The 70,493-nt window shown below is 54.3% G+C and overlaps 1 protein-coding gene across 1 annotated transcript; it reads left to right on the top strand.

Moving 5' to 3' along the window:
* Window positions 1-15,757: 15,757 nt before the first annotated feature.
* C2CD2 (C2 calcium dependent domain containing 2) lies at window positions 15,758-64,683 on the top strand (the record flags this gene model as incomplete). The annotated part of the gene is made up of 14 exons (XM_081087344.1): window positions 15,758-16,030; window positions 25,310-25,408; window positions 35,764-35,883; window positions 39,414-39,518; window positions 42,969-43,091; window positions 43,790-43,913; window positions 45,311-45,419; window positions 47,011-47,075; window positions 48,675-48,799; window positions 49,216-49,390; window positions 50,135-50,248; window positions 52,873-53,000; window positions 55,601-55,919; window positions 60,988-64,683. 14 exons carry the CDS (start codon window positions 15,758-15,760, stop codon window positions 61,206-61,208), a joined length of 2,100 nt encoding a protein of 699 aa, XP_080943470.1. The 3' UTR covers window positions 61,209-64,683.
* Between the last annotated feature and the right edge of the window lie 5,810 nt (window positions 64,684-70,493).

Genomic DNA, 70,493 nt, shown 5'->3' with positions numbered 1-70,493 from the left:
CCCCTAAGAAGCTAACAAAACTCAGGAGCAGGTTGTCTGAGGCTCCTGGCCTCACTATCTACTAGTAGGAACCCTGAGCCTTGGGTAGGGAACTGAGCGTGGCTGTCACTTTGAGCTGGGACTCTGCAGGGTGGGGCAGAGCGTGCAGAAGAGTGTCCCTATAACCAGGCTGCTTTAGAAAGTTGACAAGGTTGGCCCTTGGCTGGTGTCTGGGAACCTGGACTTGGGGAGGGTTCTCTGTACTCCCCGGTAAGAGTGGCTCACTGTGCCCAAGCTGTTTGTGCAGTCCACATTTTTTATGCTGAACATTGCCCTCTTGGGAGTATGGGATTTTGAAGCATGCTAGGTAGAAGGTGCCTACTGTGTGCCATTGCAAAGGTGCATGCTCCTTCCCAACAGGTGTGGCAGCTTTGTGCAGGCCGGTGGCTCTTGAACCTGGCTGGACATTAAAGTCACCACAGGAACCGTTAAGAAACCCAGGTGCCACATTCACGATAGTCCCATGGGCAACAGAAGGATAGTGGTGTGTCCACATCGGGGACTTCTACACAGCAAGGGATGGATCAACCACAGCACACACCACACTACAGGAACCACACATGGAGAGAACAGGCCGTCTGACCCGGCTTACAGCAAGAGCAAAGCAGGCAGAACCGGGGCTGTGAGAAGTCAGCTTCTGGTTACCTTTGGAGGGTGAGGCTAGTGACAGGAGGGAGTCTGAGGGCTCCCAGGTGCTGGTCACGCTTGGATTCCTCATCTGGGTTACAGGGGTGCGGCCCGCCCATTGGGGAAAACTCAGGGAGCTGAACACATGATTTGTGCACTTTCCTTTATGCATATTAAACTTCAGTAAACATCCAAAGTAAACAAGAAGTGAGCAATACCAGGCCCATTGCAGACCAATCTGAAACCCTTGCGTGAGCTCCAGGCATGAGAGAGTTTTCTGTATCTTCCGATGCCTCTACAGATCCTAGTGTGCAGCCAAGATCCGAATGCACGTCACAGGGGCATCTGGTGAAAATGCAGTTATGCCTTTCCAGGGCTGGGAAGGCCCAGGGCTCTGCATTCTTGTTTTGAGAACAGCTCCCAGCCAAGGCCCATTGCTGCCCCACACAGGAGCAGTGAGGCTGTTTAAAAATTAATTTTAGCCCCAGCTGGTTTGGCTCAGTGGATAGAGTGTTAGCCTGCGAACTGAAGGGTCCCAGGTTCGATTCCAGCCAAGGGCATATGCCCTGGTTGTGGGCTTGATCCCCATTAGGGGATGTGCAGGAGGCAGCTGATCAACAATTCTCATCATTGATGTTTCTATCTCTCTCCCTCTCCCTTCCTCTCTGGAATCAATAAATATATATTTAAAGATAAATAAATAAAAATTAATTTTAAAGAAAGATCAGGCCAGTGTTCTCAGTGGTTGAGTGTCAAACCATGAACGAGGAGGTCACAATTTCATTCCCGGTCAGGGCACAAGTCTGGGTTGCAGGCTCGATCCCCAGTGGGGGGAGGTGCGGGAAGCAGTGATTCTCATCATTGATGTTTCTACTGCTCTCTCCCTCTCCCTTCCTCTCTCTGAGATCATTATATATATACTAGGAGCCCAGTGCGCTATTGGAAATCGCGTGGCGCCGCCTACCCTAGAGTCGCGGGTCCGGCCCTGCCTCCCTCTCTGGCCCTTGAAGCAGCCGGGGCTGCTGCTGATCAGGCCCTCCCCCAGCACAGGCACGCCAGGCCCCTGCGGCCCCACCCCCAATGCTGCACCGCAACCTCCTCCTGTCTGGTCAGCCCGTTACAGTGTCATGGTTAATTAGAATATTTCTCTATTTTTTTAATATATGAATACTATACGATATATATTATATACATATACTAGTAAAATATGTATATTTTTAAATTCCATGATGGGAGGTGGCTCAGAGCAGCAGTTCTGTGGGAGGTGTACAGACTTGCCTGAGAGACGCAGTGGGGGATGGAGAAGTGGAAACCAGGATCCCAGAGACACCCCCTCATCTCCAGGAAGGTTCCACAGAGCTCCAGAGAACACAGGGCCAGATGGAGACAGACGGGGACCTTCCAGCATGTCCCTGAATGAGGCCCGGGAGCTGGGGGACCCGGGAGCTGGGGGACCCAGGGAGAGCGCCCATCCTGCTGCTCTGGGGCCCCACGTCACTAAGCAGGTAAGGATGGGGCGCTGTAGCCAAACAAGAGCCCTTCGGACTGCACTCAGGCCAGGTCTTCAGGCCCAGGGGAGTCACATAAACATGCCCGAGAGCCTGCAGGTGTGACAACGGAATCACTGTCCCAAGCCAGGTGAGCAGAGACAGGTATGTGGTGGGAAAGTATCTCCCCAACCCAGCTCCCTCCTGAGATGGAGCACCCATTAACGTGGCTCGTGGCCTCCCGTGGCCCCTTCTCTTTCCCAAGCTGCCCCTGGAGAAGGGGGTGTGGCTCTGTGATTGGCAGATTCCTGAGGAACAGGTGTGTAACTAGGAAGGCGCTGCCTGGATCTACCTGATCTGGGGGCTCAGCTCACAAACCAGCTCAGCTAAGAGGCTGAGTCAGCTCAGTTCACTGGTCCTGATGGTGACAGTCTGCACTCTTGTTCACTCATACTTCACTCCCAACTTAGCACCCCGGTGATGAAGAGGGGTGCTATTTGGGGGCCACACCCTGGGATCTTGATAAGGTGCCAATGAAAGGAGAAAGTGTAAATACCCTGCTTTTTCACACTGAAAATTTTAGTCTGATAATACGGACATTGATCCCTGACCACAGTTGAGATGGGATCATTCAGCATCCAGTTTGCAAAGATTTAGAAAACAGTGAAGACCCCGAGCCGGCAGTTCACTCAGGTCAGCTCCCAGTGGACACCTCTGGTTTTCAAGTTCCAGCCCCTTCGCCAGCACCTTAAGTGTGGCTTGTCCCGTCAAAACTCACCATCACCCCTCCAAGCTGCTCTCACCCTACATTTCCCTGAAGTATGTCACCCCACCCTTGGTGAGACCTGCCTGTGTTCCTCCTGTCTCACCCTGCCAGATTCCTTAAGGTGCCACCGAGCCCTCTGCCTCCTCAAGTCTCACAGCAGAGCCCTGAGCTCCAGTGCCCCACCCCACCACCTCCCCACCTCCACCCACCCTCTACCTCCACCCCCCACCTCCACCCTACCCCCTACCACCATCCCACCCACCTCACCCCCACACCTCCACCCCACACTCTACCTCCACCCCCCACCTCCACCCCCACCTCCACCCCATCCCCTACCTCCATCCCACCCACCTCTACCCCACCCCCTACTTCCATCCAGCCCACGTCACCCCCCCACCTCCACCCCACCCTCTACTTCCACCCTCATCCCCCACCCCCTACTTCTACGCCCCCACACCCCCACCCCCACTGCAAAGTGTCCTGGGACAGTCTTCTCAAATGTCAGCGTGCACTGAAATTCCCGGGCTCTAATTTAAATGCAGGTTTTGACTCCTCAGCTCCAGGGTGAGGCCTGGGAGTCTGCATTTCTAACAAGCTCCCAGATGGCCCTGAAGCCGCCTGTCCCTGCCCACCCTGACCAGCAGGCTCTGAGCAACACACAAACTGATGATGCCACCTCTGTGCCCCAACCCTCCGACAGGTCTCCTCTGGACAAAACCTAACTCTCTATAAGCCCACTTCTGACCAGGCCCTGCCTTCATTTCCAAACTCATCTCAGGCCAACCAAACCTGCTACCATCTATCCAGATCCAGCCAGAACCACCGGCACAGCGGAGGGTGCTTCCTGGCCTTTGAACCTGAGGTCTAGAGTGCCTGTCCCTCCCACCCCCATTTCCTCTTCAACCTTGTTTGTTTCTGCTTACACTCAAGGCCCAGGTCAACTGCCCCCTAATAGAGTTGGGGCTCTCCTTCCTCTGTTCCCCCCACGCTTTGTGAAATACCCCTGTTTGGTGTCTAATGGTTTGGGGGTAACCTTGTCTGTCCCACTAGGCCGCCATGAGCCCCTCAGGGAGGCCTTAGCCAGCTCCCCAAGGAACAACAGTTGCCCCCCCCCCCCCCGTGGTCTATTTTTGGAAGCGATTCCAGGGAACAGGTGGGGGCTGGGAAGAGCAAGACAGGGGAGATGCTGTGGGCACCAGGGCCCCTTCCTGCCCAATCCTCTACGGACAGGTGGAGAGGCCTCTGAGGGGAGACACCGAGAAGGCAGTGTTTGCCCTTCATCTCCTGTCACCACTGCTCAAGGCTTGTCCAAGAGCCTATTGATGCCTGTCATTTCAAGGTTTACCTGTGTTCCAGAATGTTGTGACAGTCCCATGTGGAGGCGACAAAGACACCCAGGGCAGCGACACCTGGTGCCACCGAGGCAAAGTGCTGCCAGGCTCCCCCCGGGCACAGCTGGGTGCCAGGGTGGAGTTGAGGCAAGTGGGTCGGAAGGATTGGAAGTGGAGACTGCAGCTCCTCAGGGTGGCTCAGGCCTGGGACGCAGCACCTGGCACAGCGCAGGCTGCGAGCCCAAGGGATGCTGAATGAGCGAACGAACAGACAAGTGAAGGAAAATAAATATCCTCATTTTCGTTGTGGATCTGGTTGTCAGAACGATAACCCAACACATATTCATGGTAAGAGGCCTCTGGTTTGGAGAACCAGCCTCAGGAAGGGAGGCTGAGGGTCCAGGCCACGGTTGGTGACTGTCCTGTACCACCTCTTCCCAGGCCGCAACCAGCGCTCACCCCCATTTCTTGAGTGAAGTCTTTGACGTCATACTGATACTGATCAAATTTACAGACCAAATCAAAGCTGGAGGAATACGGAATCGACCATGGGCAAGGCCACAGTTAAAAAGAAAAAACCTAGTGGGCGCCCGAGAAAGAACGGCTGTGCCAGTCTACATTATGCAAGTTAGGGTGAGTTAATACACCAGGGTAGCAAGTTAGGGTGGGTTAATACACCAGGTTAGGAAGTTAGGGTGTGTTAATATACCAGGTTAGCAAGTTAGGGTGGGTTAATATGCCGGGTTAGCAACTTAGGGTGGGTTAATACACCAGGTTAGGAAGTTAGGGTGTGTTAATATACCAGGTTAGCAAGTTAGGGTGGGTTAATACACCAGGTTAGCCAGTTAGGGTGGGTTAATATACCAGGTTAGCAAGTTAGGGTGGGTTCATACACCAGGGTAGCAAGTTAGGGTGGGTTCATACACCAGGGTAGCAAGTTAGGGTGGGTTAATACACCAGGGTAGCAAGTTAGGGTGGGTTAATATGCCGGGTTAGCAAGTTAGGGTGGGTTAATATGCCAGGTTAGCCAGTTAGGGCGGGTTAATATACCAGGTTAGCAAGTTAGGGTGGGTTAATATACCAGGTTAGCAAGTTAGGGTGGGTTAATATGCCGGGTTAGCAAGTTAGGGTGGGTTAATATACCAGGTTAGGAAGTTAGGGTGGGTTAATATACCAGGTTAGCCAGTTAGGGCGGGTTAATATACCAGGTTAACAAGTTAGGGTGGGTTAATACACCAGGTTAGCAAGTTAGGGTGGGTTAATATGCCAGGTTAGCCAGTTAGGGCGGGTTAATATACCAGGTTAGCCAGTTAGTGTGGGTTAATATGCCGGGTTAGGAAGTTAGGGTGGGTTAATATACCAGGTTAGCAAGTTAGGGTGGGTTAATATACCAGGTTAGCAAGTTAGGGTGGGTTAATATGCCAGGTTAGCCAGTTAGGGCAGGTTAATATACCAGGTTAACAAGTTAGGGTGGGTTAATACACCAGGTTAGCAAGTTAGGGTGGGTTAATATGCCAGGTTAGCCAGTTAGGGCGGGTTAATATACCAGGTTAGCAAGTTAGGGTGGGTTAATACACCAGGTTAGGAAGTTAGGGTGTGTTAATATACCAGGTTAGCCAGTTAGGGTGGGTTAATATGCAGGGTTAGCAAGTTAGGGTGGGTTAATATACCAGGTTAGCAAGTTAGGGTGGGTTCATACACCAGGGTAGCAAGTTAGGGTGGGTTAATATACCAGGTTAGCCAGTTAGGGTGGGTTAATATGCCAGGTTAGCCAGTTAGGGTGGGTTAATATGCCGGGTTAGCAAGTTAGGGTGGGTTAATATACCAGGTTAGCAAGTTAGGGTGGGTTAATATACCAGGTTAGCAAGTTAGGGTGGGTTAATATGCCAGGTTAGCCAGTTAGGGCGGGTTAATATACCAGGTTAACAAGTTAGGGTGGGTTAATACACCAGGTTAGCAAGTTAGGGTGGGTTAATATGCCAGGTTAGCCAGTTAGGGCGGGTTAATATGCCGGGTTAGCCAGTTAGGGTGGGTTAATATACCAGGTTAGGAAGTTAGGGTGGGTTAATATACCAGGTTAGCAAGTTAGGGTGGGTTAATATACCAGGTTAGCAAGTTAGGGTGGGTTAATATGCTGGGTTAGTAAGTTAGGATGGGTTAATAGGCCCAGATTAGTAAGTTAGGGTGGGTTAATATGCCGGGTTAGGAAGTTAAGATGGGTTAATAGACCCAGATTAGTAAGTTAGGATCGGTTAATATGCCGGGTTAGGAAGTTAAGATGGGTTAATAGACCCAGGTTAGCAAGTTAGGGTGGGTTAATATGCCAGGTTAGGAAGTTAGGGTGGGTTAATATACCAGGTTAGCAAGTTAGGGTGGGTTAATACGCCGGGTTAGCAAGTTAGGGTGGGTTAATATGCCGAGTTAGGAAGTTAAGATGGGTTAATAGACCCAGATTAGTAAGTTAGGGTGGGTTAATATGCAGGGGTAGGAAGTTAGGATGGGTTAATATTGTGGGTGAAAGGGGCCACATGCTAACCTGACAAGCTCAGGGGAGGCCTGCATGGCAGTCTTGCAAACTCAGTGACCTAATGTAACCACAAAGGATGGTCTGAAATTAAACTTTAACTAAAAGCAGTTATGATGGGTAGTTACATCCTAGGCCGGTATCTTCACTGACTAGGTCAACCTTTACCTTAACTGAGCCTATCTGTCTTTTTGCATCTATGATAACATACCCTTGAAATGTCTAAGTAACTTGTAACTTCCCTTTTTCTGGACCCCCCGGGCATAACCTAATGTGCTGGGTGCCAGGACAGATACCACAAATTCCTTCATTATCATGTTAATTGTTCCTGCACCCACCTAAGTATGTGTCCATCATTTTACTTTTTATCCAATCCCAGGGGTCCCCCCCACCCTGCCCCCATTTTGCTTTCTCCCGCCTCTCTGGTCTATCACCAATGGATTTCATGTAACCCACCCAAGTCCCTTTTTTTTTTATTTCAATGTATAAATACAGATGTAACCCGCCATTCTCTGGAACATTATCTCAATTCATTGAGGTTCTGCTTCCCGGCATATGTGGACAGTTTGGCTCAAATAAACTCACAAAAATTCTTTACAGGTTTCTATGGTTTTTTATGTTAACAATATACCCAGGTAGGTAAGTTAGGATGGGTTAATATACCCAGGTTAGTAAGTTAGGATGGGTTAATATGCACCAGGTAACTAGTTAGGGTGGGTTAATGAGATTCTGAAATCCCATCGACTCTTCTCTGCGTCAGACATCAAGAAACACCTTCGAAAGTACATGAGAAACAACGTCATGGCTGTGTCCAGGAAGGCCAGCCTGGGGTGGCAGCTGCAAGAGATGCAAAGATGATGACACTGCCTGGCAGGGGGGCTTTGCGGATGCCCCGTGTTCCCAGCCTAACACCCCCTTTTACTAGTACAGGCGTGTTTGCATGCATTCCTGCGATCATGCAGTTAGAACAAAAGCAGACCAGCTTCCCCGACATCACCCTTTAGTCCCGGCACGTTCTTTTTCTGGTTTCCCTTGGAAGGCTCCGTGCACTGTGGGATCTCATCCCGCCTGTTCCCCATCATCTGCAGCCCAGGGCTTTGAATGCTGCTCTCTGGTGACCAAGGCCACCAGCCTGCCCGGCTGATCTGCCCCAGAGCCAGGGGGCACATACCGGAAATCAGCTGGCCCTCCCTTTCCTGTGCCTGTAGGGGAGGCCCTGAGGGCCCCTAGGGCTCAGGGAAGCTTGGCCGCGGATTGGAAAGGCTGCTGGTGTGGCTCTCGCTTTCCTAGACGTGAGGGGACAGGGCGGTTCCCGGGGCAGCTGGTTTCCCTCTCGCTGGGCGGAGAAGCATGGAGTGAACACGATCTACACGAAGGAGCTGGGCATTTTGAACACAAACACAAGGCAGGACCATCACGTGCTCACACAGACAGCGAGGGCGGGGTGCAGAGGGACCTTTTGCTCCCCCTGAGACCCATCAGGGGCCTCCTTCCTGTCGCCTGGGGAAGAGCCTGGCGGGCAAGGGCGGGGCTGCTCCCCTCCTGAGAGCGCCTGGCTTCATTGCTGTGGCTCCTTAACTCATGGAGAACCAGAGTGGCCTGGATGGGGAAGGGAACTGGGGTGTCCCCAGAACAGGTGGTGTCCCCTGTTCTGCTGGCTCCCTCCTCCCTGGGCTCGGGCTCCGCTGGGCTCTCTGAGGGGGAGCTGGCAGAGCTTCCAAAGGTGACTCTGCCAGGAAATGATGCATCAAGACAATGCTGGTGACCTCACCTGTGCACAGGACAGTCACACCCCCCACCCTGAGTGGCCTGGTTGGAGGGCGGGGTGGCTCCGTCAGAATCGGTGAGAAATGAAACTGCAGTGAGTGCGTGTGTCAACTCCCTTGGATCCCACAGGGCCGTGCTGCAGGCAGGGAAGCCGGGGCTCAGGTGTCCCTGGGGGGTGTCCTTTTACAGGGATTCTCGCAAAGTGCTGGGCAAGCAGAAGGCATCCGTGTTTTTCTCTCTTAATCACTAGATCAGTTGTTTCCAGGCTTTGGTATTTTCCGAACCAGCAGAACTGTTCCCTCTGTCTCCCTGGACGGCCTGGTGAGCCAGGGCAGTAGATAATAATCCTTTGTAATGAGCACATTAATTATTTGCAGGAAGGTGGCTACTGCTGGGCTATTTTTAGAGCCCTTTCATTGTAGTTTCCTTTAGCTCTTCAACGGGCTAAATATCCCTGCAGATATTTAGTTGATTCTATCCTTGTGCCCAGCAAGGCTTAAAAAAAAAATGACACATAACGCCAAGGACAATCTTAGGCCCAAACGTTACTCACTCGGAATGTGCCTGGCGGGGGCCCCACAGTGGGTGCTGAGCTCTGACCTTCCCTTCTGCTCACAGGGCTTAGCTGAGCCATCCATCAAGCCTGCGTTATTCTCAAGTCGGCACAGGAATGGCCAAACCCATGGCACTCAACAGGCGCATCCCGCAGGATCTGAGAAGCCTGGAGCAGCGCCCCTGCCCCTCCGTGTGGCCCAGGGTTCCGGCCCCAGCAAGAGGGTCCCACAGCAGCCACCCTCAGTTGGAGCCGCTAATGCAGCCACAGCCAAGTCCCAACAAGGGGGGAGGGGGGTTGGGGGGGGGGGTGGCAACCTGTCTTCCGTGCCTTCATCTCTCTCCTCCTCAGCATGCTCTCCCGCCAGCCCCCTCCCCACAACCCCCACCCCACCACCACCAAAGGAATCCCCACAACCTCAGCATCTACACGGCAGACACATCTGATTCCAACAGTGGGAGCTCGGGGATCAGTAGACGAGGGCAGGGCCAGCACTCTGTATGTCGGGGAAAACATACAATTTAGGTGACTGCCTCCTTGAAGGAGCTTCTTCAGCATATAGATAATACGAGGTTAAGTATTTTCATTCATCAGGCCGGTCCCAGCCTGGGGTGCAGGCAAAATTGCCAAACCACCTCGCTGTTGGGCAATCATTTGGGAGGCCTCACTGAGCCACCTGGCGGGGAGGGAGGCTGCCATCTGGGTCACATTCCTCCGCCTGCCTGGCGTGGGCACCGAGTTGCAGGGGCCACGCCATAGGGTGGCTCAGGGCAGGCTCTTGGCAGACGGGCTGGCCCGCAGCAGGCTGGCAGCCCTGCCTGTGACCCTGCCTGCCACCACTCTGCAGCACGGCATGACTCAGGCTCCTCACGGTGCGATGTGAGGGCACCTGTTGGCTGTTCACTCTTTTTTAAATATGTATCTTTATTAATTTCAGAGAGGAAGGGAGAGAGAGAGAGAGAGAGAGAGAGAGAGAGAGAGAGAGAGAGAGAGAAACATCAATGATGAGAGAGAACTATTGTTCGGCTGCCTCTTGCATGCCCCACACTGGGGATCGAGCCCACAACCCAGGTATGTGTCCTGACCCGCAATCGAACCGTGACCTCCTGATTCATAGGTCAACGCTCATCCACTGAGGCCTGCTGGTGGTTGTTCACTGTTAGGGTGGGATGAGCCTGGAGGGCCCTCCTTGGGGCACATGCAGGGTGGTCATCCGATCCCCCGGCCATCTCCAGGGCAGGCACTGGGGTGGGACTCATCTCTCTTACTCAGAAAAGGCTTGGGACTCAGCAAAAGTTCCACACAAGTCCCCGGAGTGAACCCTGGTGAACTTCCTTCCCCTCTGCTGTGCAAGACTTTGTGTCTCCCGGACTTGAGAACACAAAAGGCAATTCATCTTCTTAGACAGGTCTCTGCTCGGACAGGAGAAATGCGCCCCTTCATTTCCACCTTGTAACATGTTTGTCTTTTCGGTAGGGTCTGTTAGCTTTACAAAACTCCATCCGGGGCAGCGTTCCCCTGGGGTCAGACTCTGTCTGCCACGTTCCCGCTGTGTGGCCTTGGACAAGGGACTCAGCCTCTCTGAACTCGGCTTCCTCACCTTTAAAAGCCCTCCTCCGCGTGCAGCCATGAAAACTGGGTGAGCCCAGCAAGTCCAACGCTGTCAGTTACACACAGCCATCACTTCTGTGCCCGACTGCCCCCCTCTCCGGGTGCACCTGTGGGAGCCCCCACCACAGGGACGTGCAGCGATGCTGCTGGGAAAAGGAACTTGCTGGATGGTGACTCCCGTCTCTATCCCAGGCCCTCTGCCAGGGCCAGCTGGCTGCGATCCAGCGTCAGGCTCGGGCTCTTGCTCCCGGCCCTTCGGATGCTGTGCTGGGGGGTCTGCGTTATGCAGACGGCAGCTTTTCTCTGAGGAAGGCACCATGAGCAAAGTCTCAGTAAGTCACGCAAATGATCAGCAGGACCATTCCAGGCCCCCATGGAGCCTTCTGGGTCAGGGCCCGGCTCTGACCACAGGTGACCTTTGACTGGGTTTCGGGCTCCCCCGGCCCACCCGAGGGCATGACAGGAAACTGACCCAAAGCAGCCCGAGCCTCCGGACTGTGGAAATGACTAAGCCCGTGCCATTGCAGCCAAGGAGATTGGGTCAAATGTCCACACGGGCCCACGGCTGAGGGCACAGAGCCAAATCTTAAAAGCATTTTGCTAACAGGAAATTCTCGGAATGTCTTCCCTCAGGGGCCACGGGAGGAAGCAGGCCATTTGTACTTACAGGTCATCTGTCCATCCCAGGTCATCCATCAAAGCCCTGCCGGGGCCCAGGGCTCAGGGCCGTCAGGGCATCGGGCATAACTTGGTGGTTCAAGCTCTCACCACCACCACCAACCTCGTCGTCACCCTCGTCATGCAAACTGCTACAGAGCAAAGAAGCTCCTCCGCCCGGTTAGAGACGAACGACAAACTCCCTGGACCCCCTCCTTTCCTCTTTCAGAAATTTACAATAATTTATTGGAAAATTTTTTTAATCAGATTGGTTGGGGTGACATTGGTCAACATGAACATATAGGTTTCAGGTGTGGGTTTCTATGCTACAAGATGTTTATATTACACCATGTGCTCACCTCCCAAAGTCACATCTTCTCCTTCACCATGTATTAGACCCCTTTCTCCCCTCACCCCCTTCCCTCTGGCAACCACCAATTTCATTGTAAATTTAACAAAATTTTGAACAAATATTTATGCATACATCCCAATGTTTGCTAAGTATTTTTATAAACTCATAAGGATATCTGATTCAATGGTAATGACTAATTTTGAGTATTAATAAGTATTACTTTGATTATGGATATGAAGCATCAATAACACTGGACATCTTTATAAATTTTTAAAAATGCAGCATCATCACAGCATCTCCTGGGCCAGGGTGGGGAAGACATTCAAATCCTTCCATTCTGGATGCATCAATGAGGCACCCAGAGATGGGTGACTGGGCGAAGCACCCTGCACGCAATACTTGTCCACACGAAGAGCATTTTAGAAACATTAAAAAATGGAAATTAGAACAACGGAGCACTAACTCCTGTGGCCTGTGCTCCAATCTCACAGCCAGTTACCGAGGAATATGCTGAAGAGGAATTTGGAAGTAGAGTTTCTGCTGTTTCCTCCCTGTCCCCCTGGACCCCACCTGGTCTAAGGTTCAGCGTGATGCCTTCTGGACTATTCCAGGAAGGTGGCTGCTTCTGGTGGGTCCTGTAGATTGATGTGCAGATGAGTTCCTTGGGCCCCGGCGAGCTGGTTCCATCACCACCACCTCAGCCTAAGAGCCAGGATAGGGGGCAATGGTCAGCGCCCAGACCCCCTGGCACCCCCCACCTGCTCCCAGACACCCAATGGGAGCACATCGGAGGATTCGAAGCATGGGTTTCTTCTGCGGGTGTCAACATCAGCCAACAACCTCTGCCGAGCAGAGCATGGAGGACCCGGCTCTGCGGAAGGAGGGGTGGGCGAGAACCAGCGTTGCTCCTGGGCTCCTTGGGTGGGAGGGATGGTGAGTGGAGGAGAGGGCAGTGTGCGAGGAACAGGCAATGTCACCACATGAGGGGAAAATGCTGCCCTTAGAGAGCTGAGCCGACCAGGGCCCTCCACGCCCTGGGTGAATGGGACTGCGAGCCTGTGACGCCAGGCTGGGAGCAGAAGGGAGGACAGTCTGGTGTTTTTCATAGATGTATTCCTCGTCCATATCTTGCTGCATTTTTCCTGTAAGCCCAGGCCATCCCTTATTCTCTCTCTACTTGGTTCTGCCCAGAAGTAATTCGATACCTGAATGTGTACACTCCTTTGTAAACATTCCAAACTGGAGGTGTTTGTTAGTTTATAGTTTGTTACAAGCCTCTCAATGAGCCAGGGGTTAGCATGCCTTAGAGACACGGGGTGAGGAAGGAGACTGGTTCCACCAGTCACCCAGGGCGGTCCCTCTCGTACCTGCCGACATGGTTAACAGCCGTGCGCACGTGTGCACGTGGACTCATGCTGCAATAGGGAGACGGACAGTCCGAGGTTTCCAGCATCCCTGGATTTTGGCAAGGAGGCCAGTGGGACTTGAATTATTCAACTGCATAGGTCTGGCTGCAGATCGAAAATAATTAGAGGCTTGCTTCAAATAAGAAGAGATTCCCAGCCCAGCCAGTGTGGCTCAATGGTTGAGCACCCACCTATGGACCAGGAGGTCACGGTTCAATTCCCGGTTGGGGCACATGCCTGGGTTGTAGGGGGCATGTAGGAGCCAGCTGATCAATGATTCTCTCACATCATTGATGTTTCTAGCTCTCTCTCCCTCTCCCTTCCTCTCTGAAATCAATAAAAATATTTTTTAAAAGAAATTTATTAAGAAAGGGAGAGCCCATTCCCGCAACCCTTAAGGACCTGGGAGCTGAAGAGACAGCTAGTGTTTAATGACCAGGTGACTTGTAGAAAGCTCATAGGATCATTTTAGTTCCACTTTCTAACATCAGACCCGCCTGGTGACGGCTGGTTCTCCCCTGCCCAGCTCACCTGGGCAACCCGATGATTTCAGCTCCCTGCCAGCTTCCTGTTCTGTTCTCCACGAGGACTCTCAGTCCAGCTGCCTCCCAATTCCTTCCTGCTCAGAGAAGATCGGGGCTCTCAGATGTAAACTTCTTTTGCCCTCCACTGCTCTCGGCCCACAATTTCAAACTCAGTCTCATTTCCTGGCTTCCAGCCTCTAAGCGAGGGATCCCCTCGCCTGTGAGGGCCCCGCCAAACCCTTCTCATGGACCCTGGGGTTACCCTCTAGCTAAACTCGCTTCCCCTCCACTTCCTTCCAACCTTGCCTCCTCCACCTGCTGCTTGGAGTGATATTTACAAAATGCAATTTTTTTTCAGTCTGTGCTTCAGATAGCGTGTTGCTTCTCCTTTTCAGTGGCTCAATCTACTACCCATAGCTTACTTAGGTGCTCTAGTTGCAACCCCACCCCACCCCTCACTGCCTCCAGCCATCACACATCCCCTTGCACTCTCTGCCTCAGGGGTGCAAAGCTACATGCAGGCCACACACACACACACACACACACACACACACACACCAACCTCCCCCTTCCTAGGTGGCACTTCACTCCTCCTCCTTAATACTTGGTATCCAGGGCAGATTCATCATCATACCTATGGTTCTCTTTGCTCTACTGTTCCAGGGATTTTGCATAATAGGTGACAATAAATGCCACTGGCCTATGAACCAGATTGAGATCCTAATCTCTGACCTGCCAAACTAGCCAGCTTTCTTAGCAAACTTCCCCTGAGCCTGGTTCTAAGGCTTCTACTCTCTCTACTCAGCCCCGTGGCAGGAAGGGGCCCAGGAGGAACCAGTGAGGACCCCCCTGCTGCAGTGGCAGAGCCAGAATCAACACTCGCTTACCCACCCAACTGGCCCATCAGCAGACCCGGCTAGGTCAGAAGGCCGTGATCATTCAGGTCTAGCCAACCCAACTCAAGGTCAAATCCCCTTCATCCAGCTACAGAATACACCAGGGAGTCATTATTATATTACTTAGGCCTTGGAGAATCTTAGGCTAGTGTTTCGCAGCATTTCCTAATGATGGGGCTCACTGCAAGGTGAGAGGCGCACACGCTTCTTAACAAACAACACATCCACCTGATGGCTTTGGGGTGCGGAGTCACGGATTTCTAGGGACTTTCCAAGTAAGTTAAAACCAGGCACCATCTTGCTGGTGGGCAGATGGTGACCCTAGAAATCACCTTTCCACACGCGAAGGCGTGCATGGGAGTGCGCGCACACATGCACACGCACACATGCACACGCACACATGCACACGCACACATGCACACGCACACACGCACGCGCGCGCGCACAGGGAAGGCCAGACAGCCGGCCCCACCGTCTCCCTGGAATCCCGCTGACTAATTGGAAAGTCCCGCGCCTCGCGCTGTCGCGTCGCCACGCCGGGAGCATGTCAGCGCTGGAGAGAGCCGTGCGGGCGTGCCCAGCAGGGCCACCGCGCTGCCGCGGCCCGGGGTCCGCAGGAAGTCGCGGGAAGGGGCTGGTGTTGCACGCACGTGGCGGGGCGGGAGTCCCGGATCGCGGCAGGAGCGGTGTCCACCGGGGCCGGGGGCGCGGGGCCTTTAAGGGGGCGAGGACCGCCGGAGCGCCGGCGACCCTGGCCCCGCCCCGAGGCCCGGCCCCGCCCCCTTCCCCGCCCCCGGCCGCAGCCTCTCCGGCCACTGCTGGGCAGCGGGCGGGACGCCGGGGGCGGCGCGCGCAGGAGGAAGCGCGCTCGGCCGCGGCCCGGGATCTGCCCAGACGCCGAGTCGGGAACGCCGGCCGCCGCGTCCCCATTGCCAGGTGCGCGGGGTTGGGGGCGCAGTCCCGGGCGGTGGCTGCCGCGCGCGGGCCGGCTTTTCCTCCCGCTCGCCCCGCCCGGCCTCCAGGCTCCCTGCTCCCGGCCCCGCGTCCCGGGCCCCGGGCCCGCTTCGCCCGCCGCCCGGATCAGCCCGCTACGCCCCTCCACGCCCCCCGGCCGGCCGCGCGCGGGCTGATGTCCTGAGCTCGCCGCCGCGGGCTCCGCGTCCCGCCCGGGCTGCCCTGGGAAGTTGGGCGAGGCGCGCCGGGTATGCGCCATCACCATGTCCCGCCTGGACGCGTGGCTCGGTGAAGTCCAGTGGCTGGTCTTGGTGTCGCTCTTCGTCGTGGCCTTGGGCACCGTGGGCCTGTACCTGGCGCAGTGGGCGCTGGCCAGGGCGCGAGCTCGGCCCCCGCGGCGGGCGGCGCAGCCGGCCGAGGACCTGCGCCCGGAGTCGGACGTGCTGCTCTCCTGGATTCTGAGGCTGAACAGCTGGAGGAGCCAGTGGCAGGCCGCCTGGGTGGCCGCCCTGAACCAGGAGGCCAGGCGGAAAGGGGTGAGTTTCTGGGAGGGCGTGGTGGTGCCGCGGGGCCGGGTGCGGCTGCCGGCGGGGTGCGGGCTGGCCACGCAGAGCTCTCCTCTGGAGCCTCCCACAACCCTTGGCTGATCCTGAGGGTGCCTTCCCTGTGGGATGGGACCCTTGAAAGTTTGGAGAAAGACCCTGGAGTGCGGACCATCCTGGATAGGGAGTCAAGACCAAGTGACTGAACCTTATTAGCCCCAGAGGAGGCGTGTCTGGCTGTTGGAGAGACTTGTCAGAGGGGCCCATTCCCCTTCTAGCTCATGGCAGCCCTTCCCGGAGTCCCAGGTGGATTCTGGTTCCCAGCTGGACACTTTCGGCCTTTGTACCTGATGTATGAATACCTGTGACCCAAACATGCTTCCATCTAGAGAGCTGGATTTCACCAACGATGTACGTCTAAGAGGTTTGCTCGCATTCCCTGGCATATAAAATTCGTGACCATTGAGAGCCAGCCACTTCGAGACATTTTCCTGGGGCTTTAGGTGCACATGTCATGTGAATACTCACAACTCCTGGGTCTGTCATCACTTTATAGATAGGAGCTGAGGCCAGAGAGGTTAAGGAACCCACCCAAGGTCACACAGCCTATGCTGGGCCGAGCTGGAATTGGACTCCAGCCACCTCCTGCCCCAAACGAAACGTAGGGGCTTGTGACCCAACTGCTGCCGCACGCTCGCGTGGTTTTATTTCTTCCGTGGTGAAGGACGTGGTGGCTTATTTTTACTCTTAAGACATCGTAGTTTAATGACAGATTCCTGGCGTCTCCTATTTCTGGGCATCCCCGTAGGAACTGGGGCCTGGTGGGATCGGGAGGTGCCTCCCAGCCTTGGCCCGTCCTCCTTGCTTTCATGGTCCTGCAGCTGCTTGTGCAGCTCAGTGGAGAAGCCTGGGGCCTTGCTTTGGACATCGGGAAGGCAGTGGGCCTGTTCCATAGCCGCCGGGGCCTGGTCTTTGCACCAGGATTTAAAAAACAAGAAAACTTTGCATATAAATGGCCATCCATCCAACAACGTGAAAGACTGACCCTGTTCTGAACTATTGAAACGAATTGTACCTTTTGGATGAAAAAAAGGCTTCAAGGTCAGTTGACTGCCAGCTGTCATGGTGCCTAGAAACTGTGCCCCTGCCGTTCAGAGCTGGATGTCTTCTGGCCAGGGATACCACCCCAGTTCTTGTGGGAGCCCTAACGCCATGTGGCCTCCCACCTGGGAGCACACCAGGTGCTGTCATTGACCCCTGATTGAGCTGGGGTCACAGGCCAGGTTCGGGGGCTGAGTGAGTCCACCTTGGTTGGGGGTGTGAGCAGGTGTGAGCCTTGTCCCTGCTCCCTTTAACATTCAGGGGAGCGTTGGGTGCGTGATCTGGCAGATCTGGAGGAGTTTCAGGCACGGAGGCGGGACCCTACCTCGGATGTGTGCGTTGGGGTAGCCCTGCTTAACCCGTTCTGCCTCGTTTCCTGGCGTTTCTCGATTGGCTCCAGAAAATAGGATTGCCTTAGACACTGCTTCCAGGTTGCTCCTGCGCCCGGGGTGTTGCAAGTTCCTCCTGGAATGCCTGGTTGGTCAGGTAAGGCTGAGAACCTTGAAGGAACTGGAGGTTTTGAAAGAAAACCTTTCACCCAGTCCCCTGACTCTGGGAGCAGGGGAGCTCTGTTCAGGGAGTGGAGACAGGCATCTGGCTGGTTTGCCTTCTCTCTGTTCTGTCTGCTGTTGACCATGCACTGCAGAGTCAGGACCTCCGTGTTTCCACACTCCTGCCAGGAAGGCGCCCTGATGTACGGGGTTCGAGCTCAGAGACCTCCCAGACAGTTTGGGTGGCTGTGGATTGCATCTGCTTGTGCTCCCTGTGCCTGCGAGTGTTGCTTGATTTGAATTCAATTGGAAGGTGTTGCAGGAAGATAGGATCTGGGGAACTCCCGGCTACAGACTTGTCACACACCCTCCCTGTCCTCCCCCACCACTGTTGCAGCACTGATGACAATAAGGGTGAGCAGGCTGGTGTCTCTGGTGGCTCTCCTGACCCGGCAGCCTGCCCTGCAGTTCATCATTGCCCATTGCCCTCCCTCCAACTCGATTCCCACTAATCCCAGATTAGGGCTGATACTCCATGGCAGAGAGGCCCTGCCCTGGCTGGGAAGGAAACCACTTCTCAGCCAGTCCCTGGGGGTTGGGGGCACCCTGGAAGTCACAATCATATCCAGCGTCTTCGTGAAAGGTGGAATTCTCTATCGAATGGAGACGGTAACTCTTGAATTCTGTCTTACCCCAACTTTGCATTTTAAGACCAGAAGGAATCCTAAACTCTTCTAGCAAAGCCCCTTTCTGCTGCAGAGGGGAGACTGAGTTCCATGAGGTGGAGAGACATGCCAGGGTTGACCCAGATCCTGGGTCAGGTCCCCTGCGGGCAGGAAATTCGAAGTTGAGACCTACATGATCCTTTTCATGGAGGCCCAGCAAGAAAGGATAAAGGGTTTGATTGCTTAATGAACCATCCCTAGCTGTGGGGCTCCTTTCTCCCGGGACCTGAGGCTTGAGCACTAACCCGTGGAGCCTCCTTTGACTCTGAGTGACCCATGGCCATGGCAGTGCAGGTCCCTCCTGTCGGGCGGCCCTGTGGTTCTGACCCTTACTCCGAAACCATTTTTAAATTAGACAGGATGGTGAGTTGGAGAGACAGAGAGGAAACCATGGCTGCTCTGCCAGCTGGCCGGCCAGATGCCAGGTGTGTGGGGAGCACAGGTGACTTGCCTAGAGAGCTTTGAAAAAATGCACATGCCTTCCCCCTGCAGTTCGGACTTAGCAGGTTGGCAGGGGTGAGGGCGCACACTGTAGGTTTCACAATTTCCCCAAGCTGGCTTCTTCTCACACTGAGAGGCTGCCAGCTACACGCCAGTCCCTAGGCCAGCGGTTCTCAACCTGTGGGTCGTGACCCCTTTGGCGGTCGAACGATCCTTTCACAGGGGTCGCCTAAGACCATCCTGCATATCAGATATTTACATGGCGATTCACAACAGCAGCAACATGACAGTTATGAAGTAGCAACGAAAATAATTTTATGGTTGGGTCATACCATGAGGAACTGTATTGAAAGGGCCAGAAGGATGAGAACCACTGCCCTAGGCCAGCTATCCGTCATTCACCCCACAGCACCTCTCCAATCTGGCGTCCCAAACACCCAGTTCCAATTGATCTGATCACAGTTCAGTCATGAGAACAGACGGCCTAGAACTGCCTCAGTCGCTGACTTGGAACGAACACCTCTTGTCCACAAGCAGCAGCTGAGGCTTTCCCTTTAGTTCCCCTGCGTAACTGTGACATTTACAAAATGGTTTGCCATGACAGTCAGTCACCCCAGCGATGGTCCACACCCCGGACACCCACCTGGGAAGCTCTGGGTTGCGAGCTCTGCTGGTGAGCTGGACGGCGCTTCCCGGCCCAGGTGGGTGCCCACACGTTGTGAGTATTGACCTTAGAGTGGGGGCCGCCTTTCGGACTTGTCCAGCCGTGGGCCACCCTGAAGCTGTTTGTTTCTTTGGTCCTTTGCCCCAGGGTTTCTTTTCAGAGGGATGTTCTAGGTGCAGGTGACCAAGATTGTGGGACAATCTGTGGTTTTCCGAAGAAAACAGGAAAGATGCTGTGTGAACCTAACTTGTAGATGAGCTCCAGCAATTTACAAAGGAAACACAGTGATAAGACTTCAGAGTTTTCCTATTACATAATGAGCTCCGAGTGGTGATCACAAAAATCCAAACTCCTGGCCAGCGACAGAGGCCACGCTGTGAGAGGTCAGTTGGCAAGGATGTGAAGGCAGCCCTGGATAAGGGACCTGACCGGGCCCCTGCCTGCACCCTCCACCCCAGACCCGTCTCCTTTCTGTTCCGTGAACATGTTCCCTTGGTCTCAAATACTTAACCTTTTTCTTCTTTAACTTCTATAAAGCTTTCAGAAGACCCCTATCCTCCCATTTGCCAGGTTGCTGCCCCACCCCCACCCCAGCAGCCTGTGCTTGTCCCAAATAGCATTGGCACCTGGTGCTCACTGGTATCTCATGGAATCGTAAGCTAGTCCGGAGCCCTGTCTGCCCAGGCACAGCCCTCCCAGCGCCCAGCACAAGGCTGGCTCACAGCAGTGGGTGGGGGGTGGGATGAATGGCAGGGCCTGGTAGAAACTTGTCGCCGGTGGGGAGAAACAGTGGCCGTGAGCATCACCCCATCTGGACACAGGCCTTCCCTGCTTGGGAGCCAGCCACGCCTGGGCAACGCAAGCTGTTTAATGTGCTTTGTTTTCACTTCTAAAAAATCAACATTAAAGGAGGCTCACGGATGACTTTGCAAATTGTCCGCATGAAACCCAGGAGCAGGCGCCAGTTCAGGTTGTTCCCTGCGCTCACCCATTCTCCCAGCCCGACCAGGGCTCAGAGGAAGGAAGAGTGGGTGTAGTGTTCACTAAAATGCAGCCAGAGCTAACTTGACTCCCATCGTGGGCTGCTGAGTTGGGAGGGGACTTCTTGAGCCGCTTGGAAGAACTGTGCTCACTGCTCAGGCTGAAAGCTCTGGGGCTGTGTGACCTGGGGCAAGTCCTGGCCTCTCTGTGCTTCATTTGGAGAAGAGGGGAGGTTTGGGTTCAATCTGAAGAAGAGAATCCACTCTGGATGAGATGAGATCGTCATGAGGCATTTAGTAAATAGCGTCAATAAAGGTGGGCTGCTTTCTTGTAAAGTCTCTTTTAAAAAAACATGATTTTTAAATTGCTCTTAGATTTACAGAAAAGCAGCAAAAATAATTCAGCCTAGTCGGCTATGAACTAGGAGGTCACGGTTCGATTCCTGGTCAGAGCATATGCCCGGGCTGCAGGCTTGATCCTCAGTGTGGGGTGTGCAGGAGGCAGCCAGTCGATGATTCTCTCTCATTATTGATGTTTCTCTCTCTCTCTCTCTCTCTCTCTCTCTCTCTCTCTCTCTCTCTCCTTTCCTCTCTGAAATTTATAAAAATATTTTTAAAAATAATTCAGAGTTTCCATGTATTCCTCACTCAGCCTCACATAACCATAGCATAGTGATCAGAACCAAGAAATTAACATTGGTACAATGTTACTGTAATTTATAGTAAAATGATATTAACATTGTAACAGGATAGAAAATTAACATTGGCACCATGTTACTATAACTCATGGTACAATGATGTTAACATTGTAACAGGACAAGAAATTAACATTGGCAACATGTTACCATAATTCACGGTACAATGATATTAACGTAAACAGTATAAAGACATCAATAGTGGCACAATGTTACTGTAACTCATGGTACAATGATGTTAACATTGTAACAGGACAAGAAATTAACATTGGCACCATGTTACTGTAATTCACGGTGCAATGATATTAACATTGTAAGCAGCGTAAGACATTAACGTTGGCGATGGTCTCTAACCACTGAAGCCCTTGTATGAATTTCACAGCTTCTCCACCGGGATCCTCTCGTTCCAGGGTCCCATCCAGGCCCACATGGCATTACGTTGTTGCTTCTCCTTGGTCTCCTGCAGTCTTGAACAGCTTCGCATTCTTTCTTTGTTTTTCACAACCTTGATAAGTCCGAAGGACATTGATTATTCTTTTGCCAAAGGTCCCTCAAATTTGGTGTTTTTAGATGATTGGACTGAGGTTATACAAACTGCAGAAGTGATGCTCCCCTTTCCATGTACTAAAGCACAGGGTTCGTGATGTCACTGTAACTTCCTGCTGGGGCCTTGGGCCTTGATCCCTTGGTAAAGGTGGTTTGTCTTCTATCTTATGGCCCCTCTTGTATCATCCCCTCTGAGGTTAAACATCTCGTGGAGATACTCTGAGACTGTACACATCCTGTTACCCCTCACACTTTGCTCGCGGACTCGGGCATCCCTCTGTGTGACGGGTCTGCAACAGCTACTTCTGGGGAGTTTGCTTAATGATGGATTTTTTGTTTTCATCTCCCCTACATTTATTCTTTGGAATATCACTGCAAGAAAGGGCTGCCGCTTCTCCTCCATCCATATATTTCGTTGGTTATTTCCATCAGGGTGGACTCACGGTGATTTATTTTGTTCTGTGCATTATTAACCAACACCGTCACTGTTGGCTGTGTTGTTTCACTGACTGTTGTTTGGCCACGGGCAGCCCTGTTAGCAGCAGCCTGTGTGTTTTGCCACCAAGACAGAAAGATATGTGTGTGTGTATATTTAGCACTTCCTTCCTTCATGGCTCCACAGATGTTTTTTTCCTAGACTCATCTTGTGTTTTCCCTCTTCCGGCCCTGGATTCAGCCCCTTCTCCAGGCAGCCCCGATTCCTGCTTTTGGAGAAGTGTTTAGGAACCGAGATCCGGGGTCATTACTGCCGGGGTCTCATTGCTTCTAGACTTTTTTAGTGGACAGAGCTAGGAAATGTATGTGTGTACACCAACACACTCACGCACATGTCTGCATTCCTCTTTCTGTCTGTATCTTCAAAACCATGACTTTATACGGATCCCCTGGCCTCCAGGTCAACAGCACAGCGTTCGTTTTATCTTCCCCTTTCCGTGTTTTTAACTTCCTTCTCCAGGAGGGAGGCATCGGGTACTCGCTGTCTGGAACATATTTATTTACCTGGTCAGTTCTGGCCTCCACCTAGAGTAGTTTCTGAATTGCCAACCTGTACCCCAGCGAGACACACATTTACTGCCGAGGTTATGGCATTTATCTGCGGTCAGGGCATTGTTTCCCAAAGTGTCTTAGGTTAGAGCTGTGTTTCCCCGCCCCTTCGGGGGTTATGATATTCATTGGTAATGAATGCAGTCAGGTCCGTGTGCTAGTGTTGGGGTTCCATCGGGGGCTCCTCCCACATCCTGATTATTAAAGAGAGAATCCGTCTTTACCCAGTGATCTGGGATGCCACCCTTGTCCCCTCTAAGTTTGCTCCTGTGTCTGGGGCTGTTTGGGACGTCCTGTTCCCGTCCACTGGTGTTTGTGCAGCGGTCCACACAGCTTGAAATGCGCAAGGTCTGCAGTGGGTGCTGATGTTGGCAGGGCTCGGCCCCTCGTGGCTTTCCTTGTTCAGTGTTTCCCTGGCGATTCCCAGGTGGACGTAAAGTCTGGCGCTGGCCTAAGCGGGGTAGCACCTGCACTGGGGCTGTCTGCTCACCGACAGTACGGGACGTGTGGCAGTTCACGGTTGGGTGTCGTACACACGCTTGCCTTCCTGAAGCTCGAGGAGTAGGCAGTCGGAAAGGGAAAGGGAACCTGTGTCCTTGTTTTAACTTAATTTCTGTCCTTTGTGAGACCACCTTTGACATGAACTTTCCTGGTAGAATCTTTCCAGGGTTTTAATCCATGAGGGGCCTGCCATAGGTAAGAGGCTATGGACGACGTCCCCTGATGCCCAGGGCAGGAGCCTGCGTCCAGGCTGCTCATGGCCGGCCGGCAGCCGTGCTCTGCAGCCTGGGACAGAAGGTGCATTGTTTCCCTCGAGCTGTCCGGCAGCTGTCACCACTCCTGCTGACGGGTGGCTTCCCTGCCTGGCACTGCGCTCCGTGCTGGAGGCTGTTCTTTCAGCCAGATGACCCCGTACTCGGACCCATGTCATCCCCAGGCTCATGGCTTCCCCCTGGCCAGCAGGCCACACCAAAACAAGCACAGCCTGGAGGGCGTCTGCCGAGCAGCCCGAGACTGTGACTTCATCGCTCTTGGGGAGTAGGTTTCATTCTCCTCCCATGATTTTTTGGGGGTGAGATTGGTGTTGCTCTAACAGGGCGAGGTTAGAAGCATGGAATTGGAAGTGTTCTGTGCCTGTTAGCTTTCCTTTGCGTCCTGGGGGATTCTTAAGAAGTAGCCCCCGATGAGGACATGGCCTGCTCGTGTGGGCTGTGCCTGCCAGCAGAGCTTGGGCGTCTTTTGCAGAATTTTGTTTCCCCACCCCGATCGTGTCTTGTAGCTGGAACCAGCTCACCATGCAGAGAGTCTCTGAGGTAGATAGAAAGTGGAGGGGAGCTGTGGGGTGGAAGTTTCTCTTGCAGCCAGTCAGAACTTCCTTGGCCACGATACACGTCAGTCAGGAAGCAGCTTAAGAAGAGTTTCATGCCAGATTGTGTTGTTGGCATAAGTGTTTGGCCTCTCGAGATAATTTATTTTATTTATTATTATTTTAAAATATTTCTTATTGACTTTTTTTTTAGAGAGAGAGAGGAAGGAAGGGGAATAGAGAGAGCCATCGATGATGAGAGAGTATCATTGATTGGTTGCCTCCTGCACACCCCACACTGGGAAGTGAGTCTGCAACCCGGGCATGTACCCTGACCGGGAATCGAACCTGCGACCTCTTAGTTCATGGGTTGACACTCAGCCACGGAACCACGCCGACTGGGCTTGAGAGAATTTATTTTGAAAAGGACAAGCCCTGGTTTGTTCTTTCATAAAACATCAGTCTTGTTGCCTTGGGGTCATATTAATTGAATTGCACATCTCACACGGGCAGAGTTTTAATTGCAAGAACCTAAATGGACGTAGGCTGACAAGCCCCGGGGAGTTTACTGGAAGGGTGCAGAGGGTGCACAGAGCTGAAGGCTGGGTTCAACCGGGAGCCCTGGGGGCAGGAGCTGGCAGCCCTGAGGTCTGCAAGGCACAGCCACCAGCCTGGCTCATTGCCAACCAAGGAGTCCCAAATTCCAGGGAGAGGTGGCCGCCCCAAGAGTTCCTGCCCACCCACCCTTGGGCGGTGGGAAAGGAGAAGGGGGCACCTTAGGTGCAATGCCAGGGACCAGGAAGAAGGAGCTCTCTACAAACAGGGCTCTCACCAGAGGAAGGGAGGGCACAGCCCTGGCACCCGCTGTGTGTGGCCAGCCGCTGTGCTAGAGCCGCAGGCCCACAGGCCAGCGTGGGCACCCCACCCCCTGCAGAGCCTGCGTTTCCTTACACCGTGAGACTGAGCATTCAGAACGCCCTTCACCATCTTCATCGTTAGGTTTGCCCTTGTTCCTGGGAGTCTCTGCTTCCCATCCTTGTCCCATAACTGAACCTGCCCCTGAGCGGGAGCCAGCCTGAGCTGGCGCACAGGTGCATGCACAGGTGTGTGCACTGGCTGATAATTGACCTTTGCGACTGCTTAGAAGCCCAGGTTAACTAAAAGGAGCCCTGTTACGTTTTCTTGGGTGTGCAGAGCTTTTCTAGCAGAAGCCTGACTTCCTCTAAAAAGCAGGCATCGCTGCTCTGCACGCATCTCCTCACTACGCTTCTCTCTTCCAGGGCCCGCTGTCCCTGTCCTTTGAGGAGGACCCGCAGCAGCCGCCCCTGGAGCTGGCGGTGCAGCAAGTCTCCAGTGGGGCCCGGTCGGCCCAGGAGAAGGTGAGCTGGGTGTGGTCCCCTGTGAAGGGCCTCTCATCTAAAGCTGATGGGGGTAGTTTATTCCGTCTGAGAATTATTTGAAAACGTAGACGCCTTACATGAAGAACATCTGCTCATCAGCTGGTGGATGGAGACATGAAACGTGGTACAGCCGTACAGTAGGATATTGTGCAGCCTGTAAAGGAATGAATCTCTGACATGCAGCAACGCATGAGCCTTGAAGACGTTATGCTCAGGGAAAGAAGCCAGACACAAAAGATCATTTATTGCAGGATTCCTTCTGTATGAAGCGTCCAGGAGAGAACAGTCAGTAGAGACAGAAAGTAGACCCGTGGTCGCCAGGGCTGGGTGGGGAAATGGGGGTGACCGCTGTGGGTACGGGGTTTCCTTGGGGGGTGATGAAAATGTTCCGTCGGTGATGCTAGGCATACAACTCTGGGAAGCGTATTTTAAAAACATTCAATTCTACAGTTTAAGTGGGTGAATTATATGGTATGTGAACTTATATGTGCATGTGTACATATGTATATATTCTGCAATAGGACAGATAGATTTGAGCCATTTGGATAGTGTGGAGAGTTCATTTTACAGTTGCAAACCACTCACAAGCTGAAATGACTTACCAGACTCGTCAAATACCATAAATAATTTTATTGATTTTTTTTAAAAACGCAAAGTGTGTGTAAAACATCCCAAAGAACCACATCCACTTAAAAGTGTACCACGCAGCAGCCGGGGGAAGGAAGGGACACCTTTTGTGACCCCAGGGCGATAGGCAGAGCGCTGCTGGCCCCGGACGCCCGCCCGCCTGCGTGTACCTCCCCCGTCTCAGCGGGAGTGTTGTTCGTGCATTTGTGAAGAACATTCACTGCTGCGTGTGCAGCTTTACAGCCAGCTTTCTCTGTAGAGGGCGCGGCAGTTCTGAGAGTCCGGGTGGACTTAGGTAGCTCTGTTCATGGGCCTCAATACGGTCAGGGCTCTGGACGGCCCGCAGCTTCCTCCTCCATCCTCTGCCGACGGGGCCTTAGGCGGTTCTCTCTCTGTCACAAGTGCAGCAGCTGCATGAGCCTGACTGTGCACAGGGTCCTAACCCTCAGCCAAGCGTGGGACTGAGGCGGGGGGGGGGGGGGGGGGTGGCCAAGCTGTGAGTATGCGGAGTTTTCCAGAACTGGTCTCCAAAGTGCTGTTGCAGCCGACTCTGCCCGCAGCACAGGAGAGCGCCTTCCCCTCCCCTGGCCAAGGCACTCACACGGTGGTACAATCCTGGAGCCAGTGTGGGGAGCCTCTGGAAGGTTTTGGGGTGACAGGAGGAAACCGGCGGCAACAACGCAGGATGCTGAGTCCGGCATGGCCCACAGCGCTGGGAGGGGCCGGGTGAGCAGGGGGCACAGGCGGGCACTGAGGCGCAGACCCCCGCAGGCCTGGCCTCCCGGAGGCCCCGGCGTGGGCAGTGCCTCCCGGTGGAGCGAGCGCCCTCACTATTACAGGCATGTCGGGGCCGGTCCCTTTGTGGTGGGCAGTTCTGTTTGCTGTTCTCTGCCACTGGCCCAGCTAAGAGAGGAGCAGAGCGTCCGGGCTGGCCCGCAGGTGCAGGGAGGAGCAGACCGGGAGCAGCCGTCGGGCATTGTCGAAGGTCTGGCTCCGGTGCCAGGGGAAGTGGATGGTGAAAGTTCGTTTGCTTTAATACAGTTGCAGAAGGATGCGCGCCCGTGAGGAAGTGCACAGCCGCTCAGCGGTGCAGAAACTCCTTCTTTAAAGTCTCTGCCGAGCCCTCCTCCCTCGGCTCCCTGGGCTGGGACCGCTGACCGCTGTCCACAGGGGCCCTGGAGGCTCCCTGCCGACCGCAGGCAGACGGGAGAGTGCGCGCACGGTCCTGTTTTGCTTCACAATTATCTTCATGTTCTTGACGATTATGTTCGTGGCCAGGCAGGGAATTGAGCCTTGTCATTGCCTCGTGCTGCGGCTAGTACTGTCCCCTCGGACAAGCTGGCCAGCGGTTGGGTGACAGGCGCCCGGGGCCCTGCACAGTGTGGGGAAGTGGGTCCGGTGGTGTCGTGTGTCGCAGTAACGCTTGGCAGCCCGGGTCCTGTGCACGCCCACCTGTGGGGACGCCCTGCGGGATCGGCCTGGCTCCTGGGAAGCTGGGCTGGACTCGCCGGGTGCTTGGCTCCCGTGCACGGCCTTTGCCGCTCTTGGATGAGCAGCGTGGCTGAGCTGGGCGCATGTCAGGGCGTCCTTTTGCAAAGGGATCCAGCCAGACTAATCGGAGTTTCTCCTGTCATGCGTCTCCGGTGGGAGGGTCCTTAATCTGTGCATTAAATGGAGGGGAGCACACAGGAGCTGGTGTTCCCGGGAAGGACGCCAGCGGGCTGTCCCCCTCCTTTTAGGATCTGACCTACGCACATGACCCTCCCCCCACTTAGATGGAACCCTGTGTCCGCATCGTCATGTTCTCTCTGCTCAGCATCGTTCTTGAGAAGGAAAAAGACCAGCAGACCCCGAAGCCCACAAACACATGTTACGAAAGAAGTACAGCTGTGATTTCACGGACACGGCCCGCCCCTCCTAGGCTCCCCCCACAGTGTCAGGCTGTATCTTTCTCGTCTCTCTGACTCGGCGCCTACGTGGACCTGTGGATGGCATTGGAGCTAGTGACAGAGACCAGCCTGCCTGGGCCTGGGGTCTGGTGTGCAGTCCCATCTCTGGTCACTTAGCCGAGAGGGGGGGGGGGTGGCGCTCTGGTCAGCCTTCGGAGCATCTTCCTGACTGTGTTTGGTCTTGAGTCTCCCTGCAGACCCCTCAGGAACAGAATCTGGCCCGCCCTGCTCTCTGGGTGCCCTGTGCGTGGACTTTCTCCTGTGGCCCCCTAAAGACCTCATGGCCTTTGCAAATATCTGGCTCATCAGCAAACCCACCTCAGCGCCCTGCACAGAGATGGGGTCTCGCTGAGAGCAGTTGGGGTCCCCTTGCAGGACCCGTGAGAGGTGGGGAGCCCACACCCGCAGCCTTGGCTGGGCCGGGGCAGCCTGAACTGTGTACCCTTCAGTGTGGGGTTTTCCTTCTACCCAGCGACCACCTCTCCAACGTCCTGGACGCCAGCTGGGTGCCCAACAGTTCGGTTCCATTTCAGCGCTGACTAGTGCCCCACAAGTCTGTTCACGTCAGCCGCCAGTCCCAAATCAGGGGCCCCCATACGCTGACCGATCGGCTGTAAAGTCAGGGGATCCCACTTCTCCTCAGGTCCAATAATTTGCTGGAACAGCTCACAGAACCCAGTTTGTAATACAGGACGCGGCTCGGGAAGTGCCAAGGGCAGAGATGCGCGGGGCCAGGTGTGGGGAGGGGCGCAGGCTCCCATCTCTCTCTGCGTGCACCGCCCTCCCCGCACCCCGACCCACAGCTCCCTGCGCCCCTTGTGGAGGGGCGCTGATGGAGGTTCCATGGCGTGGGCAGGACTGATGACATCACTGGCCGTTGGTGATTGAATCCAACCTCCAGCCTCTCTCCCCTCCCGGAGGTTGGGAGGAGGCTGGCGGTATCAGCCCGGTCGGCCTGGTTCCGTCTTGCTGGTGACCAGCCCTCTCCTGAAGCTGTGTAGGGGCCCCAGCCACCAGCACCAAAACACACCTTGTCACTTGGGAGATTCTGGGGGTTTTAGGATCAGGGTCCCAGGACCTGGGGTCAAAGGGCAGCTGTTTGTTTACCACAGGCCGCGGCCCTGCAGAGCTTGTGGCCTTTCCCTAGGGAAGTCTCCCTGCGGGGCCTGAGCTTGCCTGGCCGATGGGGCATCTTCTCACGCAGGCACACACTCCGCCCAGGCCTCCCAGGCCCGTGGAGAGGGACCTCTCCCTGTGGGGCGCTGCTGGGAGCCGTCACCTGCACACGCCCCCCAGGACTCCCCTCTGCCTCCTGCCCAGGCTGGCAAGCACCAGGGACTCTTCTCTTCTCCCCGATTGTGGTCACGCTCTTACCCAGAGCAGCGCGCTTCCACCTACCTTCTCATTCCTCACGTCCTGGGAGAGGCTCGCTCTAGAATGCGTGACCCAGAAAAAGGCCTCCTCTATTGCGATATTGCCAGTGGCCTAGGAGCCAGCGCGTCCTCCGCACGGTGCGGCCACAGCCCTTCCCGGCGCGTCCCTGGGCTCCCAAGTCCCACGCGGCTCCGTGCGGGCGGGCGTGAGGCCCACGAGCCCACGGGGAGATGCCTGCGCGGGGATCGGCGGCCGGGGGTTTGCGCTGTGGCAGGCGCTTCGCTGAGCCAGCCGTGCACTTACTTCTCCTGTGCCGGGGGCAGGCTACGTGTCTCTGAACGGAGCCGGTGTTAGGAAATCTGGCCAGTGAGTATGCGGGGAGCCACCTTTCGAGACCGGCAGGGTTGTTGGCTTTCTTGGTGTGAGGCCAGGCACCGTGTGAAAAGCATTACGTAGCTTTGATTTCCAGGCCGTTTGTAAACAAATAGAGGCTTCTAATTAATGAGCAGCTGTGGGTTAGAGTGTTGGATCCTGTCATCACCCACCCAGCATGGGGCGTGGCTGTGAGGCCGGGAGACACTGGTTGGACTGGGCTTGTTTTGGGTGCTTCCTTCTCTCCTCAGCCGCAGGTGCTGCCTGTACGTAGGAACCCCTCCCTGCAGGAAGGCGAGGGCGCCGGCCTGTGCACCCCCGCACGACGCCTGCCCTGTCGTCACTCGTGATGCTGATGCCATCAGGTGTGACCAGCCCTGGGCGCGTGCTCATTCATACTGCGCTCAGCACCTCCGCCCCAGCAGGTGTCATGCCCACTGTTCAGAGGAGAAAAGCAAGGCAGAGAGGCTGAGCCACTTGGCCAAGGTCGCCGAGAGCTACTCAGGAGCAGAGGCTGGGTTTGAACCGCCGTCGGCCCCCAGAAATGAGCTCCGACCCCTGCACGTCGCACACAGCGCAGCGGGACTGTTCTTTTTGCATTTTTTAGTGTTTTTAGTGCTGTTTCCCTGAAGCCCTCACCCCCACTCTCCCCAGAAAAGAGACAACGAAGATAAGGAAGGGACTGAAAGGCACTAACCAGCCTTTGCTTCCATAAAGCCAGAGCGACACAGGATTGGGCCATGGCCTGGGACTTCCCCCAGAACCGGTCCGCATTGAATGCTGGGGAACCCCACGGCCGGCTCTGGGTGTGTATAGTGTCCTGTGAGCACATGGTGTTCTCACTAAGCCTGCCCGTTACACATTTACATACTGAAACATACTCCGCAGGCTTCTGGAGTCCCCTCTGCTCTTTCCAGGCCTCATGGGGCCCCTTGGTTTGTAAAGGTAGCCAGGTTCAAAGTTGTTCATGTTTGTCTCTGTAGTTCAGGGGTGGGGGAACATCTGGCCCGCGGGCCATATAAGGCCCGAGAAATCATTTGGTCTGGCCCTGCGTAGGCATTAGGGGTGAGTGAATTAAACGTTTGACCAAATATAGCAGGCTGATTTTTAATAATAGTTGATAATTTTGTATGGCCCTCGAGTGATGTTATAAATATCCAAATGGCCCTTGGCAGGAGAAAGGTCCCCCACCTCTGCTGCAGTTGCAAAGAAGATGCTTGGCTGACCTGTTTTTGTTGTTGCTGCTGCTTTGTATGACTTGAAGTTCCAGGTACTCCATTAACCTGGCATTTATGCTAAAATGCTAAGGTTCTGAAATGTTGAACTGGGTCTTTCCAGGGGCAGGTAGAGATTACTCCTGGCAGGGCCGTCTGTTTGGGTGACAGTGTTCAGAATCCTGAGCTCAGTAGCCGTCGGATAGAGCCTGTACCCAGCATCCCCTGGGCTTGGCTGCCCTCGTGTTTCCAGCATTTTCCCTCTCAGTCCACCGGGAGAGCTGCATACAAAAGTCCACCTTCACCCGCATATTGTGAACGAGTGGGCAAGGAGGGTTGACTTCATAGATGTTCTGATAATGTTTGGCTCTAATGGGTTTTACTTTTAAAACTGAGTATGTTGTACCAGATCCGCCCTGTCCTCGGGAACCTCGGAGCCGAGATTGCAAAGTCGGGACGAGATCTGGTGGGGAATCAGGGTGATTACCGGAGGATCTTTCCTGCCGTGTTATCTTGGCGTCCTCTTCTCAGGATGCTACCAAGGATGATTCAAGTGAAAAATATTCAGTGACATAACCTTTTTGGATACGGTTTTCTCTCTCTCGGCTGTGTTCCTAGTTCTTTTGGAGACCAAAGTAATTAAATTGTTTCCAGTTTTCCAGAGTGTTCCAGGCAAAGGAGCGGAGGCAGCTGGACCAGAGGCCCGATTGAAAGGGAAAGTGGAGAGAGTGCAGGGGGTGTGAAGACATTAGGGGACTTTCTGGGTGTGAGCAACAGCCCGACTTGGGAGTGCCAGGCCTGAGACTCTTTGGCCCTACTCTGAACAAAGGAACATTGTTTCCAGACAAGACCTATTTGTGTAGGTCTGTGAGTATTCAAGGGGTAAGACCTATTTGTAGAGGTATGTGAGTAATTTAAGGAACAGGACCTCTTGGTAGAGGCATGTGAGTATTCAAGGGGTAAGACCCATTTGTGTAGGTCTGTGAGTATCTAAGGGACAAGTCCTATTTGTAGAGGTACATGAGCGTTTAAGGTCTTCGAGCAGGATTCTGTCCTGCAGGTCGTGATGAAATATGCTCACTTTCACATCCTGACGGTGCCTCTGTCAGCTGCCTTCTCTCTTGAACCTGGGGGTGGACCAGGAATGCCCTGACCTTCCCTTGTCAGACCAGGTGCTTGTGGGAAAGAAAGAAAAAAGGTTCTACAGAAAGTGACCTTACAAGATGACCTGATTGCAAACTCCTCACTGGGCAGGTCACGGTGGGCAGTCACACCCCTGGCATAGAGCTTCTTTCGTAAAAGGCTGACCTTTGCCTAAGCCAGCCGTGTCCGTGGTTCCTGTGTACCTAGGTTAACACACCTTTGAAATGCGCCCTGTCAGGCCCCCGCTTCTAACGCGTGGCCACCCTCAAGAGAGCAGCAGCCCTAACTCTCCGGTAATCCCATCCTGCCTTGCTTTTCCCACCTCCGCGTAACCCTCCTTACATTCCTGATTCCAAAGGCATAAAAGAAGTGGCAACCCCCCTTCTAGGAAGCGTCTTCCCAGTCTGTTGAGATCTTGCCTCCAGGTGTATCCTGTGTTTGGCTCAAATACATTTTTATACAAATTCTCTGCAGGTTTGGATGTTTGTTTTTTAATTTTTCAATTGATTTTTTAGAGTGAGAGGAAGGGAGGGGTTCAATTGAGAGAAACATCAACGTAAGAGAGAAACATCAATTGGCTGGCTCCTGCACAGGCCCCCACCGGGGACCGAACCCGTAACCTGGGTATGTTCCCTGATCGGGAATTGAACCAGCGACCTTTGGGGCATGGGGCGATGCCCACCCAGCTGAGCCACACCGCGAGGGCTGCAGGTTTGGGTTTTTTATGTCAACATGCTCCTTGAGCACCTTCGGGCCCTCACCACGTGCCGCCCGCCCTCCATTAAACGCTCTTGGCCGCGCAGGGCGAGGGGATTTGTCTGGAACACACAGCTCAGCCTCCCTGCTTGACTTTGAAATGGTTTATGTGATGGAGGAGTTCTTTGCTTACCTTGGGAGAAAATACCTCAGGAAGGAAGCAGTGGGTTCGGGGCGCTCCTTTCTGTGCCCTTGGCCCCTTGGAGTCCCGCTCTGGGCGCCGGGTTCACTTCTGTTCTCAGGCCCTCGGTCCCCGCAGTGCCGAGGAGTGTCTGTCTCCATGTAACTCTGAAGGTCCAGCATCGCTCTCAGACTGCTTCCTAGGGAACCCCAAGCACCACGGCTGTGTAACAGCTCCACGTCCTGTCCGTGGGACTCTGAGGAACTAACTAGGCATCCCCACAGACATGGTGTATTTGTGGTGGGGAAACTCTGGGGTCGAGATCAGGGCCTCTACTGACGAATTTCAGAGGGAAGGTGGGGGTAGGGGGGTTAACGGAGGGGTGGGGGGACTTATAGGCATATATGCATAGCCCATGGACAAAGACAGTGGTGTGGTGAAGGCCTGGAAGGGGCGGGTGCGGGTGGAGGGGGGTCAATGGGAAAAAAAACGAAGGGGACAGCTGCAATACTTTCAGCAATAAAGATAAATAAATAAAGACCAGGGCCTCTGTCTGTTCATCGGTATATCGGTAGCTGTCAATCTTGGACATTCTGTCCCCTTAGGTGGGGTCTTGTAGCAGGCGGTCCTGCTGTCTGGTAGTCTAAGGTGGGGGACACCCTGGGGTGGCAAGGCCTTGCCGCTGTTCTCCTGGGTTGAGGGCATTTAATTTAATCCCCATTGTGGATAACTCCTTAATGCACTGAAAGAAGATTACTTATTTTTAAAAGCTCCTTTCCATTTTGTTCTCGTGCATTTGACAAATGGGCCATTATTATTCTCAGGGTGGCCGGGGCAGAGGCTGGCCTGGAAAGGGTGGGGCCCCGACCGGTGTCCCTCCAACGGCCTCCTGGGAACAGTGGTAGCATTTTGTGTGGCCATCGTGGCATGTGGAGGCAGGATCGGATGGTGGTTTTAATGAGTGTTTCCAGGTGAACGCTGAAGGGAGGCCAGGAAACCGCTGGTCTGTGGGGCTTGGTTTTATGCGGAGTCGGAAGCCAGCGGGCTGGGAAGACCCTCAGAGGGTCTGTGTGGGGAGCCACTCGGACCTGGAAGTGTCTCACTTTCAGTGCAGAAGTGTTAGCGCCTTTTAAACTCATCTGTTTCTGGTTTTGTGTGTTTATTTGCTTTTAATTGAGCGCCTGAGCTGTCTCTGCCTCAAGGAATGGGTGGGGCAGTAGGAAGCTCCTTGTAGAATCGGATCGAAGGAAACCATCTCTCCCTTGCTTGCGGCGGGCACTCATAAAGCGGCCCGTTTTCTTGGGAAAACTCCGGTTAGCTTCGCAGAGGAGATCCCAAAGAAATAACAGACATCATCCAGTCAGCTGTCTGTTTCTTTACGTTTCGCGGGAGCGAGGCCTGGGCTGCTGAGACAGGGGACAGCGAATGCTCTGTGTCCTGTCATTTGTGTGTGTGAGGCCTCAGGCATCAAAATATGTTCTTCCAGCGAGGATTGTTTACAGAGCATTTATTTTTGTAACGAAAAGATGACATTTCTTATACAAACATTTCCCCGTTCCAGCCTCTTGTGAACGTGGGAGATGCCATCAGGTGATGAAGATACTGTAGCTAATCCACATGAATTCGTCTTCTGAGAGCGACCTTACAAGGGAGGGTGAAGATAGGGCTGGGCAACTTTCTGCCGGTGTTGGGAATAGGCAAGATTTTCTTCCAGATCTGTGCCATGGACATCTTTGTGAAACAGGCCCCAAGAAAGGAACTATTTTGTTAATCTTTCTACTTCCTAATAAACCCACCAGAGGATTAAAACATTTTCTCTTTCTTCCCAAGTGACACCCTCCAATGTGGGGTCAGCAGTTCCCTTGGGAAGGTGGGGGAGTCCATCTGTCCTGTCTCGCTCTCAGCCTCCTGATGACCGGGCTGTGGCCAGGCACCCTGGCCACCTGCTAGCCTCCCTCTATCCTCCCAGGCGTGCGCACCTGCCACCTGGCCTGGGAGTCATCCCACCCTGGGCTTGCCTGGCGTCCTGCCAGAAGGGTGACTGGCCCTCCTTCTAGGTCTGCTTCCTCAGAGGGATTCTGGGGCAGAAACTGGATATTCCTCTATCACAGTCATCCCTCTAAAATGCTTTGTGATTTATGTCAGGAGTATGGCCTGGTTATTCCTGGTGGAATTATTTGTCTTCTTAAACGTGCTCATTTGATAATTCTATTTTTAAGTCTGTATAATTTCATAACTGTTTAAAATTTCATATGTTCTTTGAATTATTCCCACATCTTTGAAAACCACGATAGGTTAAAATTTATTTATATAGGGAAAATTTCTTGTGTTCTGGATATGTTTTTTAAGTGTTTTACTTGTAGCATCTATAGCTTATTTTCTTTCAAAGGCTCGTGTTTTAGTGAGAGGTGATGGCTAATGGCTCTCACTTGTATGGATGTGGGATTGTCGGGGGAATTTAAAATCAGCGGGTGTGGAGAAATAGAACAGAGCAATATTTAAAGAGAAACATCTTTATGTGTGGAGAGAACATAACTAGATTTGGGCAAGGGAGAGTTTAGCTCCTGAGAAATCCATCAGGAAGAAAAGATTTGCAACATTTTCTCCAGTTTTCAGACTGTTACATAATAGAAAAGATGTGGATCTGGATATTTTTCCAAGTTTGAAACTCTGAATTCTTGTCCTTGCTAGCCTCTCTCTCTCTCTCTCTCTGTCTCTCTGTCTCTCTCTCTCTCTCTCCCATAAAGTCACATTACAGTTGTCTTGTCCCTCCTCCAGGTGGTGTCTTGTCGCGTGGTGGGCAAGGCCATCCAGTTCCTGGTCCGCTCGGGGCCAGCCTCGCCCGAGGACACGGGGCGCCAGGAGTACAGCGTGCGGCTCGCCCCGCTGCATTTACAGGTGAGGTTGGGTGGGTTGTGCGGGTCGTGGGACGCAGTTCTCATAAGCCTGTAGGTCAGCGTGGGGAGTCACAGGGCCGTGCACACCCATGTTTTTATTAGTTGTCCTTCATTTCATAATTTCCCAACAATAACCTTCCATATTGTGTCTGTAGGAAATAAAAGGTGCTTGTGATGTGTAAATTATATATGCACACTTACATATATACTTGCTTGTGCTGTACATGTGTGTATATATATATATACACACACACACATATATACATACACACACACGTATATATATATAATGAATTTAGAGGTTTCCCATCTATCAGAAATGGGAGGGATGGTATCTTCAAGGACTTGAACAGTCAGGGTGCTGCCGACAGGTAGGATCAGGTAGATGGCAGGTGAGTGAGGCGAGCGGGTCTGTCTCAGATCAGTGCTGGACCTCCGAAGTCTACTGCAGCTTGGAAAACTGCTTAGGGCAGCGGTTCTCAACCTGTGGGTCGCGACCCTTTCACAGGGGTCGCCTAAGACCATCGGAAAACACATATATAATTACATACTGTTTTTGTGATTAATCACTATGCGTTCATTATGTTTAATTGGTAACAATGAAATTGGGGGTCACCACAACATGAGGAGCTGTATTAAAGGGTCGCGGCATCAGGAAGGTTGAGAACCACTGGCTTAGGGGCTGGACTGGGACATTCCTCTTCTTCCTTTTGAAAAAGTCTGCTTCAAAAGGCCCCCTTTTTTATGTTAAACTAGAGGCCCAGTGCACGGATTCATGCACCGGTGGGGTCCGACCGCCTGGCCTGCACTCTCGTAATCTGGGACCCTTTGGGGGATGTCAGAGAGCTGGTTTCAGCCCGATCCCCACAGGCCAGGCCGAGGGACCCCACCAGTGCACGAATCTGTGCACCAGGTCTCTAGTATGCATATAAGATCTTCGGTTAATCTTTCCCCACTCTTCCCCCTCCCCCCTTCCCTCTGAGATTCATTAGTCTGTTCCATGTTTCCATGCGGTTTCTGCTCCTACGTTGAGCGTCTGTCCCCTGGTAGTCAGTGCGCATCATAGCTACTGGCTGGTCGCTTAGGTTTTTATATATATATAGATGAGTATCACCATTATTTTTAAGGTAATAGACCTTATTATAATAATTATAATAGACATATATAACTGTTTTATGATTTATACATAATTATATATAACAATTATATAGAAAGACATATGTAATAATTATAATAGACCTAGTGACATGTCTGGATAGCTGAACTGTTACATAGCTGCGTCTCTGGCATTCAGCAGAAGTTCACTGTCGTTCCTGTTAGCGGTGTATAAAAGTTATAAATTTCTGGGTCTGTTTTAAGGGTGGCTGCTGATTCTATCCTGTGTTTCCTCTCCTGTCCTGGTGGCTGATTGATAATTTGGGAGGGGGCGGGGGCTGAACCTAGTCATACAGGATTCTCAACCACAAGGGAAGATGATGCTCCATAAACTTTTCATGCAAAGACACGGTTTTACGTCAGCAGGGAGAACAAGATTTTCTGGGCACTGAAATGGCTTTTTTCCTGAAATCTAGCCCCTCCTCCCCCACAATGACACCCCCCTTTTCGAGTTGGAGAGGTAAAGTGTTGGCCTCTTGGACTTGTCAGATGTGAATGCCTCCTGCTGCCCCCAGTTTTTTGGGCAACTTGCTAGAAAAGAACCTCAAAGCCTGGGACACGTTCACACGACATCTGACACACATTTCAGGACTGAGTCCAGCAAGGACCCCAAACACGAATGGAGCAGATGCAGTCTCTAAGACGGGCTTCAGGTGTCATTTGAGCAGCAAGTGACACAGTTGTATCTTTGATCTCTTAGCACCGTTTCAAAGCAGCCCATGGATTAGCTGCACGCAGAGGCAGCTGCTAGGGACCGTCAATTATTAATGCTCAGCAGCAGGCCTCCCGCTCCTCCCTTATTCCTCAGATGAAAGGCGCATAAAGGGACCAGCAGTCGGGCGTGCTGCCGCCCCCTACCCCGCCTGGTGGGGGTGACGCGGGGACCCAAGTCAATGAAATGAAAGTGCACTCGTTCTAGAGTTACAAGGGAGGGCATCATTTCTCCGACCCTTTTGCTCGCGTGAGGTGAGAGTCCTGAGTATTCAGAAATACGGGCTGAGGCCATCCTTTCTTTCCCGTTGGTAGGTGGTGGGGAGAAGGATGGAGATGCGAAGAGCTGACATTTTTGTGTCTGGCTGAAAATGAAGGCCGGTGTATTAGTTTGCTACGGCTGCAGAAACAAATGACCACCAGCTTAGCTTAAAACAGCACAAGTGTATCCTGTTACCATTCTGGGGGGGGGGGGGGTCTGACGTCCCACACAGGCTGACATCTAGGTGTTGGCGGGCTGCCTTCCTTTCTGCAAGTTCCTGGGGAGAAGCTGTTTCCTGCTCATTCAGGCAGAATCCAGCTCCTATCGGTGGTAGGACTGAGGCCCGGGCCCCTGCTGGCTGGCAGCCGAGGGCAGTGCCCAGCTTCTAGGGGCAGCCTCATCCCTGGGCTCCCGGCAGCACCCTCCACCCTCAAGTCACATCTCTGGGGTCCTCTCTGCTTTCCTCTTCCCTTGTTGTGGTTCCTCTGGGCTCGCCACGATAACCTAGGCTCACCTCCACACCTGCAGGCTCTCACCCTAATCCAGTGGTCGGCAAACTGCGGCTCACGAGCCACAGGCGGCTCTTTGGCCCCTTGAGTGTGGCTCTTCCGACACAAAATACCGACTTCTGCGCATGGGCCACGAAGTTGCAATCGCACTGTACGTGCGTACCCGCACGTGGCATTTTGTGGAAGAGCCACACTCCAGGAGCCAAAGAGCCGCATGGGGCTCGCCAGCTGCAGTTTGCCGACCACTGCCCTAATCGCATCCGCAAAGTCCCGTTTGCCGTGTAAGGTCACGTCTCCACAGGTGCCAAGGCTTGGAGTGCGGACATCTTTGGGGGTCATTTTTCTGCCACGATGGGGAGGGTTGAATGGGACATTGTGGGAGACCAGGGTCCAGTTAGAGGTTCTGTGGTGGCCCAGGCAAGAGGCAGGTGACCGGAACCCGGTGTGCTCCGTACACAGCCCTCAGCGGACGTGTGAGCGTGGGCTGGCCAGGCATCCTGGTTCCTCACTTGCACCGCCCTTACATCTCGGTGAACTCCCCCGAGGGAGACGCAGAGCACCGAGAATTTAAAGTGGACTGCGGAGTCAGTGACGTCGGGCCTTCAGCCACTAAGCCCTGGGGTCCCTTGCTGAGTGGCAGGTGGAGGCACAGGACAGTGCTGGTGGGGGTGGGACAGGTCCCTGTAGTGAAGGGGCCGGTCACAGGGAGTGTGGGACCCTCTTCTCCATCTGTAAGTGCGCAGGGTGACCCAGGAGGCTAAGCACTTACCCAAGGACATTGGTGAACACGTGTGTTCGTGCACACACACACACACACACACACACACAGGTGTGCGTGGGGCCTCTGGTGGAGACAGCAGCTCTCCAATAACCATTGTCTTTTTCCTCCTAAAGCTGGAGCTCCGCATGAAGGAGGAGAGAGAGGACATTCCGATCCGGTGGTCCTTCCTCAGCCAGCCGGAGATGGCCATTACCATCCAGCCCCGCGCCCCGGGGGAGGTCAGTCCGTACATCCCTATGATGCCTCCGGCGGTGTATTGGGAACGTGTGTGCCTTGTGATGGATTTGATGCCCCCTCTCACCCCAGGCTCCGGGCTGCGCCTGGAATCCCCTGGCAGCTGTCAAGAACCCGGAAGCCTGCCTGCCACCCCATGTGGGTGCCATGGGGCGGAGGAGTCCCCGTGTGGGCGTCAGGGGGCTGGGGAGTTTTTAGGTGCGCATGTGCGTCTGCGGTTGCAAACTGTTGAAGGAATGACGTTCTATCACACCTGATGGTCAGATTCGCTCTCCTGCCTAGAAACGGCTTTACTTACAGCACGGGCCGAGCCCAGCCAGCTCCGAGGTCATGACCTTCTTCCTCTCCACGGTTTTTGTAAAGACGCACCCCAAATCTGGAGGCAGCCTCCTCCTGCTCCCCGGGGTCTTGGCTGTTCGGAGAAGTGAATTCGGGCGTGGGAGTGGGCATGCTAGTCAGTTGGCGTCGCCGTGTCCAGTTGCTGAAACGATGATGCAAAATCACTTACCCCAAAGGCTTAGGTTACTAGGTTCTTCCTTTGCAGCGGCTTCTGCAGGATTTCCTTGTGGTTTAACCCTGTCTCTGACTCTTGTTCACCAGCTGACACAGGTGACTTTAATAGTTGGTCTATAATAGTCACTGTCCTGCCTTAATCTGGATCTGGACAGTTGCTTTTTAAAAAACACTGGTGAGTGTGAATGGTAGTTCTTCCGGCTTGCATGCTTCCGAGGGGCATTTGTGCCCGGCTGCTTCGTTACAGGAGGGGCGCGTGCTCAGTGTCTCCCTTCAGGCCTCTTTCTCCTCCTTTCCACATTCGTGCCTCCTCCTCCCACACGACATCCTTTGTTCTGCGACTTGCTCCCCTGGCACCACTGCCGACCTCACACCTGCCAACGTTCAGGGCGCTCGCTGGCCCTTGTCCCAGAGTGCATCCCCCTGAGGGATCCCCAGTTCACGTTCAACAATGACTTGATTTTTTTCCCTCCGTGTGGTTATCATACCCATTTCATGTCTCGTGAGCTGCATGTGTGTCTGTTCGGATGCAGTATTAGGGTTTGTCCCCCATCTTTGTTGATTTATTTATTTTTTAATGTGAAAAATATTAACATGACTTTAAAGCAGTGGTTCTCAACCTTCCTGATGCCGCGACCCTTGAATACAGTTCCTCATGTTGTGGTGACCCCCAACCATAAAATTATTTTCGTTGCTACTTCATCACTGTAATGTTGCTACTGTTATGAATCGTCATGTAAATATCTGATATGCAGGATGTATTTTCATTGTTACAAATTGAACATAATCAAAGCATAGTGATTAATCACAAAAACAAGATGTAATTATCTATGTGTTTTCCGATGGTCTTAGGCGACCCCTGTGAAAGGGTCGTTCGACCCCCAGAGGGGTCGTGACCCACAGGTTGAGAACCGCTGTTTTAAAGTCAAAGTTACATGAAACGTTATACTCAGAGGTCTATCCTCTGTTCCTCTCCCTTCTGCCACCATTCTTCTGCGTGCGGTAACACGTTTCTGTGGTTTTTATCTTTTCTGCCCTTCTTTTTGCAAAAATGATCTTATTCCTCCTTTCTTACCCAAATGGTGGGATTCTGTACATGCTATTTATACCCTGCCCCATGCCCTGGACATTTCCCTGACCCCCACGTGCTGCTCATATCTGTGGGCAGTGTGACTTCCCAGTGAGGCAGTTCCGTGGATCAGCCAGCCCCCTGCCGCTGGGTCCTGCTGGGCCCCGATGGAGGAGGTGGCATGTGGGCAGGGGGTGGCGTGGAAGGAAGGTCCCCGAGTCAGCAGCTCCGGGGTCTAAGATGTAATGGACTCTGACATGCGCGCACCCAGACTCATCTTTCTCCCTTGGTTTCCTCCTCTATAAAGTGTGGAGAAATTGTGGGGGTTAAAGGATAAAAGTAGACAGCCCTCGACGGTTTGGCTCAGTGGATAGAGCACTGGCCTGCGGACTGAAGGATTCTGGGTTCGATTTCGGTCAAGGGCACATGTCCAGGTTGTGGGCTCGATCCCCAGTAGGGGCGTGCAGGAGGCAGCTGAGCAAGGATTCCCTCTCGTCTTTGATGTTTCTATCTCTCTCTCCCTCTCCTTTTCTCTCTGAAATCAATAAAAATATATTTATTTAAGAAAAAAAGGTAAAAATAGACAAGAAAATGAGGTCCATCCATATAATGGAATGTCATTCAGGCATAAACGAGAGTGAGGTTGTGATACCTGCTGGAACTTGCATGACCCTGAGCACGTCACGTTCAGTGAAAGAAGCCAGACATGCGAGGCCACTGCTGTGGGATTCCACGTTCCTCCCCATCACCTCGCTATGCCGTGTCCAGAACAGGCAAGCCCATAGCGACGGGAAGCAGAGCAGCGGGTGGCAGGGCCTGTTGGGGGGGGATGAGGGGTGACTGCCTGTGGGTTAGGGGTTTACTTTGGGGGGCGGGGATGGAAATATTCTGGAACAAGATAGAGGTGATGGTTGTCGAACACTTCGAATGCACTAAATGCCACTGAAATGCGTCCTGTAAAACGGTTCCTTTTATGTGACACAGAATCACACAGTGTGGGCTTTTCTGTGTGTGGCTCCTTTCACTCGGCACGGTGTCTGTGAGGTTCGTCCGTGTTGTGTGTGGCTCCGTGGTGTTTGTGCTCCTTGCCCCGTAGCACGCACTGTGTGGCTGCCCCACAGTTTATGGGTCCGTTTAGCTGTTGTTGGGCACCTAGGTAGTTTCCAGTTTGGGGCTCTGATGAATAGGGGGGCTGTGAACATTCTAGAATGCATGGGCACAGTTCAGCTGGGGCGTTAACTACTGTAGCTTTGTTCTTCTTCTAAAAGCTTGTCTGCGTTCTTCTCAGGCCTTTCCGTTTACTTGAATACTTTCTAATTTCAAAAATATATCCAGTGTTGTGCAGGAAAGGAAAACCGCATGTCTGTATGTTTGGGGAAAATGGCTGACAGGATATACACAGGAATACTAACATTTCTATGGTGCACAATGGCTTTTTTTTTTTTTTAAACCATTTTACCAGTTTGGCTCAGGGGTTGGAGCATTCGCCCGTGGACTGAAGGGTCATGGGTTTGATTCCTGGTCAAGGACATGTGCCTTGGTTGCTGAATGCAGCCCTGGTAGGGGAGCGTGTGGGAGACAATCTATGTGTCTCTTGTTGATGTTTCTTTCTCTCTCCCTATCTTCCCTTCATTCCACTCTCTCTGGAAATCAATGGAAAAAATATCCTCAGGTGAGGATTAAAATAAATAAAATAAAATGGTGAATTACTTCCGAGATCAGTGAGAAGGACCCTCTCCCCCAGTTCTCTCATGGGTCCTGATCTGACCTCCTGGATCCAGGTTCGTTCGCCCGTCCTTCCACACGCGTGCGTGGCTATGAAGTGATTGGGTGACTCCCTCCTCTCTCGCAGGACCGGGCGGTGGAGGTGAAGGCTATATGTGAAACTCTCAAGGACATCCTGAAGTACCTGGTTAGCTCCGCCTCCCCGTCGGTGGTTCTGAGCACCAGGCCCGTGGACGTGCGGGAAGTCCAGGTGAGGCTGCTCACGGTGTGGGGGCCTCGAGGCCCCATAGGACCATGGTCCGCTGCCCGGAGCACCTGTGTGTGGTTCCGATGTTCCTCCACCCCGCGCGGTGGAGCCCGATTGCGCCAGTGCTTGCCGGCCAGTAATGACCACGTTCTGCGGGAGGCTCCAGTTCAGGGCACGGGGTTCCAAAGCTCCAGGGGGGCCAGGGGGGCGGAAGGAAGAGGGCCACTCAGCATAGTCCCACCCTAACTAGGCTTGACCCTCCGAGGGCCTTCTAGGAGCCCAAGCTTGACTTTTTACTGTCCACTCAGAGCCTGAGGCCTTGGACGGCATCCTTCGAGAATTGAGGTTCCTGGGAAAACCAGTTAGCACTGGACAGACCCACTGCCTCGCCCAGGCTGGGGGCAGCCCGGTGACCTGCAGCCTGGAGAAGGCGTCCCCTGTCTCTCAGGCACCTGGCCTGGGTCAGGCATGGACCCACATGGTGGCTCCAGTCTCCGCCCACAGTACGGTTCTGGGGAGCCCTCCCTGGCTGAATGCATTGCTGCTGCTGCTGGGGTTCAGAAGGCTCCCCAGCAGGGAAATGGTTCCGGCCGCTGGTACCCGACCTTCCCATCAGAGGGGAAACTGCCACAGACCCCGGTTCAGGCTCCGCTGCCGCCTCTGTCCTCTGTCCACGGCCACTGCTCCTTCTCTTCCTGCAGACTCTCCAGCGCACCTCGCCGGCCCCGCAGGAGCCCTGCCCTCCCAAACCTCCACGGGCCCATGACCTCAAGCTGCTGGTGAAGAGCATCCGGGCCTCGCTGCTCAGCCATCCTGGTGCTCCAGGTGGGTGCCGTGGTGCCCGGCTCGGGTGTCGGCAGGTGCCTGGCCGCTGCAGAAGCCACCGTCCCACAGCACGAGCCGAGCGGAGGGGTGACCTGGGGGTTCTCGGTGGCTCCCGTCAGGTGGGTCTGCAGTGTGATCCTGCCGTGAGCGAAGAAGATCCCCGGGAAGCCGTAATAATGATGCGAGCCCATTGGAATACAACCTGGGTTTTCCGTACGTGAAGGAAGGAAGGAACACAACTGTAGCTTTGCCCTTGCCCTTGAGGCTGGAAGGCACATTTACTTTTCTTCCCCCCCCCACTATTGAAGCTGAAAATGCATGCCAAGCATCCCTGACCAGTCTGCTTTCCTGGGGGGAGGGACCCCAGGGGCAGTTTATGCGCCTCAGAAGGGCTTTGGCTCAGCGGGGACCTTTGGTGCAGAGAGGCTGCTGTCTGGGTGGAGACAAGAGTGGCCCCCGAAGGAATGACTTCCAGGTGGTTCTGAATCGCTGCTGAGACCCCAAGTGCGTAGTAGCCAGGACAGGACACGGCTCTCCCCTGCGATTCAGTTTGGCTGAGAATAGGAGTAACTTCTTTCTATGGTCGGAGGATGTTGGGGTTACTTCTCTTTGTCTGCGAGGAGTTTCTCTCAGTTCCAAGTGCAGACCGGCCACATTTCACAACCAGGACTCTGCAGAGCTGGTTGTAGTGATGGCTTTGGTAAAAGCGCCCGCATGCTACCCTTTGGGGCCCCAGGCTTGGCGACTAAGAGGGGACTTCCTGGGCCCAGGCGGCCAGGGCTGGGGTCCCTTCGGGGCCTGAGTCTCCCCTGGGCGGTGATTGTGAAGGTTGATTAGGAAGAGGCTGCGTGTGGAGCAGCTGACAGCGCCAGGCGCGTGGAGAAGGGCCGGTAGAGCCCAGCGGTGGTTGGTCACACGGTGTATTCAGACTCGTTGCCGGGGGCGGGCAGCGCCTCGGAGCAGAATGAGCCGCTGGGTAGTGGAGTCCCATTACCTGGAAACACCCAGAGAAGGTTTGAAGGGAGTTGTCAGGTATGAACACCACACCCATGGTAAGTAGTCCCCAGATGTAGCCAAGTGGTGAGTCTTGTCCAGAATTGGGGACCACCTCTCTGTTGTATTCAGGTCGTCCCCTACCTCGAGGCTGTGCCTGCAGCCAGAACCGAGGGGTGAGCAGGCACTTGGGGTCAGTCCGGGCTCTGCATATCCAGTGGGGGTATAAACCCTTTAACCCCAAATGAAGTGGGGTGCTTTGAGAGTTGATAAATGATAAATGAAAGAAAGTGGGTGAGCCAAGACCTTAGGCATTTTACTTAGCCTTTCTCTGAATGCAGAAGAGTCTCAAAGCTGTTAAGAAGCAAAAGTCAAAGGCAGTGCCTGCCGTTGTGTGATTGCAGGCCCCGCTAACCTCCGCTGCCAAGTTCAGCTGAACGACCCCGTTCAGAAGCTCTCCAGCGTCCTCCCGAGAAACACTGCCGACCTCACCTGGGAAGAAGAGTTCACCTTGTGCGTGCAGCGGCTCCCGCGGGCCTGGGTTTCCATGGTGACACCTACTCAGACTGCCAACCCCTGAGATCATTCCATAGCACACAAAAATTATTTCTCATTTTTACAAAGCATATTAAGCATCTGAGGTAGCTTGAAGTCAGACATAAATTTCTTTTGGAAGGCAGATCTATTTATGCCCCAGCGATATCCAGTGACATTTAATACCCATTCCTAATGCTAAAAATCTTCATTAGAACAAGATTTATGGGCACTTCTTCAAAAGGATTTTTTAGAGAAAATCACTGAAAGTGATAAAAACCAGAAGCAGTCCCAGTAACGTCGAGGGAGAGAGCCCACTGTCTGTGCTAGAAGCACTGGTTAGCGCAATTAGATAAGATAAGGGAACGATATACAAGTGCCGACAAGAAAGAGGCAGAACTAACCATTCCCTGGAGATGATAGCATTGCATGATATGACTGCTCAGGAAAAGCAATTAAGACCACCAGAAATAATAATGGACATAAGATAGAAATAATGATGTAAAATTAATATTTCAGGAAAGTGGCTGACTACAAAAATAGAGAAATCGATCACTTTCTGATGCTTAATAGACAAGTTACAAAAAGTAATAGGAGAACATAGTCCATGTCTCATATAAAGAGCTCTTGTAAACCATTGAGGAAAAGGTGACTCCCTTTTGGAAAAGTGGGCAGAGTTTTCAAACTAGAAAAGCAAAGGCGAGAACTATAGACCGAAAAGATATTCTGCCTCAGCCATAGTGAGAGTGACGAAAAGAGATGTTTCCCACCTGCCAGGTGGCTAAGTCCTGAGAGCGAGGGTGGCCAGTGGAGTGTAAATTGGAATCGCCGTTCTGGAGGTCAGCAGTTTGTAAAAACTAAAGAAAAGCTCTTCAGTGCACGTACCTCTTGGCTGGCAGTTACGGTTTTTCTAAGTCGTGCTGAGATGCGTGTCTGAAGGTGATTGGCCAACCGGGTTATAATTATGAGATATTAAAGCAACCAACTCATTACTAAATGTTGGTTATTAAGGAATTAGCTAAGTAAAATCTCATAAGGCCAAACAGTGGAACAGACACCCATTAAACATGTTGTTGCTCTGTAGTTACTGACGTGGAAAGGTGTCTATGGTATCCTCAGTGGAAAAAAAAACAAAACAGGTTACAAAGAAGCAGTGAGGTATCTTATGTTCTGCGTTTTGTGTTTAGACAATTATATCGCTGCCCTTCGGGCGTGGTCACTCATGGCCACGTGGGGCTCTTTAAATTTCAAGTAATTAACATTAAATCCAGTTCCTCGGTGTGCACTGGCCACATTTCAAGTTTTCAAAAGCCGTATGTGGCCACCATATTTGCAGGCACCTGTATGAAATGGTATGTCCGTCATCATCAGAATGCTGGATGATTCCAGGAGACTAGGCACCAAGTCTGAAGAGCAACCATTTCTGGATAGTGAGGTTGCAGATAATCTTTATATTTTTGGTTATGTGTCTTGCAGTTTTTAAAATATTGATGATGACTAGTCCTTCCTTTAGTCAGAAAAAAGTACTATTTCAAACAATAAGGACTCACAGCTTTTTTTCTCTGCACAGTGAGTTGAACGCCAAGTCGAAGGAGTTGCACCTGCAGATTTCGGAGGATGGGCAATCCTCAGAAGGTGGGTGGCGAGCAGGTGGACGGAGGCCCTGCCCTCGTCATCCAGTGCCCTGACCAGGGCTGTGGGAAGCTGGGGAGGGCGGGAGACCCAGAAGAGGCCTGCCCCTCCCCATACCATCTGGGTCTCGCCAGGGAACGTTTGGTTGAAAGTCCATTCAGTTATTAATAAGGTACATTTTGGGAAAGAGTATATTCACATAGTTTTTTTGGTTTTTTTGTTGTTTGTTTGTTTAACAAATATCCTAAGTCTTTTATTTAACAATTCTTGGTTTAGAGAAGCAGTCCTCAACCCTCTTAGCCTCAACAGACCTTAAAAAATTTTTTGTAAATTATGATGAAATACATGTTGCAGAATTTATCATCTTAATCATGTTTTAGTGCACAGCTCAGCGGCATTAAGCGCATTCACATTGTTGTGCAACCATCACCACCATCCATCTCAGAACTCTTTCATCTTGCAAAACTGAAACTCAGTCCCCATTGAACACTGACTCCCCTCCCCCTCCCCAGCCCCTGGCATCGCCATCCTGTCTGTCTCTATGGATTTCCACTGGCTTTTCCTAGGAGAATGAGCCGTAGCAGCTCAAATTGAACACATGCTTTAGATGCAGGAAAGCAACAATTAGAGGTAAAAAAAACAACACCCATATCACCAGAGTGAATGTGGGCCTGTTATAGTTCAGTAGTGTCAATATTGATTAGATTTTCAAAAATCCCCATAAACATACCAAAATCGGGAGGGGGGAGGGGCTTACCTGTCTTAACCAGCTGAGCATCCAAGCCCTTTGCTTATCTGCTGACATGACCAAGACCCAGGGAAAGCCATCTTGCCCGTTAGCAAGAACTCAGGCGGCTGCTTGACCTGCAGTCCTGAGATGACGGGGCTGCCCCGAGGTCAGAGCTGACCCTCCCAGAGCCGGGGGCGCCCACTCGGGGCCACTGTTTATCCGGGGGCCCCACTCCTCTTGGCTCCATTGGAATTCCATCCCAGTGCAGCCGGATGGGGGACTGAAATTTCAAGCTCAAAACAAACACACACAAAAACACAACAAAGAACAACCATAGAGCCTTGACTCAGACTCACATATGCCCACTTTGCCCCGTTTCCTTTAGTATTTGTGCCCACACTTGGTCACTCTTGCTTGTGCGCGTGCTCTCTCTCTAACACGCACACACACACTCGAGGGTAAATGTGGGGGCCATCTGAGGGCAATTCTATGCATCATGGTCCCTTCACCCCTCAGTTCCTTAGGGTGTGTTACGCATAGGGCTGTTCTCACACGGCCCTGGGGCAGTTACCCGTTTCCTGAATGGACGGTGAACAGTTCTTGAATCCACCGCCAGGTTCTCATTCTTACCAGTTGGCCCGCAGCTCGTCTTCCCGGCAGCTGTTTCCCACCGCAGCGCAGGTGCGGACGTTTCCGGAAGCGTCACATCCCTTAGCCTCCTCTGCCCTTTCTGGACCCTGACATTTGTCACATGTTGTCAAGCGAGCGGGGTGGTGATCAGGAGCCGGCCTGCTTGTAGCAGCTCACCCCGGCCGTGTTGCTGTTCTGGAAACATCCGCAGCGCTCGCTCACTGCCGTGTCCTGTGTTCTAGCTCTGCTGGCGACGACGACCATCCCTTTAGATCTGTTCAAGAAGCAGCCTTCCGGGCCCCAGAGCTTTCTGCTGACCCGCGGGCCCGCGGGGGACGGCGCGGCCCTGGGCTCGGTCACCGCGGAGGTACGTGGCCAGGTTCCCACTTCGGATGAGGAGCACCTTCGTTTTTGTCCGTCAGAGCCTGGCCCTGGCTTGACCCTGAAACGAAGCTCATCCGAGAAGTCTCTGGGCTTGACCGGGAGCCTTCCTGCCCCTGAGCTGGCCGAGTGGTCCGCTCTGTGAAATACCCCCCCGAGGCCGTTTCACGAGGGCCTGACCCGGAACGGGCTGTCGGATTGTCTGTCCCTCGGCCTCTGTCCCCATCGTGGGTGCTGCCTGGCTGGGTGGGAGCACGGGACTCACCGGCTGTCAGTCCCCGGGGACCTGCGTTCATTCAAATACTAACGTCACTCATTCTGACACTAACTGAGCGACCGGGTGCCGAGGTCAGCGGGTGTCCTGGCACTGACCGCACGACCCACCAGCGGCCTTCTCCGCAGTTCTGTTACGTGGAACCCGCAGAGGCGAGATCCTGGCACACCCCTCCGCCCGTTCCTGCGGCCAAGATAGAGAAAGACCGCACGGTGATGCCCTGCGGGACTGTGGTCACCACCGTCACCGCCGTGAAAACCAAGCCTCGCTTCGACGCCGGGAGGGCGTCCCCGCTGAGCTCGGGTGAGAGGGTGGAACGGTCTCCCTGAGTCCCGGGAGGGCAGTGCCCGCCCCCGCCTGGTTATTAAGAAAATCCGTGGCACAGGGATCATGGCGATGGGCAAGCTTCTGTGTAGCTTTTTCTTTCTTTTTTTTCTTAGAAAATTATCTTCCTACTTTGTCAAATGAATGACAACCTTGTAGTCTATTCCGAAGCTAAGATTGAGACTCTGGATGAAAGAGCCAGTTAACGTAGTAACTCCGTTACGGGCACGGGGGCACCACGCTCTCTGGAACGCTGGGTGCACGCGGTCAGTGTGCAGTTTCTTACATTAAGGTTGTGGGTTAGAACGCTTGATGGGCAGTCGTTTCAGATGCAGCGGAATTCCGCGCCTGTCCCCACAGCCACGGCCTGGGAGACACTTGTATGATTATTATTTATTTTAATTTATACGGTGTTTCTGCTTATACTGAGGTACCATCTTCCCAGCGCAGACTGCTTTGGATTCTGTTCTCGAATGCAAAACAGAACGTGAAACTCCCCCTCAGTGAAAGCATTTCTGAACTTTTATTTAAACCTGAGCCTCCAGCACCCCTTTTTGGTAACCCGACCCCCCAAAAAAGAGAAAAGAATAAGAGATCGTTAAGCAGTCTTGAGGTTTGGCCGTGCCTTCGCCAACGACATGAGAACGAGTTGACATGAGGTGTGATCTCACGTCCCGGTAATGGGTGCAGGAGCCGTGTGGTAACCAGCGTTTGTCCCTGCAGAGTCTCCGCTGCGGACGCCCGTCAAGGTGCGGGTGATCGAGAAGGACATCTCCGTCCAAGCCGTCTCCTGCCACAGCCCTCCCGTCAGCAAAACCCTGTCTTCTTCAGACACAGGTAACACCTGTGGCCTCCCTCACCCCTCTGGCTCCTCCCTCTGCCCCTCCGGCTCCTCCCTCTGCCCCTCCGGGCTCCTCCCTCTGTCCCTCCGGGCTCCTCCCTCTGCCCCTCTGGCTCCTCCCTCTGCCCCTCTGGCTCCTCCCTCTGCTCCTCTGGCTCCTCCCTCTGCTCCTCTGGCTCCTCCCTCTGCTCCTCTGGGCTCCTCCCTCTGCCCCTCTGGCTCCTCCCTCTGCCCCTCTTGGCTCCTCCCTCTGCCCCTCTGGCTCCTCCCTCTGCCCCTCTGGGCTCCTCCCTCTGCCCCTCTGGCTCCTCCCTCTGCCCCTCTGGGCTCCTCCCTCTGCCCCTCTGGCTCCTCCCTCTGCCCCTCTGGGCTCCTCCCTCTGCCCCTCTGGCTCCTCCCTCTGCCCCTCTGGCTCCTCCCTCTGCCCCTCTGGCTCCTCGCTCTGCTCCTCTGGGCTCCTCCCTCTGCCCCTCTGGCTCCTCCCTCTGCCCCTCTTGGCTCCTCCTCTGCTCCTCTGGCTCCTCCCTCTGCCCCTCTGGCTCCTCCCTCTGCCCCTCTTGGCTCCTCCCTCTGCCCCTCTGGCTCCTCCCTCTGCCCCTCTGGGCTCCTCCCTCTGCCCCTCTGGCTCCTCCCTCTGCCCCTCTGGCTCCTCCCTCTGCCCCTCTGGCTCCTCCCTCTGCCCCTCTGGCTCCTCCCTCAGCCCCTCTGGCTCCTCCCTCTGCCCCTCTGGGCTCCTCCCTCTGCCCCTCTGGCTCCTCCCTCTGCCCCTCTGGCTCCTCCCTCTGCCCCTCTGGGCTCCTCCCTCTGCCCCTCTGGCTCCTCCCTCAGCCTTGTCCCTGATGAGGGGAGCATTCTTTGGGGAGTTTGGGGAAGTTCTTTTGAGTAATAAGTTAAGAACTGGGAAAAGAGGGAAATCGGAGACCAGGAAGGGTGAGCACCCTGCTGTAGTTAAGGAGACGCTGTAACAAAATGAACGTAGAACCCAGCTCCGGCCTCCCTTTATAAAATTCCTGAACATTCTTTTTTCTCTGGTTCGACATACGAGCTATGTGACTGTCGTGAAGTCAGTAGGACTCGCGACGTAACCGTAAAGCCAACTTCGGTTTGGCCTCCAGCTGTCCCGCGAACCTGTTGGGCAGGAGTTGTCTTCCCCCAGAAGCCTGGCTGCCAGTTTCCCATTTTTAGGGCCACTTTCATAATGACCTTGGAGAGGCGTGTGACTGTCTCTAAATCACAGCACCACCTAAATGTGGAGTTCAACGTACACCCTTGGCTCCTGGGGCCTGCGGGCGGAGGAGGGGCAGTGGGCAGCTGTCTTCGGGCTCCGCTCCCCATTCCTGAGTCTGTTTCTGATCTTGCCAAGCTCAGGGCTGGGGCAAGGAGGAGCAGGTGGGCTTGGGGGAGCGGTGGGTCTCCCTGGACGGGTGCTGTCTTCGGAGGTTCTGTACCCTCTCAGCCGGGGCGCGTCGAAAACGGTCTCCGTCCCTGTGGGAGTTTTCGTGATTCCCACGCAGCCCTGCAGGGTCCCCCAGCCCCGCTCCCATCCTGTCCTTTGGAGTCACTGGGAGTCACGGCACCGCTCTCTCCTAAAGCCCCTCCCAGGCCCTCCTCCTGGCCCTCCTGGCCCCTCACCATGGGGCATGGCCAGGCAGTTCTGCTGTGCTCGTCCTGTCACCACAGCCTTTGAAATGGAGCACCTGTCGCCTGCAGGCCACGGCCGAAACTGAGATGAGAAAACTTGCTTTTACATCAGGAACGGGGAACCTTTCTTCTGCCAAGGGCCATGGGATATTTGTAATATCATTCGTGTAATTAACTCAGCCCTCCGGCCTTGGAGGGCCAGACCGAGTGATTTTGCAGGCGGCCCTCGGGCCCAGAAGTCCCCACCCCTGTTTTACATCCTGCTTCTGTGACATTTTGTCATTTTAATCTTCCTTTAGCAGAACGAGGGCTGGGCATCCCGCTCTGCCGCTGACCTGGCTGCTGGCCATTTCCCCGCTTCTCAATCGAGGGTTTAGAAGTGCCCACTCCAGGGCCTGGGGGACAGTTGAATGAAATACCGTGCACTGAGCCCGTGCTGGCGCCTGGCGTCTGGAGCGTCCCCAGAGGCTGCCCGTGTGTGGCACTGGCCGTGGGAAGGGGCTGCTAGTGTGCCCTGGCCCCTCAGCCTGACACTAGCCTGTGGTCGCCAGTCTCGCCAGAGACGGGGAGTGACCGCACTGCCCCTCAAAGGTCCAGGCCCCCGAAAGGTTAGAGGTCTTTTCAGTGGTTCTCAACCTTCTGGCCCTTTCAATACAGTTCCTCATGTTGTGACCCAACCATAGAATTATTTTCGTGGCTACTTCATAACTGTGATGTTGCTGCTGTTATGAATCATCATGTAAATGTCTGATAGGCAGGATGGCCTTGGGCGACCCCTGTGAAAGGGTCGTTCGACGGCCAGAGGGGTCGCGACCCACAGGTTGAGAACCGCTGGTCTACCTGCTCTCATGTCTTCCATCATCTTGATCGCGGAGCAGCTCGCACACAAATGCACCCGTGGACCCTTCCGTGAGTGTCACTCAGAGTCAGGGGCCCTCTGAGGGGCCACAGAGGCGTCACCGCTGCCCTCCCCCCGCAGAACTGCTGGTGTTGAACGGCTCGGATCCTGTGGCCGAGGTCGCCATCCGGCAGCTCAGCGAGTCTTCGAAGCTGAAGCTGAAGTCGCCGCGGAAGAGGAGCACCATCATCATATCAGGGATCTCCAAGGTGCGCCCGCGGGCTGGCGTTGTCCTGGCGTTGTCCTGGCATTGTCCAGGCGTTGTCCGGGCGTTGTCCGGGCGTTGTCCGGGCGTTGTCCTGGCGTTGTCCGGGCGTTGTCCTGGCGTTGTCCTGGCGTTGTCCTGGCATTGTCCGGGCGTTGTCCTGGCGTTGTCCTGGCGTTGTCCTGGCGTTGTCCGGGCGTTGTCCGGGCGTTGTCCTGGCGTTGTCCTGGCGTTGTCCGGGCGTTGTCCTGGCGTTGTCCTGGCGTTGTCTGGGCGTTGTCCTGGCGTTGTCCGGGCGTTGTCCTGGCGTTGTCCTGGCGTTGTCCGGGCGTTGTCCAGGCGTTGTCCAGGCGTTGTCCTGGCGTTGTCCTGGCATTGTCCAGGCGTTGTCCGGGCGTTGTCCTGGCGTTGTCCTGGCATTGTCCAGGCATTGTCCTGGCGTTGTCCTGGCGTTGTCTTGGCGTTGTCCGCTGTCCCTCCCTCGTGGGAGCTGGCCGAGCCCCTGATCGATGTTTACAAATGTCCGTGTTTACAAATGTCAGGCTGGGCCCCTCTCCCTGCACGGGGGTGGCTCTGGCATGTCATTCTCGCCGCTCGCCCTGTTGATGAAGGAAACCTGGCCGTTTCCGACCGGGGTGCTGTGGCTGGTGAGAGGTCGGTGAATCGTTTGAAGAAAAGTTATTGAAAGAGAAAGGCTGGCGTGAGGTCAGGCTCCCCCTGGGGACGGCACCTCCACCCTTATCCCCGCTGGGTTATGGGAGCTCTCACTTTCCACGTTACACATTTCCAAGCCACGTCAACGTTTCGCAATGAGTGTTGCGCCTTTTGCGCTCAGAGGCGTGGAGCTTGTTTTTAAACATGTTCCGATCCCCTTCTTTCTGCTGCCCTGTGACAGCATGTCCCGAGCAGATGGTGGGCGCCAGGCAGACCAGGCTGCTGGAGAGGCCAGTCTCCCCCCCACCTCCCCGCCCCCCCCCCCGCTCCCCCGCCCCCCCCCCAGCAAGGGGCCATGCGGTGGTCCTGATGCTTTTCTAACATTTCAGAATGGACAAGGGGAATGTGAGCAATGGAGGAGGGAGAGCTGGGAGATGCGATGGTGGGAGGGACCAGGGAGGAGGAATTGTTGAACCCTGAGGGCAAGGTGATTCTTTGAGGGCACCCGAGGGTGGGACAGGAGGCCCTGCACTCTCAGCTACGAGGAGAGAGGCCAGAATGGGTCACGGGAGGTGCCAGAGGTGAGTCACCATTAAACTCAGGGCCTGGTGGCCGGTGCCCAAGGCCCAGCAGGCACAGCTGGCCGGAGGCCTCAGCAGCATCACCCAAGAGCAGGCCAGGCCTCTCTGGTTCCTGCGTGCACTTCCAGCAACAGCCAGCAGGCGGCGATGGCGTCTCTGGAAGCTCCCTGACCCCGGGGTGGTTTTTGTTTTGTTTTGTTGAAGTTAGGGGTACATGTGAATGAAATAAGGATGAGACTTTGATCATCTCCCCTAATTATTTTAGATTATTAGGAACTCATGCATCTTAACATTTGACACAGTTATTATTTGCTCACATTGTCCGACCGCGAGTCAGTGGGCACTTCCGCAAGCCAGCACTTGAACCAGAAAGTGCAGTTGGTCACTGTCACCGAGCAGACGCGCCTGTGCACCTGCTCCCCGATCAGAACCACAGACCAGCCCCACGGAGCCCATGTCCCCCCATAGTCACTTCCCACCCTCGAAAGAGACACGTTCCGGACTCCCAGCCCAGGTTAGTGTAGCACCTACACAGGCTTTACGCACGTGTAATTCTTAGGGTACACGGTGCATAGCAATTCGTTTCTATGTTCAGGAAACCTAAAAGTGCTGTAGGAACAAAGATTCCAAGACGGACTGAATCTGGGGCTCCGGGGTCACCCTGTGGCCTCCCCCGAGACTCACAAGGACAAGCTCTCTCTTCCACCTCACCTCTGGGTTCCCACGGGCGCCCAGCCGGCCTGTCTGCTGGGGCAGGGATGTCACCTCCCCCCGACCCCTTCCAAGTTCCCAACTCGGGCTGTGCCCCTTTGCAGTGATGAGTTTTGGCCCCCCGACATGCAGCTGCCCGCTGCCTATATATATATATATATATATATATATATATATATGTATATATATATATATACACACACACACACACACACACACACATATATACATACACACACATACATACATATATACACACACACATATACATACATATATTTGTAATATTCAGTTCTTTTTCTATTTAATTTTTAAAAATTCTCACTTAGGACATGCTTAGAGAGAGGGGGAGAGAGAGAGAGAGAGAGAGAGAGAGAGAGAGAGAGAGAGAGAGACAGGCATCGGTCGGTTGCCTTGTGTGTGCTCCCTGACAGGGGATTAAACCCACAACCCAGGTATGTGCCCTGACGGAATCGAACCAGCAACCTTCCGGTGCATGGGGACGACAGCCACTCTGGCCGGCACAGCCGCCATGCTAAAGGAGCTGCCTCTGGGGGGTCGGGCCTCTGACACTTGGAAATTAGTCAGGCTGTTTGGACTAATTTCCGCGTGTCCTTTAACCTTCCCTCGCACTGACTTTCTCTCTCTCCCCGGACAGACCTCTCTGTCTCAGGACAATGACGCTGCCCTGATGCTGGACTATGCGGCCTCCATGGACAGCAACTGCCAGGAGGGCACCCCGTCCCAGCCGGAGGCGGCCGTGGCCTCTGCCCCGCCCGAGGAGGAGGAGGAGGCGGCCTCAGCCCAGGCCTCGCCGGCCCCGGAGCCCCAGGACTGCGAGCTGGCCTCCTGGGACTCGGAGAAGGAGTCGCAGGCCGAGGTGTGGGACGGCCACGCCCCGCTGGACCCCGAGGGGGATGAGCTGTCGGAGAGCTCCCTGAGTGTCTGGGAGCCGGGGGCCCCCAAAAAGCATAGAGGTACGTGACCCTGCACCCCTGCCACCGACCGCCGATGGCTTTGCCCCTATGCTCGTTTCCAAGCTTCTGGCTCTCCTTGTCTGCGTTCCTTCCCTTCCCTGCCAGCCATCCCACCCCGGGGCTGAAGGTCTGAACTCACCTGGGCAGGGGTGCAGGGCGGGGCCTCAGAGTCCCTCTGAATGATGGTGGGGTTCATGCTCGGAGGGACCCCTCCTCTGTCTGCCCCACCCCCCAGAACAGAAGGAAACCAGGCAGAGACAGGGCTCGCCTAAGTGTGGAGCTCAGCATCTCTGTCATTGGTGCCTCTCAGACGGCCCTCCCACCAAGACCAAACCACACCTCCCGGTGGAACCTAACACCCCGGAGAGAAGCTTCCCAGAAAGGGAACCATCAACTTAGTGCGTGTCCTGTCCGAGGAGGTGATCACTTCATTAGTGACCGCGCCTCCCTTAGCTCTCAGCCAGGGCTCTAATGTGGGAATTTCTCCCGGTGCCGGTGCGGGCACTTCAGACGACAGGGACGGGAGGGGACTTGCAGAGGGAGTGGAGTCTGGGCCTGGGGCCAGTTCCAGATGCGACTTCAGGACGCGCTGAGGCTCAGCTTCCTCCTGGTCACCGGGGATGTGCCCGCCACTCTGCCCTCCTCCCTCCAAACCCTGCCCGCCAGGCAGGAGGGAGGCCCGGTGAGGAGGACGCACGGGACCTGAGCCGAGCTGGCGAGGCGGGTGTGACTGGGGAAGTCCTCGGCCCCGAGTGTGTAGACGGCAGGAAATGCCAGGCGGGAGCCTGGTCGGCTGTCCGGCCTCGGCCTCTCTGTCCTGTGGCTCCTGGTGCTCAGACGGGCGGGTGTGCCGGGGACATTAGCCGTGTCGGGGACAGTTTCCACTGTCACAGTGAGAGTGGGTGCTGCTGGCTCAGGGGTGCTCAGCAGCCTGCCGTGCTCAGGACAACCCCAGCCGCACCCGTGGCCCCGGGTCCGGGGTGGGCACCCACGATGGGGCGTCTGTGTCCATCCTCACCATCCCTCCCATTCGCTTCATGCCTCTCCCGGGAGCCACCCTCTAGCCGGGCCATAGATGGGAGGAGCTGAAAGTTAGGAGAAGAGAGAAAGGAGGCGGTTCCTGGTGTCTAGACCCTGTGATGAAGGCCTGCGGGCCTCCATTCGCTCGCTGGCTGGTCTGGGTGCGTCATCCGTGGACCGAGTCTTGTGCTGGAGTGACTTGGGAAGCTGTGGTCTGTGCACTGACCTCTGGGCTGGGTTTGGGACAGGGCAGCACCCCTGCTCTGGCCTGGTCTTTGTCCAGGGCCCGGGCAGCCCCAGGAGCTCACCTGGCTCGAGGCAGGCAGGTGGGCAGCCCCTTCCCTCCCTTCATTTCCACCCTCAGAACCCAGACCTCCCACCCCGCCGCCTGGGTCACTCCGAAAGGCCAGCCTCGCTGACCCAGGTCCATTCCCAGACCCTGATCCTCCTTTCCCCTCCCCCCCTCCCCTTGGGTTTCCATCCCTGCTGTGTGTGGCCCTCCCGCTCCTTTCCCGCCACCAGCCAGGTGGCTGACACCCTCCAAAAGGCGCTTTTGGGGACCAAGGTGCCAGGCAGGTGTGGGGCCCCCACTTCCAGCTCTTGCTCTGAGCGCCACCGAGGTTGGCATTTGGGGCGGCTGCGAGGATGTGGAGCCTGGGGCCCTGCAGACGGGCTTTCAAGGGACAGACAGGGCGAGGATTGAAAGCTGCTCTCGGTCCCAGTGCTCAAAGCGATTGGCACTCGGCCCCTCGGAGATGGTGTCAGGCCCTCGATGTTTCCCTGATACGGGGGCCACATCCTTGCTGTTTTCCACCAAAATGTTTTGAAATGGGGATATAGGGAGCGGGCCTAAAGCTTATTGTTTTGGCGTAAGAGCCCGTATCTTCTGGGGTAGCAAGGAGCTCTGTGCTAGGTCTCCGAGCGTGGCTGTGTGTGCAGAATCCTGGGGCCTGCCGTTTGCAAATGTGACGCTGCAGGCAATACAGGAAAGTTACTCCCCAAAGTCGGGCTTATGTTGAGCTCACCCCGTGTTGACGTGGCTGCACGGCAATGGGAATGTACTTCCCACGCCTGACCCGGGCCCTGGCAACGGCCGAGGTGGTCGAGTGTATGTTGCGTGTGTTTTACCGCAGCGAACACAAACGTGTGATAAGCACACACAGGCTTGCGAGCGCCCTGCCCAGTGACTCGCGCGTGTGTGTCATGTCAGCGCTTCAGCACTCACCGTCTCTCGTTCTCATTTTGCTCTCGCATGCTTGCTACCTCCTCTCCACCTCGTGCTCATTCCCTTTTACTAAGAGGATCGCTGTGCCAACCAGAATTAATTGCCTGCACAGTAAGTTGTCTTTGTCTTACATGTATTTTAAAACGTAGCCTTGCTATGGCTGTAACATAGCAGGGACCCATCCCTTCCCTTCCTTTCCCCCTACATTTCTAGTTTTACTTCCCCGGGTGCTAGTTCACCTCCCTGCTCGGTTAGTGTAGCGCCTTTGTCTCAGCCAATCTGGGGGGGGTGGGGGTCATGTCTCTGTTACCTGTTGGGCCCAAACAACCTCGTGCACACAGACTGGCCCCTAACTTCCTCCAGGTCTAAGGAGCGGTCACTGACACCTGGGCAGTGTGGCTCAGTGGTTGAGCGTTGACCCAGGCACCAAGAGGTCATCAGTTCAATTCCCAGTCAGAACACATGCCCAGGTTGCGGCCTCCATCCCCAGCAGGGGGCGTGCAGGAGGCAGCCAATGGATGTTGGTATCTCTCTCTCTCTCTCAATAAAAAAAACCACACATTTTTTTTTAAAAAAGCAGCCACCGAGATACCCAGACCGTCCGTGGTCAGCCGGAAGCCCACGCTGCCCTTTGGGCAGCAGACTGTGGTTTGTAAGGTTGCTTTGGTCAGTTTTCCTTCCTGTTAGGGTTTCAGACAAATTCTGCAATGAGCTATTTATGTCTGTTAAACTCTGGAAACACAGGCATATATTTATTCAAGCTGTAACTTAGAAAAAATGTTAAAATCCCTTCATATATTGTTTATTCTTCAGTCTTTAACTTTGCTAGAACCAGGGAAAGATTTTGTTCCCTTCTTCCTGTCCCCCTTTACAGTTTTGGTTATTTGCCTCAAATTTCACATAACGTGGCTCCCAGTTTTACCCTCGGGAGTCGTTAAGGTGGTGGGTGAGCCTTGTTCTTGCCTGTTGGGTGGAGCAGGCAGCAGGGATAAGGGAGTTAGGTTTGGAAAGCCCACCAGCCCGGCTCCTCTCCAGACTCTGGGCCCAGAATCAGGTGCCGTGTACCAGGCTATTAGGCATCGTTGGTCAGGGTTCTCGGAGCACCAGAGCCAATAGGCTCCATACCAGGGAATGGGCTCAGTGACTCTGGGGGCTGACGGGTCGGAAATTGAAGGAGGGAGACGCAGTAGGAGCTGACGAGGGTCTGGAGGCAGAATTTCTTTTCTCCGGGAAACCTTGGGTTTTGCTCTTTAGGCATTTAGTGGATTGGGTGGAGCCCATCCACAGTACAGGGTCATCTTCAGTTCAGGCCACTGGGGTGTCTGTGCCCCCATGCCCACCACGTGCCTCCACAGCCACACCCAGGCCAGGTTTGATGGGATCCCCTGACACAGAAAACTGACCGCACAGGAGCGCGAGCCAAGGCAGCTCCATTTAGTATTCCTCCCTGCTGAGGGGCTTGCTATGCTATGGCAACTAACCCCTTACCAGAGTGTTGTTCTAAGAGAGTCCACATGAGGGTGCTATAGTGACTAAGCCTTCCCAGGGTGTTGTTCTAAGAGAGTCCACACAAGGGCACTATGGCAACTAATCCCTTACTAGGTTGCTGTTCCAAGATTGTCCACAAGATTGTGCTGTCATGACTAGTCCCTTATTAGACTGCTGTTCCCAGTGCACCCACAAGAGGGCGCTACGGGGACCAATCCTTGCCAGGGTGCTGTTCCAAGAGAGTCCACATGAGGGCACTATGGCAACTAATCCCTTACTAAGGTGCTGTTCCCAGAGTGTCCACAAGAGGGTGCTATGGCGATTATTTCCTTACTAGGGTGCTGCACCCATCGTGTCCACAAGGTGGCGCTGTCATGACATCCCTTTCTAGGGTTCTGTTCCCAGAGTGTCCACCAAAGAGCTCCATCGCAACTAATCCCTTACCAGGGTGCTGTGCCCAGAGTGTCCACAAGAGAGCGCTATAGTGACTAAGCCTTCATGGGGTGCTGTTCCAAGAGTGTCCACACGAGGGCACTGTGGCAATAATCCCTTACTAGAGTGCTGTTCCCAGAGTATCCACAAGAGGGCACTAAGGTGATTAATGCCTTGCTAGGGGCATAGTGGGTATTTTTGTGAGTCTTGGCTGTTGAAGAACTTGTCAGACCTGTCTATCAGGAAAAGAGTGAATTGCCAAATTATCCATAAAGCTCCCTCTGTGATCTGCAGGTCTGTCTTCTTTCAAAGTCACTAACACCTCCATGAGTGGTAATGAACTTCACAGACTCGCTGGACAGGCTCCCTGACCTTGCTGGGCCTTGGTTAATGGGATGTTAAGCTAATTTGTGAAAGGGTAAGATTAGTGAGTTCTGTTGCCGTGTTAGCTTGCATTTGATCTTTAAGGAATCCTTGCTGTTGAAATTATTTGTGCTGCTGCTAATTTTTTTTCATTGCATATTCCACTCCCTATTACATACAGATTGGTTGAACCATACCAAATCAGGGGGTAGGGGGCTGGGGGACCCCAGTGGCCAAGGCCAGGACAGGCTGCTGCCATCTGGTTAGAGTCAATGATAGAAATCCCTGCCCTGGCATGGATACCAGGTGATAGTCCAGCTCACTGCTTGTACTTTCATAATCCTCCTTTCAGTTCATCTTGTGTTTTGCACAAGCCAGACGCCAGCCGTTTTCTCACGCAAACAGCGGTGCTCCTGGAGTAATGAGCTGCTTGTTAGAGTCATTCGCATCTCCTCTTTTCTTTTTCAACTTGGCCCCGTCCCTCCAGGGTTCCTCTCGTCCACAGCCCCGCTGACCAGCCCCTGTGCTTTGCTCTTCCAGGAGGCATTTTAAGGAGAGGTGCAAAGCTCTTCTTCCGCCGGCGGCATCAGCAGAAGGACCCCAGCCTGAGCCAGTCCCACAACGACCTGGTGTTCCTCCAGCAGCCGGAGGGGGCGCGGAGGAAGGGGGCCACGCTCTCCAGGATCCTCAACAAGAAGCTGCTGTCCAAGCACAGAAGCAAGATTGCCATGAACGGCGCCCCCAGGGACCCCGGGGTGTAGGCCCAGGTGGGCGGCCTCCTTCGTGGCGATGCTGGAGATGTGGGCCCGCCAGGACGGAGTGGGATGCCAGCAGGCTGGTCTAGCTGGGGTTTTCCCGGCAGTGTCGTTTTTTGAAGGGGAAGAAAAGTCTGAGATTTCCCCAGAGAGAACTGACCGAACCTGTTTACCACCTGATGCCAGAGGAGAGGGGGGACTCCGCCAGGCGGCTGAAGTTCAATGTCGGAAGGAGATTTCCATTATGAACTGGAGAACACACTGCAGTGGGTGTGGACGGGCCAGGCTGGGGCCCCAGTTTCACCCACGCGCTGCTCCAACGGGTATTGTTTGGGGTCCACGCCTGGACCGCGTCACAAGGAGCAGACGACCCTCTGTGCTGTCACTGCGAACGACGCATAGGTGACCTCTTCTGCTGGCTGCTCAGGATAGAACAGTGCAGCGGGCCCCGGGGCCAGAGGTGGGCACAGGCAGATTTGGGTGAATAGAGAAATTACGATAGGAATGGAAACACTAGGACAAATGTGGGAAGACATTTGCCTTTGCTATTAGCCATAGAACTTGAAAAATTATGCAAATACTAAATATATCCTATGCATATTATGCTGAACACTTTTCTAAGTGTACGTTGAGCCTATTTACAAGTGGGAGATATATAAATTCTTATATGGTTTTTACACTTTCTCTAGTGTCCAAAGCTCTAACGGTGGACTTTCCCCCTGTCTGGCTCACACGAAACGGGTGCAGCGCGCCTCTCCAATGCACTTAGGAGCAGTAAGTGACAGCCGAGAGAACGTGGTACCCACGCACATACCTGGATTTTCTCTCGTCCGACGTTGGTTTGCCAAATATTGCCAGTAGCTGAAACAAAGTACTTTTTGGGCAAAAGAGGAAATTATTTTATGTCTCAGGTGTGAGTCTTAGGAAGGGAAGTTTAGTGAAACACGGGCCAGGCTTGCATCCGATTCCTTCCAGGAGCTCGTCTGAATTCTACTGTGAACAGTCTTGGCAGACTTTGGGGGGAAGGTGTGTTTTTATTTCCAGTGGATCAAACGATAAGCTTGCTATACAACTTCAATATCCTCCGTGACTTTCCAAGCACGTCCCACGGCAGGAGCCACTTGGGTTCAGTCACAGTTGTCACGCTGCTCCACTCCTGAAAGTGCCACTTGCGGGAAACGGGCTCGTTAACAGGAGTCGTCGTCAGCGTGAAGGGTGCTGACGGCTCAATCAGAGTCATTTCCCCCCAGTGAGCTGTAAAAGGCTGTTAGGAAAACTCAGCCTCTGTCACGGATGTGAGTTTGGGGGGACTCCTTTGTACAGACACTTCTGTTAATCCTCAAACATCTATTTCAGGGGTAAGAGAGCACTTGATGAGCTAAAACCTTTCTAAAACCAAAATTATAGAATCCTTTCCTTCCTTTATTTGGAGGGAGGAATTGGAAGACTGCATTAAGAATTTCACTTTAAAATGCATATTTAAAAATTCTTAGGTGTCCCAGCAATCAAGGGACTGTAAAGTGACTTTTTTTTTTAACCATACTTTGTTTTTAAAGATGATATTCCAATTTTAATCATTGTAAAGTAGCACCTGTCATTATGAAATACATGAATTCCAAACTCATCCCCAGGGTCAGCAACCACTACAGGCCTTTTTGGGACCGAGGGTCGCTTTAACGTTGTTTTGCTTGAAGGATTCCTGTCCTCTCTCATGGTAAGCGGACATGGAACACGCACGAATTAATTCTAAGGGGACCGAAGTGTGAGAAGATGACACCGGTCAGAAGTTCTTAGTACTGTTCCGTGTTTAAGTTTGGAATTGAGAGGGACTCAGTCAGCTCCAGTGTGAAGGTATCAGAGTTTTAGACTGAGTTTTTCTCGCTCTCAAAAATCAAAACACAACCACAACGTTTTAGCCAATGCCGTTCCCAGATCGGCCCCAGGAGCACCCTGTCCACTGTTCACTGTCCTCGCCAAGGGCTCCGCTTCCTCAACTTCCTCGTGACTTGAAACCTCTCCGGGCTCCTGGGAAGGTGCCCGGCGGGCCGGCTCCCTCTCACCCTCGTGCGTGAAGCGAGTGAGTGGACACGGAAGAGAGCGCGTCGTCATGGAGGTCCACGTTTCTTCGTGTCTGCTGGGTACACGTGAGACCTCTGTCCTGAGTCTGATCCAGGAGCCCGTCCTCCAGGCGCACACACTGGTCGCCATCCTGGCCTTTCCTGACGTTCCAGAGGAGGCGAATGTAGCGGGAACAGAAGGAGAGATGCTGTCAGGTGGCCCCGCGAGGCAGGGCTGTGTCTATACTGTGAATGTTTCCTTCCCGAGCTGTGTATCCGGGTTCGTTTCTTAAAGGTGTTGGGTATTTATGTTAAAGTCAATGTCACTAAGGTGTAATACCAATTACGATTACACACCGGATACAAAACACACTAATTTGTGAGTCACCGATCCCCTTACCCTTTTCACACGCTTTCGTGGCGTGAGGGCTCGAGTTTTGGTTTTGATGAAATTTTTTCAGAGTGATTCCTCATGAACACTCATCGGTCCGGTCCATCTGGACCCGGAGCACACGCTGGTTTTAACACGCTGGCTACGCTTCCGCGCTTTGCGGAAGGACCCCCCTGTGGTCTTTGTGGAGGAAGGAGATGGAGTTTGCGCGGGCTTTAATGTGGCATTAACGAAAGTATCCCTCTCGCTGTTCTGTTCAAAACCCGCTGTGAGGGAGGTTTAGACAGAGACTTCACTTAGATCCAGGCTCAAGTTGAAGTTCAAAGCCAGCCCCGGGTTCCTGGGGATGGCCGCCAGGCCAGGCGCAGCCAGCCAATCACAAATTAGAAGCCTGCCCAGATTGTGATGGTGCTTCTGGCCACATGGGGAGCAGAGTCGCAAATCTTGAGCAGGAGAGGAAGGTGAATGTGCACTGCTGCCGCCCAGGGCGATGTCCCTGAGTAATAGTCTCTCGGCCCTGGGAACCTCACCGTACAAGCTGGTGGGCACTGGGGGTCAGGACGCTTACCTCTGCCAGGTGGCAAGCAGACCCCGATGCCACTGCCCAACCCGCCAGGCTGGGTACCAAAGCGAGGGGCACAGGGCCCCGCCCGCTAAGACCTGCACAGCAGACTCGGGTCCCCTGGGTCCTTTCCCGAGCATCCCTCCTTCCCGTGTGAGGAGGCACCTGCCCAGCCCGCCAGCTTCCCACCGTTGGGAAAGTACCATTTATAACAGAGGCTTGTGCTTTTGTTGCCCGATGTCACACTGAAGTTACATTTTAAAACGGGAGAAAACAAGAGGTTTTCTAGGTGTGTGGAAAGGGCTGGCTTGCCCGCTGGTTGATGAATTTGCAAGACGATGATTGTATTCCTTGGTAGCACTTTAGAACCCGGTTCCAGGCCCGCGCCAGCCGTGCAGTGGGTTCATCTGGAGAAGATGTGGCTGGGACATGGGTGCTCTTTAAAGAAATAAACGTGCACATGGAACACGGAAATCTGAGGGTTTTTTTGCCGAGACCGTGAGCTCCCGCGTTTCTCTGAGCGGTCCAGCACCCGGCCTTGGTTGTGTCGGCGCCTCAGCCATGACCGTGACCGCACGCGACCGGCAGTCAGCTGGCGGGAGGAGGGAGGTATCCTCCTCGCTGGGCTCCTGCCCCGGCAGCGGCGGTGAAGGCTAACACACTTACTAGAAGGAAACGTTTGCAGTGAACTCTCGGGTCATGGTGAATTGTGGGGGCCACGTGGCCTGGTCCCCCAGCAGCGAAACCTGGCGCGAAGTGGCTGTGGGACCCTTGGTGACCCCCCCAGACCTGAGGGGTGCTGTCCCCTTGGAGTGGAAGCTTTTACCCCTGCATTGGCCCTCCTGTCAGCCCAGGCCCATGGGTGAGTGTGCAGCGGGGGGTGAGAGCAGCGGACGCTGGGAGGGATGGGTCTGCACCACAGAATCCTCACCCATGTTCAAAACCACGAGTCTCTACCACCTTGTGTTGGAGAGAACAGGACTTGTGGCCTCATATGGTCTTTCCTGAACTTTAAGTGTAGTGCTCCCCCTATGGGTGAGAATACTACAAAGTGAGATGCAATGCTTTGCACATAGTAGGATTTGAATTATCTGCTGATGACTTTATCCGTTATCTGGATGGGGAAAATTGGCCAGATTGAAAACAAACGCTAAAGAGGGTATAGGAAAGTGGCTTAGGGCTCAGGGGCGTGGCTCAGTGGTTGAGCATTGACCTACAAACCAGGAGGTCCCACTTCAATTCCTGGTCAGGCCACATGCCTGGGTTGAGGGTTCGATCCCCAGGGGGGAATGTGGGGAGGCAGCCGAACAATGATTCTCTCTCATCATTGATGTTTCTATCTGCTGCTCTCTCTCCCTCTCCCTTCCTCTCTGAAATTAATAGAAATTTTTTTTTTTAAAAAAAGTGGCTTAGGATAGCCCTAGCCTCTCCTGCCACCACCACTGCACTTACCAGCCATGAGCCTGGCTTCATGTGGGAGCACCCTGACCACCAGGTGGCAGGTCCTGCATTGAGCATCTGCCCCCTGGTGGTCAGTGTGCATCATAGCGACCAGTCGTTCTGCACGTTCCACCATAAAGGTTGCTTAGGCTTTTATTATATAGACTAGAGGCCCGGTGCACAAAAATTTGTGCACTCAGGGGGGCCCCTCAGCCCAGCCTGTGCCCTCTCGCAGTCTGGGACCCCTTGGGGGATGTCCACCTGCTGGCTTAGGCCCGCTCCTCGGGGGATCGGGCCTAAGCTGGCAGTCAGACATCCCTCTGACATCCTGGGAGCCCTCGGGGGATGTCCACTTGCCAGCGGGGAGCAGGCCTAAGCTGCGGTCGGACATCCTTAGCGCTGCTGAGGAGGTGGGAGAGGCTCCCACCACCATCGCTGTACTGGCAGCTATCAGCCTGGCTAGTGGCTGAGCAGAGCTCCCCCTGTGGGAGCACACTGACCACCAGGGGGCAGCTCCTGCATTGAGCATCTGCCCCCTGGTGGTCAGTGTGTGTCATAGTGACCAGTCATTCCCAGTCATTCTGTTAGGGTCAATTTGCATATTTCCCTTTTATTATATAGGATTAGCAAAGAGCCAGAGCGGATGGGACGTGTCCGTGGGAAAGTACATGTCTAAGGCAGGCCAGTGTCAGGGCTGGGGTATCATCCCCATCTGGGGCCACACGGTGGAGTGGTTACACCTTAATGCCAGCTGCTGGGGAAGAATACCGTGTTCTTAGGAAAACCCACTGATAATAACGGAAACTTATTTATGTTTATTTAAATCCCCCCAACTTATTTTTTAAAATTTCAAACCTACAGAATAACCTATGTACTCATTACCTAGATTCCCAATTCTGTCACATTTTGAGATAATCATCTTTCACCCACAGTGCTTCAGAATGCACTTTCTAACAGGCCATCCCCGCATCAGACACTCAACACAGTGTTCATGCTTGGAAGTTTTTCCATTGATGCGATGCTGCGAGCCACTACCAAGTCCATATTCAAATTTCCCCGATAACCTTTACAGGAGCCTTGTTTTCTGCCCGGGGTTCAGAGTTTGCATTCGTTGTAATCAACAAAAATTTGACACTTTAAGCAACAAAATTTTTAACTCAAAAACTTTGGATGTGAGTCTGTCTTAAAAGACCCTATTTCCAGCCTTCACAGAAGGAGAATCCTGAACACACAGAATCCTTTTGAGGAGGCAACGATGCTGTGACTCTGAACCGCAGCCGTGCTCAGGGCAGCGCTGAGAACGGTCGATGGGGGTTGAGCTCATCTAGCTTTTCGCTCTTGCTGTGACCTGTCAATTTTTCTGTAAGTGACCTGTTTTTGTGTATGTGTCCTGGTACATATTTAGTGTGCAGAGGCGCAGAGAGCAGCCACCTGGGCATTTGGGAATTGCAAGTGCCGTCGCTAGAAGGGGGGCGTGGGAGTGTGGCGGGTACATATGAGCAGTTGTGCTGTTTGTGCCGTTAGAGGTTGGGGAGCATCTGGGCAAAGGCCTGAAGCATGAAGGGATAATGGTGGAAAACTCGGGAGTGTTCCAAGAGGGAGGGGATGGGCACAAAAGACCCCAAGAACATGTTTGAACAGAAAGCAGCTCGGCTAGTATGAGCAGAGTGGAGGTGAGAGGCACAGGTGAGACTCCCAAAGGCCTGGGAGGCTGTGGTCCAGAACTACTGTCACTGCCAAGGGGAAGTCACTGCAGGGTGTCAGGGAGGGCAGAGAAATGAGCCCCTCGCAGCATGACACCCCACACCTTCCTCTCCAAGGGTCCTCCTCCCACCTGGGGACGTTGGACTAACCTCATACATGTGAACCTGGCTGCCGGATAAATCCCCTCTATACCAGCTCCTTCTCCCACCAGGAAAGGAAGAGAGAGCTGATTTTCTACTAGAGTCTCTTCAAAATAATGAGAATATACTTTTAAAGTCTTTGCTAATATGACAGATAAAAATGATCTCACTGCAATTTACTTTTCCTCTTATTACAGTAGGTGGGTGGCTTCTCATAACCTTCCGAGCCATTGTATTTTTAAAAATATTTATTTTTATTGATTTCAGAGAGGAAGAGAGAGGGAGGGAGAAACATCCACGATGAAAGAGAATCATTGATTGGCTGCCTCGGGCACGCCCCCTCCAGGGGATCAGCCTGCCACCCCAGCACAGGTCCTGACAGGGATTCCAACCATGACCTCCCGGTTCACAGGTCAATGCTCAACCACTGAGCCACACTGACCAGGAGCGTTGTATTTTCCTTGCTGTGAACTGTTCATAGACTGTGTGTGTTTTTCTATTGTGTTACTTACTGTTTTATTGATTCATAAGGATTTGAGTCCTTGCTGATACCAATTTCAAATAATTTCCCCCCGGTTCATCATCTCTTTTTGACATTACTAATGGGGGTTTTGGCCAGGCAGAAATGAACAAGGCAGCTTACTTCTCTGACTCGGGAAGGCCAGAACCAGGTTAAAAGACCCTCTACTCCCTTCCATTTCTAATATTTTGTTTCCACACTACAATTGATGGAGGGGTGGAGGCCACACAAGCTAACCAAGCCTGGTAGGGGAAGGGGGCAGAAACGCTGGGTGCCAGGAAGTGGTCTGGCCTCACCGTGGCTCAGGGCGGGCAGCCCACTCCGCCTGGACTCAATGCCCAGCTCTGCCTCTCGCCAGCCAGAAGCTGGGCCTCTAGTTTACGCTCGTTGGGAGCTGAGCGAGCGCTGAAGTTTACAGACGCACAAGAAAGATGCCAAGAATCGCAGCAGCCCAGCGGCTAAATTCAGAAACCATGATTGGGCAGCAAACCTCAAGCCCGATTTAAAAAAAAAAATAAAAAAAATTCGACCCCTTCTCCCACTGGCCCTCAAAAGAAATCAGGGCTCGCCGGAGCCACCAGAAGCATAGAGGGCTGTGCGAGTCGTCCGTGCGCCTCTCCGCGGGGGCTGCGGGGCCGAACCACGCCACGTGGGAAGGGGTAGCGCGTGGCCACCAGGCACCTCCTCCCGCTCCAGGGAAAGGGCCGTCGGAACCCGGCCTCTTCTCCCGGACGATCCGGATCCAGTAGCCACTTCACCCCGTCTCCTTCTCCCCAGTCCATGCCTTTCGCTCCCGGTCCACGCGGCCCCGTCCAGGCAGTTCGGGACCTCGGTCCACGCCGCCGATCCCGGGCTACGCCGCCCGCTCCCGGTCCACGCCGCCCCGTCCAGGCAGCCCGCTCCCGAGCCACGCCGCCCGCGCCCTCTCCCCGCCGCGAACTACAACTCCCAGAACACCCCGCCGCCGCCCCCCGGCTTCCGGTGCTGCGCAGTTTCCGGAGCGGATCGCAACCCGGAGTCCGGATCCGATCCCGCTCTGCACATTCCAAAGGCAGGTAAAGCCTGGGGCCCCGCGCCCGCCGGCCGCCCCCGCGCGCGCCGCCCCCGCCCGGCCCGCGCCCGCTTCACCCGCGCGCCCGCCCGCCCGCCCGCCGCCCCAGCCCCGCCCGCCCGCCGCCGCCGCCGCCCCAGCCCCGGTCCAGCCGCCATGCCGACTGTTCTTTGTTACATTCGCCGGCTGCGGGCACCGTGGGCGATCGGAGTCAAAACCCGGCTGGATTTCCCGGAGCCGCTCCGGGATCGCCCTGCGTGCGGCCCGCCGCCCGCCCCGCCGCCGGGGCGCTCCGGGCCCGCCGCCCAGCGCCCACCGTCCCTGCCCGCGCGGGCCACGGGCCTCGCTCTCCCGTGGGCGCGGCGCGGGGGGCTCCTCCGCCCCCGGCCCGCGTCCCCGCCCCCGGGCCCTGGGTCGCCGACTGCCCCCTCGTGCTGTCGCTCGCTCCACGCAGGGCACAGCCCCCGGGGCGCACGGGAGGGTCCCTGGGCCTTCGCCCCGCGGGTAGAGAAGCGGGGGTCCGGGCGGCGGGGCTGCTCGCGCCCCCGAGAGCCCCCTGCGTCCTGCTTCTGTAACCCCGTGGGCGGCAGAGGGGAGGCAGGCAGAGCGGGGACAGTTGGCAGGTGCCCGCCCTCGGGTGGTGGCCGCGGGGAGGGGCACCGGGCGCAGACAGGTGGAGGGCCAGGCCTGCAGCCTCCGGTGGGGCAGGTGTGCGAGTCACGGACACACAGACCCGCCTGGCCGCTCGGTTACTGTGTGTTTACCTCTATGGGGCTCTGAATGGGGTGGACGAGGCGTTCCCACAGACGCTCAGAAATGGCCTGTGCCCTCCCCTCGCCCCTCGCCAGGGCAGATGGACATGGTAGAAACCATTGTGAGCGGAGACGGGCGGGCCCCTGTGGGTCAGAAAAGATGCCCGCCTGCAAAAACCACATTTGCTTCGGCCCCTCCCGTAAAAGCCCGACCCCCCTGATGCATTTGGAGAACCCAGCTTCATCCCTGAAGGTGCTTTTAAGGATGAAAAGAAAATGGACAACTGGTTTTGAGATAAATCTTAAAATTTATCTCAGGATGAGAGCTCTGCCCAGAGAGTGCACATATGTGAGATACTTGGTTTTTATAGCGAGCCCCCCCCCCCGCCCCCCATTCGCACACCCCACCCCACATTGTTTCACAGCCTGGACATTCTCACAGTCTCCGCATTTTCACGGCTCCACTCCGCTTGTCTGCATTCCTTGACTTGACATCGCCGCCTGTGGCGATGGCTAAGAAAGAGGAGAACCATGGTTTGGGCTGTGAAAGGAAAAGGCAGTAACATTTATCCGTTACCCCGTGATAGCTTGGATTCATACGTCTGCAGAAACGTTGCCCGCAAGGAATGTAATGATCTGTTTGGTTCTGGAAGTAAAAGGGACAGTTTGGTTTT

This window comes from Myotis nattereri (assembly GCF_964212035.1).
Source record: "Myotis nattereri genome assembly, chromosome: 3".
Classification (NCBI taxonomy): Eukaryota; Metazoa; Chordata; class Mammalia; order Chiroptera; family Vespertilionidae; genus Myotis; species Myotis nattereri.
The sequence above is the reverse complement of the archived record's forward strand: the minus strand, read 5'-3'. Positions and strand labels throughout refer to the sequence as shown.